Below are 72,089 nucleotides of genomic sequence, written 5' to 3' on the forward strand. Positions count from 1 at the left end.
TTCTCCAGTCTTACCTCGCCATTTTCGTCTGTTTTTCCACCAAGGCCATTCACCTGGAGCTAGTCACAGACCTCACAACACAAGCATTCTTAGCAGCCCTAAACCGCTTCGTTGCCAGGAGAGGTGTGCCAAGTCACATTTGGTCGGATAATGGCACTAACTTTGTCGGAGCCAAAAGAAGACTCAAGGAGGTATCCGCAATACTAAATGACGCCAAGTCTCAGAAGGCCATTCTGAGAGAATCCAATAAAAGAGGCATTGAGTGGCATTTCATCCCTCCTAGAGCACCACATTTTGGAGGCCTCTGGGAAGCGGCAGTTAAATCCACTAAATGATTACTGAAGGTCACGTCAGGCACTCAAGAGCCCACCATGGAGTGTTTCCTCACAATCATTTGTCAAATTGAAGCCATATTAAATTCCAGACCTTTCACCGCTGTCTCGTCCTCGCCAGACGACCTGCAATTCCTAACGCCAGGTCACTTTCTGATTATGCGACCTATGACTGCACTACCCCCCCCCCCCGATGCCTCCTTAACTCCTCGCACTGCACTCAAATCGAAGTGGGCAATGGCACAGCTCACTGTTGGACAATTTGGAAAAAATGGCACAAGAAGTACCTCCTCGAGCAGCAGGCCATGCGCAAATGGCATTCGCCTTCCTTCCCGGCAGCAGAAGGACAAATAGTCATGATCATGGACGAGAACATTCCTCCGCTGCAATGGTCCATAGGCCGAATCGTCAAACTTCACCATGGTCGAGACAACGTGGCCAGGGTGGCCGAGGTTAAGACTACTTCAGGACTGATCAGCCGGCCTGTCCGGAAGCTTTGTCCCCTACCAAATCAGTAAGTGGATCTCAGACGAGTCCACTGCGGGGGAGGATGTTTAGTTCCCCAATAGTGGCGGCCCCCCAGACTTGTTTTTTCCCAGAGTGTGCCCTGCGTCAGTTGGCGCAATTGGGTGAGCACACAGAGAGTGGGGGATGTGCTGGTATGGATGTGAAGCCAAGCGTCTGGTGTGTCGGCCATGTTAGCGTCATCCGTTTGCGTTGTGAGAAGTTTTATTAAAAACTGTGTTTCAGTTCACAAGTTTTATGCTAAAAAACTGTGTCTCAGTGCACTGATTAATTATACATTTAAACTGTTGGCCTATCTACATATAGAGATTCATTTAAAGCCTCTTGGATAACTGTGTCTTAATTCACTAAATCATCTCAAACTGTTGGACTATAAGTATAGAGATTTATACAAGTATGTAATTATTGTAATCATTCTTCCCTTTTGTAATTATACACGTTGTTTCTCCCCGTTTGTATATCGTCTTATATATTTGATTATTTTATTGTGTTTAGTGCGCGTCAAGCACCTTAACAAGTATTATGTCTTTGCTCCCTTTGTATATTATCCTGTACAAATCATTATTGTAATCATTTTTACCTTGTGTGTATTTGTCTTCATTAATTGTCAATAAAGTGTTAAATTATTATCTATTCAAAAGTGTTCTGAAGACTGGTGGTGTCCCCCACTATTCCAGCCTTTGATTTAAATTGCGTTTATGTCCATCTCCCCCCTTTTTGACTATTTTTCATACTTGTTAGATTGCACACAAAGTCTGTCGGCTCGCTTTTATCTCTTTCTCTCCGCTCTCTTATCCTTTCAACTTTCCGATAAATATTTTGTTACTTAAACCTTTTTTTGGGAATTTTTTTTGTTCTCACTCTACCAAACTACCCTCTCTACTTCCGATTAGACAATGTAGTCACATCCTTGTTTCATTCATTCCGCCTATAACGCTGCTACCGATCGCATCTACGCGTCTTTGGGTTCGAGTTGTATTTCCCATAAATATTTCTTCAGATATATTTTATGGGAAATACTGACGAACAAATCAGTAGACGGTGTCAACTGAATAGCAGTACTAAACGAGAGATTGTCGTACAAGACTATTAACACTGTTTAATTGTCTTTTACTAAATAAAAGAATAATTAATAAGGCGTACAAGACTTTTTATACGCAGTTCCTTCTTCAATACCGGCACTGGATTGGGGGATACAATTTTGGGCAATATAAAGTGTACAGGGCTGTTCACAGGGAATTCCTTATGTAAATTACAAATACCATACAAGGCATCAGGGCATAAATCGGATACAGAAAACATGAGAACCCCAGACGGGGGTGGCAGGTAATTTTTCTTAATAATAATTATATCAAACTTACACACGTACATTAATCTCATCAAAGGTACAATGTTTTAATACCATTCTTTTTTTTACAAGCTGTGCTTCACTGCACCGGCCACTAACCCCACTCTGTCCAAACTATCAATGCTGCCAACGGATAGTTGACCCACAACAAAATTCTGGTCCAGGGGGGCCGCACCCTGTTCGAGGATCAAACATCCTCCCCCGCAGTGGACTCGTCAGAGCTCCACTCACTGATTCGGGAGAGGGCACAGCTTTCTTACTGGGCGGCTGATCACACCTGCAGAAGTTTTGACCTCAGCCACTCTCGCCTCATTATCTCGGCCGTAATGCAGCTTGACGATTCGGCCCGGGGACCATTGCAGCGGAGGAAGGTTGTCATCCATGATGGCCACCACTTGCCCTTCTGCAGCTGGGAAGGACGGGGAGTGCCATTTTAGCATGGCCTGCTGCACGAGAAGGTACTCCTTGTGCCATCTTCTCCAAAAGAGTGAGCTGCCCCATTGCCCACTTCGATTTGAGTGCAGAGCGAGGAGTTAACCAGTCATCGAGGGGTAGGGCAGTCATAGGTCGCATAATCAGAAAGTGAACTGGCGTCAGGACTTGTAGGTCGTCTGGCGAGGACGAAACAGCGGCGAGCGGCCTGGAATTTAATAAGGCTTCAATTTGGCAAATAATTGTGAGGAAACACTCCATGGTGGCTTCTTGCAGACCCAGAGTCACCTTTAACAAACGCTTTGTGGATTTAACAGCGACTTCCCATAAGTCACCAAAGTGCAGCGCTCTGGGTGGTAAAAAGTGCCATTCCACGCCTCTTCTGCCGGATTCTCTTAGGATGGCCTCCTGGGCCTTGTTGCCATTCAGCAGGGCAGATATTTCCTTGAGCCACCTACAAAATTCGTGCCATTGTCGGACCGTATCTGGCTAGGCAAGCCTCGTCTAGCGATAAAACGATTCAGGGCTGCCAAAAATGCCTGGGTCGTGAGGTTGGTGACCAATTCCAAGTGGATGGCCTTTGTCGCAAAACAGATGAAAATGACGAGATAACATTCGAGGACCTTGGCTGATAGGTGTGACGCAATTTTTACTTTGAAGGGTCCTGCGTAGTCAATCCCTGTAGGTAGTTATTTGAGGGAAAAGCAAACTGGCTTTATTGTCCAATAGCTGAGGGTGATTGGATGCCCATTTTCTGAGCTCAATCTGAGCTTAACTCAGTAACCTGATTAATTGATCTCTCCCTTGCAGTGCTGCTTTTAGCGTGAGACCTCCCCCAGAAATGTCATCTCCATAGGTGCGGTCGCGTAGGATTTCTGATGCTAGGGGAAAGGAAGTCTGAGTCGTGAGAACCAGTTCCTGGATCACGCGACATGTTAGGTAGGGAGCTGACGTGGTTCCATAGGTAACTGCACATTCGGTACTCCTGAACCTGTTGGCTAGTGTCAAATCGCCAAAGGATGCGCAATAGGTCTCGATCTTCTGGGGGATGTTGTATCTGACGAAACATCTGACGAATGTCGGCCGTAAATACCCACTTGTCGTAACAACCTTCCAGATGTCGAGCTGTAGTCTGGGTCCAGGGAGCAAGAGCTCATTGAGGGAGATGCCTGAAGAGGACTTTTGGGATGCGTTAAAGACGACTCTGATTTTTTCCTGGGGATCATCTGGACGGTGCACTGCTTGGTGGGGAATGTAATATGCAATTTGACCCAACTTGAGGGGAGGAGCCAGCTCCGCATATTTAGACTCTAGTTAATCTTTCACAAACTCGAGGTAGGGAGTACGGAGATGTGGGGACTTGGAATGACGAGACTCAGTTTGGAGAAGGCGCCTTAGAGCAACTTTTCTAGATTCGCCTAGGCACACGGACTGGTTTTAAGTGGCAAGGCCATTGGGGAGTCGAAAACATGACTTCGCGAAGCATTCTCCTGCCTTCGCTTTGGAGGAAGTGTCTGAGGTCTCGCCCCTTACTCCGGATGAATTGAACATCTTCTCCATGGCGCGAGACAAGACTTGGTCAGGGGGTGCTGAATTGATTGGAAGGCTTTCCAGAGCTGAGTCGAAACACCGATGGTTGAACTGGAATTGCCGACACGGGATTGACTCGGGAGAAATCAACAGGTAAGGTAGATCTTTCCAAAGGAATGGCTTCCGCTGAAGTTATGGTGGGAGGAGGGGTTGCAGGGTCAGGGGTGGTAAGGATTTGCAGTGGACGCCGCGTTCTAATTAAACGTTGTGGCTTAGGTGTGAGGATTTGAGCAGAGGATGAAGACAGGCTAGAGGGAACTGACTGTTCTGGCGAAGAGTTCAGGGTTAATAAACTGACCAGATGGTTCAGACTCAGACTTGCAAGAAAGCTTCCTGTTGAAGGCTTGTCTTCTGGGAAGGACGGGTCAGCAGTTACCTTAGGGGCGGTCAAATGACCGTATTTGTGTCTGAATAAAATCTTCCTGATCCTTGAGAAAATCAAGCACCTGGGCGCTAGTGGGTAATAGATCAAAGTAACCCAAATAGTTTTTCCTGAACTCTTCCTGAATGGCAGGAGGCAGCACCGATAGGGTAACGTGGAACAGCAGGAAATCTAGCGGGTGCGGAATTTTGCACTGGTCCAATATGATTTGTCGTCGCGATACAGCTTTCTATTCTGAGGTCAGAGCCCGGAAATTGCAGGAAGGCTTGCATGGTGGCACTGGCAATACACAGTCTGCCCTCAAACCGAGAGTCCAGCGCTTCCCAAGCGAAGGTGTATCCCTCTTCAGTGGACTGGGCATTTTGAATAATAGACAGAGGGGGCCCCTCAGCGAGGCTCTGAGGGCTACAAGCCGCTTGGCGGCTGGGAGTGTCAGTTTATAGACCTCAGACTTGAAGGTCAACTTAAACACCTTTACTGAAGGACATCTCCTTCAAAGGGTACTATACAGTGGAGTCTCGGTTATCCGTCATGGCCGGGTCCGAACACTTGACGGATAGTCGAATTGACGGATAATGGAAAAAACAGGAAAATTTCCAGATTCTTTTGTTTAACGTGTATAAAACTTTGTATTAACTGGTATACTAGGTATGTTGTACGTTTATATGCTTAAGCCTTATAGGTCAGGTATCTTTCATTATTCAATTCATATATATATATATATATATATATATATATATATATATATATAATGATGTTTATTAACAATTCTTTATACATAAATCAACACTATTACACATCATCACTAACAATATAGGCATGGACATCAGTCTGTCTGCCGAGATGTTGTTGATAAATAAAAGTCTCCCTGAATACAAAAATTTAATAATTAAACTCGAAAACTAAGTCCCTCCTGAACTTCAGTGCTAATATTGCGTAATTGTACAATGCCTGCCAGTCGTTACCATTGAGACACAATAAAAACTGAGCCCTGTCCATTACCTCCGTCCCTAAGCATTTCCGCCGAAAACCACTCAGAACTGGACAAACGGCAATAAAATGATAAGTATCCTCTACAGCCGACATATTACAAAGCGAACACATGCCGATCAGCTGTCCGGGTCACAGAGTAATTTAATGGTAACATTTCCCCTCTAATCTTCATTATAAGCGACATGAACCTTAGCTTATTCTCATCACAGACATATCTTTTACTTGCTTCTTGCAAATTTAGATCTTTGTAAATTTTATAAAATTTTGAATCAGCCCTTTTACATTTGGAAAATCTATTTTCATTAAATCTAACAATTTATGTACTGAGTCAGAGCCTTGGTATATGTTCTTGGCGTTACAATTGTATTTATTACATAACTCTGACATCTCTTTAAACCAAAATAGATTTTTATTTATCACATACTCAGCTAAGCGCTTTTTAAGACAAGGCTGTGAATTTAGTACTTTACAAACAAAATTGATATGTAGTCACAGTGTATAATAAAAAAGAGGTGCTCTATAAGTCTCCACATAAACAATATAATCCGGGCAGTGTTTGGGCAAGGAGAACAATCATTTCAAAAAATATTTTTTCACTTTCTCTACTTCATTATGGTAACAATACCCCCACACTTGGGCTGAGTAACAAATAATAGCTCTACTTACTGATTCAAACCACTTATATTTTGCAGACAACGGTATGTTGTCATTTCTAATAAAACTATTCCATGTTGAGCTAATACCGAACTTAGCAGTGGTTGACTTTTCCTGAAAATGTTTTACAAACGACCGACGCGGAGTTAATATGATACCCAGATATTTGTACTGCGAAACTATATCTATAACTTCACAATTGTACCACCAACGCTCCTTTCGCATTCTTCTTCCACCCTTTCCAAAAATAATGATTTTTGATTTGTTTAAATTCACGGTCAAGTTCCACATGCAACAATATTCATACAATCTATTAATCATATTTTGTAGAGTGCGGGTGTCGGAGGCAAGAATCACAATATCGTCCGCATATAATAAACATCTTATATTCAAATCTTCTATCCATATACCTCCATCTATATAATCGTGCAGATCGTTTATGAACAATGAGAACAACAGTGGGGACAACAAACACCCTTGCTTTACTCCAGATTTAGTTTCAAAAAATTCTGTCAAACCTTTTTGCGTCCAAACTGCAGTCTCAGTTCTACTGTAATACCTTTCTATTGCCTCAATAAATTTGGTGGAAACTCCCATAGTAAACAACTTATAAAAAATTGCTTCTCTTAACGGAGAGTCAAATGCTGAGCGAAAATCTACAAAAAACAGTACATTTTACTTCTTTTCCTCATAGTTTTAATTTCAATAATATTCAACAAATTAAAAATATTATCATTAGAAGAAAAACCCTTTCTGAAACCTGACTGATACTCATTTAATTTATTGTTCTCCTGCACCCAACCACCCAACCTATCTAACAATAAACCAGTAAATAATTAACAAATCGTATCAGCAAAAGCTATACCTCGATAATTATTCACACAGTTTATATCCCCTTTTTTATAAAGTGGAAATATGATAGACCGACTGAAACTTTCAGGCATGTAATTAAAAAGATCCAATAGTTTATCAATAAAAATAGAAGGACAGTTTTTCAAAAACTCGTAAGGTATACGACCAAGTCCTGGGGCCTTGCCATATGGTGCTTTATCGATTATTAATTTTAATTCCTTGGTCTCAAAGGGCTTGTCTAGGTAATCAATCACTGTATACGGTCGTACATAATCAATTTGTGGTGCGTGTACATGAGGATTCAGTAAATTTGAAAAATAAATAACCCAATCATTACATGTTATATCATGGCCTTCTATAAACAGCTTATTTTTTAATTGTTTTACAATTTTCCAAAAACCTCTCGATTCCCTCACTGTCACAAATTACTCAATTAGCGAGTTATAATATTCCTGTTTAACTTGCTTACATAACATTTTATAATCTCTTTTATTGGCTAGATACAAATCTTTCACAAATTTCAAATTGCACTTCCTGTACAAATTTAACAAAGAAAATACGCGGTCCCTTTTCATTATACAATCTTTATTAAACTACTTATTTTTAAAAATGGTATTAGTTTTATTAATATTTGATTTACTGAAACTCCATGAGCACTCTCTTATCATTTGGACCAGGAAATTTACTCTATCTTGAACACTAATTGATGAAACTTTTTTTTTTAACACTAAACATTCTAATTTATCTTTGAACAATTTACTATCATTTTTTGTAAAAACAAGTTTTGGCAGTAAGGGTAAAAAAAAATCAAAATAATTGTTTGATTGCACGTTAATGCTTAGGGTCGCAGGCAAATGATCAGAATAGTATTGAGGCGAAACTTTAAAATCCAAAACAGACTCTATCAGATCAGCTGATACACAACAAAGGTCAATAACAGAGGAACCCTGACCTCCAATAAATGTAAATTCACCTTCTTTATCATTCATTCCCCTGCCATTTATTATAACTAAGCTAAGATTATCACAGAAGTCCAAAAGTAATTTTTTTTTTTTTTTGCATTGGCTTCCGCCATACAGCCAGCATCGTCTAGGTGCTTATCACTAGAATATCACTCACTCTCCATTCTTACCTACAAATACATTCGCTTCACACATTCATCATTCTACTATATACTGCTATTTACATAAACTGCTGCTAATGGATTGAGCAGCACTCTGTGCTCCTGCCATCCTTATAGCTTAACCAAAATTAAAATCACGTAATCCTTCTCTAAGCATTTTCTTCCATTCATTCTAATTCGGCTATAGCTTTTAAATACATTCATATTTCATTGCTAGCTCTGCTATCGACTTAAGCACATAAATGTTGGTGGAGAATATAATGTCTTCGTAGCGAAATGGTGCATCTAAATTCCTGTATACGTCGTCAAACATTCGTTTCCTTTCTACCACATAACGTGGACATATCATTATTACATGTTTGAAATCCTCCTCCTCATTGCAATCTACGCAAAGAGGAGAGGACCTTTCGTTGATCCTGTGTAGATACGATCCGCACACCGCGTGGTTCGCTCTCAGCCTGCTTATTGTCGTAACAACCCATTTATTAGTGACAGTTCCCTTAAACCATGGTTGTCTAGGTAACTGATCTGCCATAGTTTTATAGAATCTACCTTTATCACCATTATTGTAATCTGTCTGCCATTTTTGTAGTGCTGCTTTTGCAATTATACCCTTGATATCGATGTGTGGTAATTTATAATTCTCCTTTTTTATTAACAATTTTATCTTTTGATTTCCGCGTGGAATTCACATTACTAATCAAGATTTCATCTGACAAAATTTGCATCTCACCTACCCTTGCATTCATGTCGCCTATTAATATTAAATTTAATTGAGAATGACTCATTAAAAAATCATATAAGGTATCAAACTGTCAGGCCCAGTTAGTACAATTAATATATACAGGCATTATGTGTATTTTACTAATAGGAGTAATAATTTCTATTAAAATTTGATTATCATAACTAACAAAACTACAATTGACTCCATGTTTCATATTCTTCTTAATAGCAAACAAACTTCCTTCTTTAGCTCTAACAAAATTAGCACCTTTTCTCACACCTATCCAAAATAAATGAAAATTATTAAATAAAGACTCATAATATGTTTGCTCACTTTCTCCTATAAATGTTTCAAACAAAAAGAAAATTTCAAAACCTCTCAAAAAATTTACCTCAGATATTTTATTTTTCAAACCGGGTATATTATAGCTCACAATATTAATACTATCAATACATACCTCACATTTCAAACTTTCACATTCACCAGCGCCTCCACTCGTCGTTGGATTTTTGGACCTGCAAGCCTGCCTTCAATGTACTCTATCAACTCCTTTTTACATTTTGAGATGCCATCTTCATTTGAGTTACTGAAGAACCTCTTGCCCTCATAGAGTAGATAACCATTTCTTACAGCTATGTTAACACCTTTAAAGTCATTATAAATTTCTCTTCTCACCTTAAGTAACTGACTTTGACGTACCCTTTGTTTTTCTGTAAGATCACGAATTATCCACATTCCAGTACCTTTAAGCTTCCTTGCATTTTTTAGCACAAGAAAAACATCTGAAACTTCATTAAATTCAGCCAAAATTGGTTTTCCTTTAACTTCCATAGACCCAATTTTATATGTTCTATCAATTTCCACTCTTACATTTAACACTTTATCGCAAATTTCTATGACATTCTGCTTCAGCACATCTATATTACTCTTTAACAAAAACTTACAGTTTAAAATGTTAAGTATAAGGGTTGATTAAACGCCAAAAGGTACACAAATCAGCAAGCACCCAACATTTCATTAATTCTTCATTAATATTTATGTAATTTTACTGTATTAATTTTCATTAATATTTTTTAGAATTTATTAGATGTCACAGACCCTTATGCTGGCCATTTTCGTCTACAAAATATATGTTCAAGTAGCACTGTAGATTGACTGTAATATCTAGTTATTTATAATAATCAAACTATTAATTACTGGTTGAAAAGAAAAACGTTATAAAAAAAAATTATGAGGCTAAAAAATTCAAAACTTTTTTTTATCAAAAAATTTAATATGTAATATAAAGTAAATAAGATATGCATATTTTTAGGACAGCTAATTATTCCAGTATTTTACTAAACCCTTATACAACTGTCCTACCGGACAGTTTTAATAAGTAAAATTAGGGAGACTAATTTAAATTACAATTGAGAAATGAATAATTGTTGTTGAATAATCTACTTGTTATTAACTGTGTGATATTTGTGCTCACGAATATTTCGGTAAGACGAATTCAAGACAGTAGCCTACTCTAACTTTGTCTTTTTCTACTTTAACATGCATGTACGTTTGTGTGATTTATCATAATTATAACAAAAAAATATTATAAATGAAGTGGCCAGCATAAGGGTCTGTGACATCTAATAAATTCTAAAAAATATTAATGAAAATTAATACAGTAAAATTACATAAATATTAATGAAGAATTAATGAAATGTTGGGTGCTTGCTGATTTGTGTACCTTTTGGCGTTTAATCAACCCTTATACTTAACATTTTAAACTGTAAGTTTTTGTTAAAGAGATTTTTGTACCTTTTGGATAGATTTTCCTTTTTGTCTATTTTACAAAGTTACATATCTTCTTTACAGATTTTTTTAAAATTTGGAATAAACAATTCTATCATTATAATCTGATAAGGTGTTAAGTCGGAACCGTAACTACCTCTGGAGAGATCTTTTTAAAGAATGATTATAGTTGCGGTCCCCCAAACCATCCTCAATAACAACTTTTTTTGAAAAAGCGTTTTGAATAACATAGGAAGGTATTTGTACGTAAATAGCAAAATTAAACTGCGATTTCAGTACTTCCTTTTAAGAGGAGTAAGAAAAATAAACTGCGATTGCAGTACTTCTAGGCAAAGAGGCAAAGATTTTTTAATCGAACGACAATTCATTGATTTCAATCGGTTCACTCATTGATAATTTAAACGATTGCAGTACTTCCTCTCAGTAGGTGCAAGAGCATCAGCAACGTAGAGGAGCTTTAACCACTTATTCGAGCTGAATTTTCGGAGCAAAATCGGACTAAGCGTTATAGAAATATTGGTAATAATATGGTTTTAGAAAGGGCCTTATTTGGGTGGGGCAAACTCCCCTCCTCATGAGGCACGGCGTCAAGACTTTTAAAGTGCAAATCTGTACAAAATTTCGATTCGAATGACACTTCATTCATGAAAATCGGTTCACGTGTCGATAATTTGAAACGATTGCTACACTGCCCCTTAACAAGTGTAAGAGCTGATCGCCGCTTTAATGTTACGTAGGGGAGCCCTAACCCTAACATCCTACCAAATTTTATCAAAATCGGGCCAAGATTTACAGAGTAATTAGTAATAATAATTTTGGAGGGGGCCTTACATTAAGGGGGCTAACTCCTCCCCCATTCGATGTACAGCGTCGAGACCCCCAAAAGGCACATCTACATAAAATTCCCAATCGAATGACACCTCATTCATGAAAATCGGTTCCAGCGTTTAGGCGCTACGTTGTTTACAAAAAAGGTAACAACAAGAAGAAGAACAAGAACAAGAACATTTTTTGAAAAAGCCGTTTTTGCTCATTTTTGGCAACTTTTTTCTCGATACCTATTAGATCTGGGTTGTTGCAAAAAAATTACAGCTATAAAGGAGGGTTTGCCCTATATTTTAAAGAAAATTTGGGAATTTTATCTTTTGTAGAAAAAGAGAAAAAAATTGTCAAAGTTGGGTGTTTTTCAACGTTACGCTTTTTCGTGCAGTTTTTGACGATCAACCCTTATACAACTGTCCTACCGGACAGTTTTAATCTACGTTCATCCCCTAAAAAATTAAATTTTTTACTTTAGATTTCTCTATCAGATTATCCATTTTCTTAAGTAATGCATCATACTCACTTTTCAACGACGACACATCATGCTTCAACTCTTTATTTTCTTCTGCGATACATCTAAGTTGCGTATCTACCACATGAAATTTTTCATCCATATAATCTGTAAGTCTTGCAAACAATTTACCACTATCCCCCTGTAAATCTGACATTTTAGAAATCTTAATAATTTCTTTAAAATCAGATGAAATCTGACTTCTTCCTCTTTTTTTGGATGAGTCACTAACTGTCGGAGATTCAACCACCTTATTTTTAACTGTATAGTCCCCGTGTACATTACCAGACTTCACTTACTATTAACTTAGTATTAAAAAACGAGAAATGACTAATAATTTCAATGAAGCCTCTCCAGTAAAATAAAAATAACAATAATTCTCTCTCTTCTTGGACTTTGAAGTATTCTCCCACCTGATTTATTATTTGTACAAATTTTTGTAGAAAACACAACTCACAGTTACCCCACTTCCACAAATTTACTATATTATTTTCGAATGGGAGTGGCAACTGTCTCTTATCTATCCCCACTTTATCAAATAAGCCCAAAAATCGTGACGAATTCTGTTCGTAATATAAAATTAATTTTCTGTTATCTCAAAAACCACTCGTTGGATTTTCTTCTATTTTTAACCAAACGCTCACAGCACAATAGACTTTCTGCAAACCAATTTTCATAAACATATTTCAAGTAGAAACTCAATTTTAGAACAATTCACAGAGACACGATGTTACATGTACGACTAACAAACAACAAATTGCTAGTTGAAAACTCTTATTCAATTCATTTTATTGTGTATTAAAATTAATGAATACAATGTTGCGACATCAAATCTTTGCTTTTATGTTCCGTATCAAATGGGGTAAACCCCAGATTTTTTTTTAAGACAAAAGGACTATTTTTTTTAGGGCTAAAGGACTCTTTAAAATTTCTGTACACTTAAAATAAGTTTTTTAAAAGTTTTTAAAATAATTTTTTTTTTTTTTTAATTTTTAAATACTGAGGACAGTGACGGTAAAGTGGAATAGACGGATAAAAGGGTGACGGATAAACGAGACTGCACTGAATTAGGGATAACCAGTTCCTGCAAATGCCGTCTGGCAAGTTCAATTATTGATTCGTCCGTCACTGGGACTGGAGAGCCTTGGTGCGTCGGGGCGGATTGGGCTGTGAAAGTTGTTGCCAACAGGGGGAGGATAATGGCTAGCTGGACCCACTCAGCTAGCTCGTGGCTTTCCGATAGCGACCAGGTGAGAGGGACGCTGACTTCCGGGGGCAATACGAGGAACCACTCCCACGCTTCCCTGTCCACAGTCTGGGTCAGTAAGGAGAACAAGGGCGCCCGTCAAGTTCGTATGGCCACCACCGAGTTTTTTAACCAAATTTTGCACATCGTTTGTGCCACTTCCGTCAAGTGGGTATGGCCACCACCGAGTTTTCTAACCAAATTTTGTACATCGTTTGTGCCGCGTTAGTGCCGGCGATTTACCAAGTTTCATCGTTTGTGCCGCTAAATTACGGAAGTTTTTAGCAAAAAAAAGTGGCCATACCAACTTGACGTCAGATGGTATGGCCACTTTTTATTTTTGAGTTTTTCGAAAATTTCTTTTAACCATTCGTTTGTGCCGGCGATTCACCAAATTTCAGCATTATAGCTTAAAACTTAAAAAAGATATTAAAGAAAACTTTTCCTCGCACTAAGCGCACCACAGCGGCAAGTTGGCTTACTAACTCTGATTTACGAGTTTAATCAAAAACACATATCAAATAAAGCAAATATTAGTACTTTTCTTTTACCTACAACATTAGAAATAATTTAATATAATCAAAAGATTTTTTCGTTTATGGCGCATTATTAGGCGAGATATTCGCGTGTCAAGTTAATATGACACAAATTAATATACCTATATAGTTTTTCAGTTTTCTCAAATTTTTTTTCCCCAATCTCTTTGGACTCGTTCGTTTGTACCAGTAATTTACCAAATTCCATCGTTTGTGCCGCATTATTAAGCTAGATATTCGCATGTCAAGTTGGTATGGCCACTTTTTTTTTGAGTTTTTTGAAATTTTTTTTTTACCATTCGTTTGTGCCGCATTATTAAGCGAGATATTCGCGTTTCAACTTAATATGACACAAATTGAAATAACTTTTTATTTTTTGAACTTTTTCAAAATTTCTTTTTGCCAATCTCTTACGCCTCGTTTTTGCCGGTGATTCGCCAAATTTCATCGTTTGTACCGCATTATTAAGCGAGATCTTCGCATGTCAAGTTGATACAGCCACTATTTATTTTTTTTTTAATTTCTTTTTAACAATTAGCTTCGTTTGTGCCGGCGATTCACCAAATTTCATCGTTTGTACCGCAATAATAAAGTAGTTATTAAAGAAAAACTGTTACTGACATACTGACGCCAGCAGCGCATCTCTACTTCAACTAAAGTAACTAACCGCCGGCATTCACCAGGGGGTGATTATTTACATATATCATTAAATACAAATAAACTACTGCATATATTAGTATTTTTCTTTTTGTGCTGCTATACTAGGCGACATATTCGCTTGTCACGTTGGTCTTGCTACTTTTTTTTTTTTTAATTTCTTTTTACCATTTGTTTGTGCAGGCGATTTACCAAATTTTCACTTTGTTGCTGAAAAGTGAAAGTAAAATTTGTACTTTGAAAAATAATTTATTTTACCATCAATTGCTACTTTTCTAATGCATGATGAAAGTAACTGCATTCCTAACATGATTATTCATGGTCTTTATATTCATTGATTATTTCTTCTATTTTTTTAGTTTAGATTCTTGGTTTCTGTAAGAAAACGTTTTACCGGACGGAATTCTGATAATATATCTCCTCAAAAACTTATTGTTTATAAAGTTAGGTATGTGGGTTGTTTAAACGCCAAAAGGTCAATCAGCAAGTATTAACATTTAATTGATATCGTTTATTTAATTTCCATTAATTTTTTTTTTTAATTTTTTCGATGGCACGCACCCTTATCCTGGCTACATCATTCGTAATAATCTTTTTGTTAAAATTATGATTTTATATTACATCTTCATAAATAAATTGGCACTTTATTTTATGTCTATTCCAAATTATTTTTCTGATTGATCTTTGTTATGCCCTTTATTCTGAGTAATCACATGTACATGCAATGGAAATAGTAGAATACTTACTTAGTTGGTTCATGTTGAAATTTGAACTAAGGAGTTAGAACAAAATTTGAATAATGTGTTAGTCTTTCAGAAGAATTCGCGACCACAAATTACACAAAATTATCAAATAAATTAGTAAGCAATAATTATTCATTCTTGATTTCAAATTGAATGCACTCCCTTTAATTACTTGTACTAAAATAATTTACTAAAAATATGCATATCTTTACCTATTTTTTTATTACATATATAAAACTCTTTAACAAAAACTTACAGTTTAAAAAGTTAAGTATAAGGGTTGATTAAACGCCAGAAGGTACACAAATCAGCAGGTAACCAACATTTCATTAATACTTCATTGATATCGTTAACGTAATTTTACTGTATTAACTTTTCATTAATATTTTTTAGATTTTATTACATGTCCCAGACTTATGCTGGCCATTTTATTCATAATTTTTTTGATATAGTAATAAAAGGTGAGTAATACCGTCATAATTAGTTATAAAAAGGCACTTTATTTTAACTATAATCCAGATTGTTATTGTGATTTTTTTTTAGGCGCTTTATTCTGAATAATCATCACACTCTCACGTCCATTCAAATGGAAAAGGGAAAGTAGGAGTTGGTCTATTGCTGCTGAAATCTGAATCACGGAGTTAAAATAAATTTGAATCTTGAATTAGTCTTGCAGTGGAATATATGAGCACAAATAAACAGTATTTGTAATTATAATTAATTTGCAAACTTTAATTGAATGCAGTCTTTAATAACGTCTTGTCAAAGACGTTTTGTTATCAAATAATTAGTAAAGCACTTTAATAATATTTTTTTTTTTTATTTATTTCAATAATAATTGCCATCTGAAAAATAAAAATATCTTTATTTTATTTTATATGTAACATATTTTATGTATGAATAATCCATCTAGGGATAAATTAATTTTAAAAATATCCATAATTATTATTTATTTAGTTAGTATTTACTGTATAATGAGGAAAGTAAAGTAATCGCCTACTTTTTCAGGCGGTATTTAACGTCCATCTACCAATTAGGTGACGTGGACAGGGGCGAAAGCTCATACTTTACTAAAAACAATTTTTTCTGACAAATAAAAAGTAGTCTTACTGGGGATCTCCCACTTACAAAGCCACGCTATTGACTAAAAGGCCAACGCCCGCCCCCTAGTATATCAACATTATATTTATATCTTAATATATAATAAGTATAATATATATACAAATATAAGTAATCAAATTAAAAGTGTAATTAAAGGAAACTATAATAATATTTAATTTTAATTAACCATTTTAACTATTATCTGTTATTTTTAAAAAAGTGTACTTGGTAAATTGTATCCAACTAATTTAATCAAAGGATGAACTTAAATCAATGATTTTTAGGTTCATACAGATGTAATAATTTTTTTAATAAATAAATCTGACGTCAAGGAAAAAATTCGGTAAATGCATTTTTTAAAAAGTATTTTGAATGGCGCATTGTCATATTTTTTTTTTTTTAATTGCGTTTTATTAAACACCTATGCATTAATAGATAGATACCTCCTTTTAAAATCAATCTAAATTAAATGAAGCGAGCCTTCTCGTTACATAAAAAATATTTTGTTTATGAAAATGGCCAGCATAAGGGTCTGGGACATGTAATAAAATCTAAAAAATATTAATGAAAAGTTAATACAGTATAATTACGTTAACGATATCAATGAAGTATTAATGAAATGTTGGTTACCTGCTGATTTGTGTACCTTTTAGCGTTTAATCAACCCTTACACTTAACTTTTTAAACTGTAAGTTTTTGTTAAAGAGATATTAGTAATTCTGATTTTATTGTATTGAACTGAACTGGTTAACTCATTTACCAGTTGCTTCATATTTTCTATTTGTTTATTTAAAAGGTTATTATTTTCTTTCAAAACATTGTAGGCTTTATTTAATTTGGATATATCAGATTTAAAAATTTTTAGCGAAGTAGAAATTTCAGTTTTCATATCTTACACTTCCTTTAGAGTAGACTCGTTCAATGTATTAGATTGAGCTACTTTAATTTTCAGTAATTTCAATTACTTGATGTGTTTGCAAGATGGCGAACAGTGTAGACACTGAGTTTTTTGAAGCTATAAAAATATTAAGTAGTATAATGATAATAACGTTAAAATTAAAAAAAGTGAAATAAAAATGTTAATTACAAAGTTAGTGACTGATTTCGAAAACATTTACTGTAAAAAGAAGACGGAGATCAATAAATTGACAGATAAAGTTAAGGTCTGTGTTTGGTTCCCCAAGAGTGGCGGCCCCCCAGACTTGTTTTTTCCCTGAGTCAGTTGGCGGAATTGGGTGAGCACAAGAAGAGAGGGGAGGCGCTGGTAGGATGTCAAGTCAAGCGTCACTGTGAGGAGTAATGTCGGCCATGTTAGCTTCAGCTTTTTCATGTTGTGCGTATTAACTAAAAACTTTGGTTTGTGTTTACCAGGTTATAACAAAAACTGTGTCTTAGTTTATGATTTAATGAGCTCAAACTTTTGGACCTTAAGGATAGAGACTCACATAAGTACAATAGTCATTACATTTATTTCCCCATTGATATACGTATATTGTCTTGGACAAATAACTAGTCTAAGTAATTCCCTGTTATATTGTGCCCTGTACAACAATTATTGTAATTAACTTCCCCCGTTATATTGTGCTTTGTACAAACAAATTAGTCTAAGTAATTCCCTGTTATATTGTGCCCTGTACATTAATTATTGCAATTAAGTCTTCCCTGTTATATTGTGCCCTGTACAACAATTATTGTAATTAAGTCTTCCCTGTTATATTGTGCCCTGTACAACAATTATTGCAATTGAGCCTTCCCTGTTATATTGTGCCCTGTACAATAATCATTGCGATTAAGTCCTCCCTGTTATCTGGTGCCCTGCACAGTAATTACTACAATTAAGCCTTCCCTGATATATTGTCGTGTACAATTAATTAGTCTTATTAACTTCCCCGTTGTATATTGCAATAATTATTACGATCACGTCTCCCCTGATATATATATATTGTGTTGTACCAATACTTATTCATTAAGAGTAGTGCGTAATCCGCACCAAAGTGTTATAAGAACCATATTCCCTGTGGCGTTCAGATTTATTATTATTTCACCTGTTGTATATATATATATTTGTCTGTATCTCTTCGGAGACTTGTTAATTGTGAATAAAGTTTATGGTGAATTTGTAAAGTGTTCTGAAGACTGGTGGCGTCCCCCACTTTTCCAGCTTTAACATTAACTGCGTCTCTTTCCAACCCCCTTCCTTTTGACTATTTTTCATGGTGCCGAAACCCGGGAACAGTCTTCAGAACACTATTCAACTGTTTTTTTTTAATTTTTCTCTGTACCTTGTAAGTAATCTCGTCTTTTCTTAAAATAATTTGTTTATACCTTAGTTTTATTTCAGTTTGAATATTGACAGTCTTGATTGACAACTGTCGGGTTTTTCCTTTTTTTTGTTATGTTCAGTTGTGTTTAGTCTATATAACATTGTTTGCTGCTTTATTGTATTATTAGTAAACGTAGTTAAGTTAGCACACGTTGCTTGGTACATTTTGTAGTACTTACTTATCTCCATTTAGGAATTTGTCATTGATTTGGAAATTTATTGTACGTATTGTATCTATGTTTTTTTGTTTTTGTTTTGCAATGCAACTGGTTCATTCCTTGCATCTGTAACAACATTTGATATTTGTATTTGTCTTTGATCTTATCTATATTGTTGGCTTTTGCCGCCTAACCTCAGCAGATCAAATGGAGGAACAGGCACAGGTCACCCTCCCTCTCTCACCAGCCACCCCTAGTCACCCTGTCTTGGAGGAAACTCCCCGATTTCCTCTCCAGTCGGAACCCTATCCTGACATCTGTGAAGTCAGATGTAATCATTTAATAGCCAGGTTAAACCAATGGACCCGAAGGGTCAGTGATCTTTCCCCCAGCTCCCCTGAAGCCTTGGAGCTTAGCCGCAACTATTCTACCATGTTCGCCTCCCTGTCCCAGACTGTGGACAGGGAAGCATGGGGGTGGTTGCGTGCATTGTCCCCGGAAGTCGGTGGCCCACTGGCTGCGTCTCTGTCGGAGAGCCATGAGCGTGCTGAGGCAGCTCAGTTGACCATCATTCTGCCTTTATTGGCAACAGCCCCCGTCCCCACTACCGCTCCGCCAGATCAGGGTTTTTCGGTCCCAGCAGTTGACGAGTCCGTAATTGAGCTTGCCAGGCGCCAGCTGCAGGAACTAGTTATCCCTAACATTACCCCTTTCGGGGGGGATGTTTTACAATATAAAAGCTTTAAGGCCAGTTTTCAGGCGGAGGTGCATAAGCTTTCCTTACCGGCTCCGAAAAGGCTTGAAGCCCTCCGGTCCTCTCTGAGAGGCCCCCCTCTTTCCATTATACAAAATGCTCCGTCCTCCGAGGAGGGATATTGTTACGCCTGGAGCACCCTGGACTCCAGATATGAGGGACAATTGCGTGTCGCCAGTGCCACGATAGAATCCTTTTTGCAATTTCCGGGCGCTGACCCAGGCATTGAAGAGTGCATCGCGTGGTTGTCGCGCCGCCAAATAATGCTGGATCAGTGTCATATTCCGCACCCGCTAGATTTTTTATTGTGCCATGTGACCCTGTCTGTTCTCCCCCCTGGCCTCCAAGAGGAGTTCAGAAAAAGGTACCTGGGATCCTTTGATCTCCTCCCCTCGAGTAGTCAGGTCCTCGAATTTCTCAAGGACCAGGAGGATAGGTTTTCCCCCAAATTAACCTCCAGTCTGTCACCTCCTGCCTCGTTGATACAGCTCACTCCTAGTCATTCTTCACCTTCCACTGTTCCGCAGCCTCGCTCTGCGTCCCCCGCGCGCGAAACCCAGGCACAACCGGAGTCCTCCCCCAAACAGGTAAGGCGCTATACCCCTAAGTCTGTAAGGTTCGTTCCGCGTCAGAGGAGACCATCGCCCCCTCCTTCTCCGGCCCCAGCTCGACAACCGGCCTTTTTCTACCTCCCGTACACCGACTTCCTCTACTTCAGCGGCCCCCCAATGCTACCTGTGCGGAGATTTTCACCGCCTGGCAAAATGTCCAGAATATGTGAACATGTCGATTAGCGACAGATGGAACTTCGTAGTAGAGCGAAAACTGTGTGTCAATTGTCTTTCAAGACAGCACTTAGTGTCTAGGTGCCCTTGCCAGGTCGGTTGCGCGAAGTGTCATGGAGAACACCACACCTCACTGCACCCTCCTCCACCCTCCACTAGCTTCAGCCAGGGAACACCCCCTGTGTCTGGTATTCCGTCGCTCATGTCCCTACAGATCCGTCGGCCACAAAAATGTAGTCTCCCACCAAGAAGAACGCCCTCCCCGGGCCCTTCTGAATCTCCTCCTCCATTTCCTCGGAGTTCGCTGAGTCCCCCCAGTCCTTTTGAGCCTCACCCGTACTTAGCCCAGTCCAGTGACTTGAGGTCCCGACCCACATCGCCGCCCTCCTCTTCTTCCAGTCTATCCCCCGTACTTCCCACCATCTACTTTGGCCGCCATCCAGCACCATTCCGTCAGCCAGAACAATAGGTTCTCGGCAAGCGCGATACCCCTCCGTTGTCCACTGTAGTTTTTTGCCGTCGCAGACACTGTCGTCTGTGTCATTCGGCAAAGGTTCCCCGTCAGTCCATAGTCAAGTCTTTCCCCTCCGATATGTCAGTCTCCCCCACTGCCCTGGTGTATCTCCTTGGAGGAGATGGCCAGTGGTATCGCGCTCGTGCCCTGCTGGATTCAGGCAGTGAGATCAACTTAATGACTAAAGCTTTTGCCAAGGAAAGCAAATTGACCTATAAACCCATGTCAGGCGGTGTTCGTGGCATAGGGGGCAATATTGCCACCCAAGTCGTGGGTCAGGTATCGACCAATTTAAGACAAGCCCACCCTTTTGCACAACTCAAAATCCCTTTCCGCGTAGTTACCAAGACTGTCCCAGATGCACCATCCTCCTACTTTCCTGTCAAGGATTGGCCACATCTAATGGACAAACCTTTAGCCGACCCAACCTTTAATGAACCCAGGCCAGTAGATGTTGTCTTCTCCGCCTCAGTCTTTGATGCCATCGATCTCAGTAAGATTATTCGTTCCCAAAATGGTTCCCCTAACGCAAGATTGACCACTCTTGGTTGGATCATGTCTGGTCCCTTGAGAAGCTTCCCCACGAGAAGGGTTCGGTTTGACCCCTTCGTCAAGGACAGCAGGTCCAATTCTAAATTATATCGGACCTATTATAAAATTTTATTCAAGCATAAATATGGCCAATTGACGCCCCCTAAGGTATCTTCTAACCAGTCTATCCCAGAAGATGAGCCTTCAATCGGTAACCCTCCTAGTAACTCTGAGTCTGAGTCAATTGTCCCCCGTGACAACCTTGAAGAGTCAGACCAGCCCAGCTTACCCAGTGTGTCAGCATCCTCCCCGCAAATCCTATCCTCTTCCTTACAGGAAGCAAATCTTCAAGAACCTTCTCGTCCGATTGTAGCTAGTCAATTCCCCTCTCCGAAACCACAACGTTTAATGAGCACGCGGCGTCCACTGCAAATCATAATAGCCACTCCTGACCCTGTAACTCCTCCTACTACCAGACCTACTGCGGAAGACATTCCCTCGGAAAGTTCCGCTCTACCTGTCAATCTCTCTTTAGTCAATCCTGTGTTGGCAACTTCGTTTAAACCAACAGTACTTCGCCTCAGCTCTGGAAAAGCTTCACCACCTATTCCGCACCCCCCTGACTTAGTCTTGTCCCGTCTTATGGAAAAAATGTTCGCCCTGGAGGAAGTATCTGAAGTCTCTCCCCTTACGCCAGAGGAGTTGAAGGCCGAAGAGTGCTTCTCCAAGTCTCACTCTCGACTCCCTGATGGTCGGTTTTCAGTAGCACTGCCATTAAAAACCAGTCCGTGTTGCCTCGGTGAATCTAGAAAGATTGCTTTAAAGCGTCTCGTACAAACTGAATCCCGTCATGCCAAGTCCCCACATCTCCGTGCTCCCTATGTGGAGTTTATGAAGGACTACTTAGATTCGAATCATATGGAACTGGCCCCTCCTCTCAAGTCAGGTCAAATTGCCTATTATATTCCCCATCATGCGGTACACCGTCCAGACGATCCCCCGGAAAAGATTCGTGTAGTATTTAACGCTTCCCAGAAGTCCTCTTCAGGCATCTCCCTCAATGAGCTCTTGCTTCCCGGACCCCGTTTACAGCTCGATATCTGGAAGGTGGTTACCAGATTTAGAGTGGACAAATGGGTCTTTACGGCCGACATTCGCCAAATGTTTAGACAGATACAACACCCCCCGGAAGATAGGGATTTATTACGCATACTGTGGCGATTTGATACGAGCCAACCAGTGCAGGAGTACCGTTTGTGCACGGTGACTTATGGAACCACGTCAGCTCCTTACTTAGCATGTCGCGTACTCCAAGAATTAGCTATTACTTCCCAAAAGTCGTTTCCTCTAGCTTCTGAGATACTACGTGAACGCACCTATGTTGATGACGTTTCTGGGGGAGGTTGCACTCCCACTGAGGCACTCCAATCTCGAGATCAATTAATTAAACTATTGGGTCAAGCTCAAATTGAACTTCGAAAATGGGCATCAAATCATCCACAGTTACTGGATCAGATACCCCCTGAACACCTACTCCCAGCCATGTCTTCGGTCTGCCTAGAAAATGACGAAGAGTCTCAACTAAAAATTCTGGGACTTTGTTGGAACCCTTCTCAAGATTACTTTCATTTTCTGATTCGTTCTGTTCCTAGTGTTCAAACCAAAAGACAATTAGCCAGTCAGATCGCAAAAGTTTTTGACCCATTGGGATGGCTGATCCCTATAACCATTTTTGCTCGTGCAATATTTAGAATAGTCTGTCAAGCCTCCTTTGATTGGGATGATCCCCTGCCCTCATCAATTGTCCAGGAATGGGCTCAGTTCGCTGTTTCCTTGCCTGACCTGTCCAAATTCACATACCCAGATTTTTGTCTCTACCCACTTCTAAAATGTATTTGGTGGGATTCGCTGACGCGTCCGAGCGAGCCTATGCGGCTGTGGTATATCTCGTGTCTCAGTCTGAGGACACGGTTATTAACCTGGTCATGTCCAAGGCCAGAATGGCCCCAATGAAACCGGTTACGCTCCCCCGTCTGGAGCTTTGTGCTGCCCACCTACTTGCTCTTACTATTGATAAGGTCAGATCACTCTTCCCTCAGATAACCACTCAAAACGTCCTAGCCTTTTCTGATTCTACCATTGCCCTGGCTTGGATCACAGCAACACCACCTCCGCATTGGAAGGTGTTCGTGGGTAATAGAGTAGCAGCTATCTTAGAAAAGGTACCCGCCTCGCAATGGTTCCACATCTCCTCCTCACAAAACCCCGCTGACTGTGCCTCACGTGGATTACGACCTCAAGAATTAGTGAGTCATCAGCTATGGTGGGAAGGTCCCTCTTGGCTGAAGTCAAACCACGAGTCATGGCCCCTTGGGCAAGTTAGTGCCGATTTGTCTGACCCTGTCGTGGGAGCAGAAATTCGCCCCCAGGCCTTTAATGTGTCAAATGCAATGTCCTGCCCTGAGGAATTAGAGACTAAATTTTCCAGTCTGTATACTCTGCAGAACGTAGTGGCCTGGTGCCTGCGATTCGCCCACAATACTAGAAATCCAGTACGTCGTATGTCAGGTCCATTGAATGTAAAGGAACGTATCGAAGCCCTGCGAGTCCTAAGAGTCCGAGCCCAACAGCACTCGCTTTCCGAGGAAATTGAGGATGCTCAGTCCCCCTGGCCTAGACTTAGAGGAACTAATTCCCAGTCTCTTATCCACTGGGACATAATTTTTGGTCTAAGAAAACTTTTCCAGTCTGAGGGCAGAATAATTTCATACTTATCGTTCAGTAACGTGTCATCTTTAGCAGCCCTGTCAACGGCTTCATTGTTACTTATTTCAGTGTGACCCGGGATCCACAGAAAAATGACTGATTTGTGACTGCGTACAGAGGAGTATAGCAGAGGAGCAAGTTAGTTGTGCTGAAATAACTTCTAAATAGGAAACCGAAAAGAAAAATAACACTCATAAATTAATTGTAAGTGGTATGAAAATACCTAATAACCTCACTACTGCGGAGGTTAAAACTTTAGTTCAAAAGAGCTTTAATCCTTGTAAACTCCAAGTTGGAACAGTTAAATTAAAGGAAACAAAAAATAATAAAATAATAATTGAAACTGAGAATAAGGTTATGTTGGAAAAAATTTGTCAAGAAATAAATGTTGCGAATGGGAAGGTTATAACTGCTGAGGCTATTCAAAAACACAATCCGCGCCTTATAGTATTTAACATTCCTAGTGAGGTTACTTTGGAAAATGTTACAGAAATAATTAGAGAGCAGAATTTGAACACTGTTTTACAAAGATACAATAATTGCTAAACAAATATGGAAAAATCGTTACAATAATTGTAGGAATTTGATAATTGAAGTCAATTCTTCTCTACGCAAACGTTTACTAAAAACCAAAATTAGAATGATGTGGAATATCTGTTTTTGTGCTGATTATATTTCAGTGACTCGTTGTTTTAACCATGTGTCTAAATTTTGTAAAAATGATGTTAAATGTTGTTATTGCTCTGAGGCCCATGATAGTAAATTATGTGAAAAAATAGATAAAACATCTGAGCATAATTGTAGCAATTGTATTCATTTAAATCGCATATCTATAGGGAACAAAGTTGATATAAATCATTCTGCTAAGAGTAAATTATGTCCTTCCTATAATTTGCTATTGAAGAGAAAACAGGAGAATATTAATTATGATGATGAGTAATACTTATAGTAATTCTAGAACTAGATATAATAAAATCAATGTCATAAGGAACTCTAAAATAAATATATCTTGTGTGTAACTTAATTCTTAGAGATCTCGGGTTGCAAGTTTAAATTTGCAACGTTTTATGGAATCAGAAAATATCGATATGGCTCTGGTACAGGAACCATACAATTACAATAATAAAGTTGCATTGTTTCCTCATTGTTATAAAATCTTCCAAATGGGTTTAGGTAGGAAGAGAGCGACCATTATTTGTAGAAACGTTACTATTGATGCTACATTGCTGTCCCAGTATTCTAACGAAGAAATAGTTGTTGTTGAAATTAGTCATATAAATTTCAAAATTTATGCAGTAAGCATGTATAAGTATGGCACCAGGGATATTGAGCACGATATATCTCTTATCGATAATGTTCGAGCATCTATTGGTAATCATCTTCTGCTTTTCTGTACTGATTGTAATTCCAGATCTATCACACGGCATGATACAATTACAAATGAAAGAGGACGAAAACTTGAGGAGTTTATCTCCACTAACACATTTAGCATCGTTAACTTAGATTACAGTACTCCCACTTTTGAAACTATTAATGGAAAAAGTAATTTTGAATTAACTTTTTGCTCAGACAACTTTATTAATAGAAGTAGTATGAATTTGGGCATACGAGGACGTTTTTCTGCGTCGGGATCGACGACCGCGCAACGCGTCATCATGACGTCACAAGCCATACCCCTCATCCTAATTTTATGGTCCAGATGGACGAGGGGTTAGGGGTGTGACGTCATATTGACGACACAATACGTCACGATGACGCAAATTAATAGAGGTATTTTCCTCCTACGTAACAAGGAACGCAAGTCCTACGTCACAAGGTATACCCCCTCCCCTTTTATGAGTGCTAGAGAGAGAGAGTGTGTGTGAAAGAGAGAAAGAGATAATATGTAATAAAAAAAGCATGCACGAGGAGCGCGCATCTGTCCTTATCCATTTTTTTTTTAAACAAGGATCATACCACACAAACCGATCTTTTTGTGTACATTATTATTAATACACCTTGACCTTGTGCCTGCTAAATCAAGGACATATCCTGTGTACATCCACCTCTCTCTGATTAAAGGTGAGCACATCCTATGTACTGTTGTAAAATGATTAAATAATATTAATAATAATAATGTGTTATCTGGAGTAAGGTTGGGGAATAACGGCTTCACTGACAGGAAATGCGTCAATGTATTGTTCTTCATAAGACAAGAATAATGTGATTTATTACTTACCACCACATCAATTATACAAAAAAAAAAAAGAAGCAGTTTATGTTAGTTTCTACAAATGAAATAATACTTAATTTAAACTTTAACTTTGAGGGGAGAAACAGCATGCACGCGTGTTCCCGTAAGATTATGGTGTTGTTGTTGTTGTCTACATCGTTAAATAATACTAACAGACTGCACACATGTACTATTAAAGAAATAGAACCACTGTCGCCAGCATACGTAACATCGACAAGGTAACGAAAACAAGAACTGGAAGAATTAGATGTTAAAAGAAGGAAAACAGATTATTTGGAAAAGAAGGCAGCAAAAAGGAAGAATATAAACAGCTTCTAGAGAAAGAAGAAAAGATAAACCAGTTAAGGGAAAGATTAGAAGACTATTTTTACACCCATTGGAAGAATTTACATCCGAATGCGGAGTATAAGGTGACTGCATTTACCGTTAATAATAAAGGTAAATATACGTATGTGGGGGTATTGGCCGAAAAAGATGGAAATAAAGAGGTTTATTACTTAAAAGGCTGGCATAAAAATATGTTTATTAATGTTTTAATGTATACAACAATAAAGAAGAACTTATTAAAGAGGGATACGTTATTATTCCGTACAACGGAATGGATTTAATTAGTCTACCTACCGAAGAAACGTTTGTAACGTTTGTGACAAATGGTCTTACAACGTATCATGGCCACACCTTCTCCAAGATAGAAAAAGTAAACTTTTACACAGATGTGTGGAGAAATATGGAGAATATTCCTTTTACACAAGAAGACGTGAATCAAATCAAGAACATTAACATTAATAAAGAACATATTAACTTTCGCGATTGTAGCCGTTAAGAAGAAATCGCCGAAGGGACAGAATTGATAATTTCTGGTTTTAAGGACGTTGTATACAGGAAGAATCGACGATATATATTACAGTTCGAAAATATAAATAGGTTCTACTGCTCGAATTACTGGCTGGAAAGGGAATTGGCGGATGTGGATTTAAGATACAGAATAAAAATTAAAGTAGATACCTTTAAACATACGCCCAGTAGGAATAAGGAAATAGTGGTATTTTGCGTGTAAAATTAGAGAGAGAGAGAGAGAGAAAACATGTAAAATAATATTATAATAAAAGATGTTGTAAAACGATTATTACAATAAAGTTTTGTAGTTAAATGTAGAATAGAATAGAAAAAATATTTATTGCATGAAATCCACCTTTTCTAAACCATATTTTAATAACCTTATTGCTGGACACTCTTAATTGACTAATTACTCGTAATTTATCAATTGCGCAATTATATTTTAGATACTCCTCTGACATCCCCAAGCCACTTATATCTCTATAAATATAACTGTAACTGGAATTGACCGCTCGCTGAACATCCAAACTAAGTACATGGTTGGTCCATTTTTCCAATATGTTTGGCATTGCCCTTTTGACATAATCTAAATCATTACAATAAATTAAATCGTATTCACCTACAATAGAAAACCATTGACGCAGCTGGGTGAACCAATTTCTAGTGCAGTGTTTTTTATCTAAGCTGACAAATTTCCTTAAAGCGTTGAAACAAAGTTTAGGCATCCGGTTTAGGCATTCGCTTCTTGGCTAAGATCAAAGTGTAGTATCTGTAGTTAAATGTATATGTATTAATAAATGTGCATTTACTACACTAATTTGCGTTATTTGTAATAGATCCCTACTCTCCTTATTCCTTTGGATATGGCATTAAAAGAATTTGTTTTAGATAAATTAGTACATGTGCTTTTTGGTTAAGATGATAAATATTTATTAAAATATTGGAAGGACTTCGGGTAAACACAACAATCTTCGGAATTCAATTGGAGGAGAGGGGGTCGTTGAAACTGTTTCGTGGATGGCATAGCAATCTAAAATCTTGCGGAGTGACACACAAACCGCGCGTGTATGTTGGGTGATTCACACAAACTTGACACACTAATTGAGGGAGTTATCAAGTGTATTGGACATTAAAAAAATTATTATCGCATAAGGAAAAACAACACACTCGTTAATTATATAAACAGCTACATAATACCAAAAATATTTAGAAATAGATATCTTGCAACTGTCAATCATACATAAAAAAAAAAAAAAGAGTGTACAATAATTATTATAAGTTAAATTTAATGATAACTATTACCATGGTCAGTTAGAAGGTGCAATGTGTCATCCTGCGACATACTGAAGGCTATCTCTATTGCAATAAGATCTATGACGCCGTAGGAAATGATATCTTTCTCGCGCGCTTTTTTTTTTAATTTTCCTTAAGTTTGTAATTGGTTGTGTTACCTTCATGCGTCCCATATTTCTCTCCCTCTCTCTCGTGCGCAGTATATAAAATCGGTGAATAGTTGTGAGGGTTTATCCAGTAGCTCTTATGTATTACTACATGCAGTACATCATTTGATTTTTTCATCATTTAAGAACCAGGTAATTAAGTTTGACATTTTTTTTATTTTTGCTTTTTAACTTTTTTTTTTTTCAAAAACAAAAAACATTTTTTCTAGAATGAGCGATGAACTGTTAAAAAAATTGCAACATCCTTCAACAAGCCACAACCGAACTTACAAAAAGGTATAGAATTAGAGGTTGATAGACCTTATTTGATCTCCTCTTTTGCTAGAGTGGAGAAAACCAAATTTGGTCCTGCGATTGTGGTCCAGATACGGGATATTGGTGATACAACGTCTTGGATTTTTTTACCGAGGCGTTATACATCCTCTATCACAGATCAGGATATACAACATTATATGGGTATTTAAAATACTTTTTATTTATTTTTACTTTTTTCTTACCTATGTAGTTAAAATAATTTTTCTTTGAAGATGGTGATTTGTCCCTTATCTACAAGGGGATAAGCAAGACAAGCAAGTGTTACATGATAGCATTCGAAGCATCCAAACAACAACAACAGGAGGAGGAGGAACCGGCGAAGAAGAAGCAGAAGAAGAAGAAGGCGACCAAAGAATAGTTTTATTTTGTAAGTTCATTATGTCTAATCCGGCCTGTGTTAAATGTGGGAAAAGTTTCTCCAGACCGTACGATTTAAAGAGACATGTTGCGACATGTTCGCCAAAGAAATGCCCCAAATGTGGTAGTATATTCCACACTTTGCTCACCTTAAAGGCACATGTTTTGACATGTTCACCCAGGAAATGTCCAAACTGTGCTAGTATATTACCCAATTTGGTGTCATTATTAAATCATGTCTCTTCAGATTGTACTGCATGTGACGATGACAACAACAACAACAACAACAACAACCCCAGTTAGGACTGGAGGAGGGAATGTACAAAATCAAAAGAAATATCGCCTATTATCCGTTCCTTTACAGGATGGTGTGGTGATTGCCGCTTTAAATAGATCGGCTCAGAATATATGCATTAAAAATACTAATAATATAAAGACCCTGTGCTATTTTTACTAGATAAACACGGGGTACTATTAAAGTATTTACTTAAAGCCAGAGAAGATCTATTGACCTTTAAATCATCCATCTTCCTTGAATGTGTTTATTAAAACTGTCCGGCAGGACAGTTGTATAAGGGTTGATCATCAAAAACTGCACGAAAAAGCGTAACGTTGAAAAACACCCAACTTTGACAATTTTTTTCTCTTTTTCTATAAAAGATAAAATTCCCAAATTTTCTTCATAATATAGGGAAAATCCTCCTTTATGACTGTAATTTTTTTGCAACAACCTAGATTTGATAGATTTTGAGAAAAAAGATGCTGAAAATGAGCAAAAACGGCATTTTCAAAAATTGTTCTTGTTCTTGTTCTTCTTCTTCTTGTTGTTGTTTTTGTTGTTACCTTTTTTGTAAACAACGTAGCGCCTAAACGCGTGAACCGATTTTCATGAATGAGGTATCATTCGATTCGGAATTTTATGTAGATGTGCCATTTAGGGGTCTCGACGCTGTACATGGAATGGGAGAGGAGTTAGCCCCTTTTATGTAAGGCCCCCTCCAAAATTATTATCATTAATTACTCTGTAAATCTTAGCCCGATTTTGATAAAATTTGGTAGGATGACAGGGATAGGGCTCCCCTACGTAACATTAAAACGACGATCTGCTCTTACACTTGTTAAGGGGAAGTATAGCAATCGTTTCAAATTATCGAAACGTGAACCGATTTTCATGAATGAAGTGTCATTCGAATCGAAATTTTGTACAGATTTGCACTTTAAAAGTCTCGACGCTGTGCCTCATAAGGAGGGGAGTTTGCCTCACCCAGGTAAGGCCCTTTCTAAAACTATTATTACCAATATTTCTATAACGCTTAGTCCGATTTTGATAAAATTTAGCATGAAGAAGTGATCAAAGCTCCTCTACGTGGCTGTGAAGTGCCATCATGCTCTTACACGTACTAAGAGGAAGTACTGCAATCGTTAAAATTATCAATGAGTGAACCGATTTACATGAATGAATTGTCGTTCGATTCAAAATCTTTGCCTCTTTGCCTTTTAGAAAGAAGTACTGTAATCGCAGTTTATTTTTCTTACTCCTCTTAAAGGGAAGAACTGAAATCGCAGTTTAATTTTGCTATTTACGTACAAATTACCTTCCTATTTTATTCAAAATGCTTTCTCAAAAAAATTGTTATTGAGGATGGTTTGGAGACCGCAACTATAATCATTCTTTAAAAAGATCTCTCCAGTGGTAGTAACTCCGACTTAACACCTTTTCAGGTTATAATGATACAATTAAAATTTATTATTCCCAATTTTAATAAAATCTGTAAAGCAGATATGTAACTTTGAAGAACATACAAAAAGGAAAATCTATCCAAAAGGCACAAAAATCTCTTTAACAAAAACTTACAGTTTAAAAAGTTAAGTATAAGGGTTGATTAAACGCCAAAAGGTACACAAATCAGCAAGTACCCAACATTTCATTAATACTTCATTAATATTTAAGTAATTCTACTGCATTAATTTTCATTAATATTTTTTTGAATTTATTAGATGTTTCACAGACCCTTATGCTGGCCAGTTCATTCATTTTCTTTTTCTTTTTTTTATTATTTAAATCGCTTCAACATCTAAGGTTATTGGCGCCCGGAGCTTTTTTCAGTGCACTGCCGGCCTCCGGACAGTGTTCTCTCGTTACAGACAACATTGTCCATCACCCGGACAGTGAGCTGTAAGAAGCTCTTAGAAAGAGAAAATCTAAGGGTCTGCAGCTGGATTCGAACCCGGAACCTCCACGTGGGAATCCAATACGCTAACCGCATAGCTAATCCCTTCCCTTTGTTCATTCATATTTTATTTTTTTGTTCTAATTATTATAAAATGTATATTATATCTTCATAATTAAATAGGTACTTTATTTTAGCTTTATTCCAAATTATTCTTCTGATTTATCTTTATTATGCTCTTTATTCTGAGTAGTCACATGTATGTACGAGTATGTACATGCACGTTAAAGTAGAAAAAGACTAAGTAGAGTCGGCTACTATTTAAATTTGAATCATGGATTTAAAACAATATTTCAGTCTAGAATTCGTCTTTCCGAAGTATTTGTGAGCACAAATAACGCGTAGGTAATATCAAGTAAATTATTCAACAATAATTATTCATTTCTCAATTGTAATTTAATGTAGTCCCTCTAATTTTACTTATAGTAAAATATGGAATAATTATGTTAGCTGTCATAAAAATATGCATATCTTATTTATCTTATATTCCAAATATATAATACTGTGAGAAGACCTAGATTGAGAATGTAATTGAAGAAAACTATATTATTTTCTATAAAGCCAGATTAATTATTACCTATTATTATAAACGTTTGACTACTTCATAAAATAACAATTACTTTAATCGAAGAATGAACTTAAACCAACGATTTTTATCTAAAAATAAAAATAAATAAATGAAATCATTGATGAATGTTGGTGTAAGCATTTTTTTAAAAAAGTTTTTGAATTTTCTAGCCTTATATTTTTTTTTTATTTTTTTTAATAAAGTTTTTCTTTTTAACCTGTGATTAATAGTTTGTTGATTAGATATTACAGTCAATCTAAGTTAAATGGTGTTCTACTTGAACAAATATTTTGTAGATTAAAATGGCCAGCATAAGGGTCTGTGAAACATCTAATAAATTCAAAAAAATATTAATGAAAATTAATGCAGTAGAATTACTTAAATATTAATGAAGTATTAATGAAATGTTGGGTACTTGCTGATTTGTGTACCTTTTGGCGTTTAATCAACCCTTATACTTAACTTTTTAAACTGTAAGTTTTTGTTAAAGAGATAGTCGATATAGGAATTCTGATCTTGAACAATATACGGATGCAAATTTTAAAACCTCGATATAGATTATCGACGCTAGCACCAACCTAATTCACTACCTTCAAAGAAGTTTTGCAAAACTTTTGAGCGAACTACAGGAATTTGAAACAAGTGGATCAGGTTGGAAATTACATTCCGTAGATTCCCTTGTCCTCCGATTGACTAAATATCGCCCGTTAGGTGGAAGAGCGTACATTCCTTTACCAAAGAAAATAGCCAATAAAGAAGCAATTGTCAATATATGCAATACTGACGATTAATGCTTTAAATACGCCATTCTATCTCGTCAACTGGAGAAACCCCACCGTATAACCATGTATAGAAAACTTAACCACTATTACAACTTCGATAATATTTCCTTTCCCACACCTTTAAAAGATATACTTAGGTTTGAGAAAGATAATAATTTATCGGTTAATGTTTATTCTCTAACCGAGAAGGAGAAGCAGGTTTTTGCTCTGATGGTTAGTTCAAATTTAGCGGCTGTAGAACACTTTGACCTTTTATTTCTCTGTAATTTAAATACCTCTCATTATTGCCTAATAAAAAATCTCTCACGGCTTATATCTTCCCAACTTAGTGACCATCATGGTGGTGTTGTTATGTGTAAACGATGCTTCAAATCATTCACTCGTGATTATAGAACAGTGGATGGGAAAACAGCCGAGGAACGATTAGCCGCCCATCAACTTTTCTGTAATCAACACAAACCATGTCACATTCGCATGCCCACGGAAAATGCACAATTACAGTTTACAAACTACCACCATAAACAACACATACCCATAGTTATCTATGCAGACTTTGAGTGCCTACTTTTACCCGTGCACAGCGAACCCGGATGTTCATCCACATCATGGTCCAGACAAACACATAAACACCAGGTTTGCAGTGTGGGGGCTAAGGGGGTCTCTACGCTAGCCAGCTATCAAAAAGACATTTTTTTATATACGGGCGATGATGCGGTCCAGCAATTTATGGAATATTTACATTCCGTTGTTAAAGATATGGAAGCCCTATATAAGGTGATCATTCCAATGAACGCACTATCCCACCAACAACAGGAGGATTTTGCTAATGCCACATATTGTGGCATTTGTGAACAAGCGTTCAACGGGTTAGAGAAGAGAGTTCACCATCATGATCACCTTACGGGTGACTTCATCTGCGTGGCCCATAATAACTGCAACCTCAAAGTACAATTGCCGAATTTCATTCCGTTCATCTGCACAAAGAGTCCATTTACTTTAATCGGCCCATTTACGTTGGATTTTCCATTTTAGAACTTTCCAAACATTACATGTATCATTTCCATTACCAGGTCATGTTAAAACACTATACTCCTAAATCATTAACCCTCCTCTATTCCGACACAGACTCATATCTTTATAAAATTGAAACCGCCGATGTCTATGAGGACCTAATAGTATTAAAAGCACACTTTGACACTTCCAACTACCCGCCTACACACAAATGTTTCTCAAATCACAATAAGAAGGTGTTGGGCAAATTTTCCGATGAGACTGGTGGTGATCCTATTGAAGAGGTGGTTGCATTAAGGCCGAAAATGTATAGCCTTAGAATATTTAAATGAGGAATTATAAAGAAGGTGAAAGGTATCAAACGGAGTGCCGTTAATAAGATCACATTTTCTGACTATTTAAATATCTTACATAATAGAGATTGTGTTCTATATTCCTCGTTTAAAACTATACTGTCTAAAAAACATCAACTATTCACCTTTGATTGTAATAAAATGAGTTTATCCTCGCTTGATGATAAACGTTTTATTTTAGGCGATGGCATAAACACGCTTCCGTTTGGTCACTATCGGCTAGACACATAACAACAACAACATGCACACTTTAGCCAATCTATGTTTACGCTTTACATGTGATGATGAGAGGTATTTCCAACCAATTTCACTGTTAGATATAAGTATGATTGAAATATGTAAGTCTGTAAATAGAAGAAGTGATATTTCCCTATTGGAAATACCCAAAACTATTAAATGTAAATTAATCGATGAATACTCCTATTATTGTATAGATACTTATAAACCATGTTTTATCGATTTGAATTGTTTTGAAAATATCGAATTCAATGCTGGTAAACGCATGTCTGTGTCAGATTATATTGCTATATCGTATTGTTTTCCAGATAATACTTCTTTATTTTTACAACATTTTAAATCGATTAGAATAACTATTAAAATGTATTATTATAAAAAACTTAACATTCTTTCCCATAATATTACTAATAATGACATATTATTGACCGATAGCAATTCCAATTATAATTTTTGTGTTCAATGTTGTAACTTGCTCACACCGCATCCTACCGGCATTTTCTGGCATTCTTACTGCACCACCATGTGCACAAACAATGGTAATCTTCTTCTATCCAGTATTATTTGTGACAAACTATTTTGGTGCTTTAATTGCATTACAACCCCACTATTTAGTGTGGACCATCTCCCCCACCCATAGTTAGCCCCCTACACCACAAGTGTGTTCAGTTGTATTACGATCGTTATTTAAAAAGGTAACAAAATGGAAGAATGGAAGCTTGTCATGTTCACCCTTTCTATCACCAATTTCAACAGGATTTCTCCAGCTTAACAAATAGTAAGGAGAATGCCCTTGATTTTATGCTATTATACGTTAAACTACAGGAATTGGAAACATTATCGCAGACATTTGTGCAAAAAAGCGATTATAAAGACTTTCACTATTTGAATTGTGTTTGGTCCACTCCGAAATGTGTGGAGGGCCCTGATACGTGCAAATGCTGTCATATCTCTAGTTTATGTTTTAATATTATTAGCAGCACTTTACCATTGTAATTACATCGAAGTGTTTTTGTCTAAAAAGGTAAATAATTTTAGTTTTATATAAATAGCGTTGTATATATTGGCTTGTAAACTACATGAAATAAAACATGTATATATTTAAAACATTTTTGTTTTTATTATAATCACCCATTTTTCATGCCATCTAAAAAGATGCGTTCGCTTTTTATTGAGGTGTTACAATGATGATGATGATGATGTACAAATAAATGGATAAGATGAGCTAAATAATAATAGTTCTATAAGATTAAAAACAAAAAGGTACAAATTTTGTTTTTTATTATTTAATCATAACCCCATTATACTAATATTCTTAAATATGTGCTAATAGATGTACACAGGATATGTCCTTGATTTAGCAGGCACAAGGTCAAAGTGTATTAATAATAATGTACACAAAAAAACGGAGTGTGTACGATCCTTGTTTAAAAAAAAAATTATAATAATTGGGATAAGGACAGATGCGCACTCCTCGTGCATGCATTTTTTATTACATATTATGTCTCTCTCTCTCACACACACACACTCTCTCTCTCTCTCTCTCTAGCACTCATAAAGGGGGAGGGGGTATACCTTGTGACGTAGGACTTGCGTTCCTTGTTACGTAGGAGGAAAATACCTCTATTAATTTGCGTCATCGTGACGTATTGTGTCGTCAATATGACGTCACACCCCTAACCCCTCGTCCATCTGGACCATAAAATTATGATGAGGGGTATGGCTTGTGACGTCATGATGACGCGTTGCGCGGTCGTCGATCCCGACGCAGAAAAACGTCCTCGTATGCCCAAATTCATACAACTAATAGAATATTTAATTGGAAAATATGTAAAGATAGTCTATCAGATCAAAAAAATTATTACGTTTTCAGTTGACAACATAGATACATCTCAAACAATAGGGAACTCTTCTAATTGCTTCGATATAAAATAACTGAAAAGAATACTGGTTTCTCTATTTCTTCTCTTAGAAATGAATTGGAAAAATTAGCTTTTGCACATACAAATATAGAACAAAATATAAATTATAATTTGGATATCAAATTGTCTAACATTATGAAAAATGTGCGGGACTTTGAAAGCTTTGTTGGTAAATTTCATGGAACTTTAATTGATTAAAAGGCTTTGGTTTTAAACAAAAAAAAAAAAAAAAAACAGTTTGTTGCAAAAAGAAATTCCATGGTGGAGTAAAGTTAGACGATCTGCGTAAGGAAGTGAATAAACAAAGACGTAAGTTTCAAAGAACGTATAGTGACGAACTCCTAAGGCAACAACGCAAAACTGAATATTTTAAATTAAAACATTTATATGCTAAGAAGCTAAAAGATGAAAAACTGAAAACCTGGATAGATTTTTGTAATAGTGTAAATGGTAACCCATGGAATGCAGCTTATCAAATTGCTGCTGTAAAGCTCAAAGCGCAGCCTATTCTTTCGACTATTCAGAAATCGGATGGTACATTCACTAATGGACTACAAGAGACTTGAAGTTTTGTTAGACAGTTACGCTCCTCGGGATAGTTTCCATGATGATGCTGATTATCATCGTATGTGCAGAAATGTTGCAGCAAATGACATTAGCACATCATTGGATGTACCCTTTAGCGAGAGTGAGGTCTCTAATGCTCTTGGTTCAATGAATCCGAAGAAAACTCCCGGAGATGATGGAATCACCTGTGATATTCTGAGGGTGGTCATCGATGGATTTCCAAACTTCATGTTGTCAATATTTAATGAGTGCTTGTCACGAGATATATTTCCAAAAATTTGGAAAAGATCTAAGCTTGTGATCATTCCGAAGCCTGGGAAAAACTCCTTCGAGAAGGTTTCAGATTTCCGCCCCATAAGCTTGTTGCCGGTTGCTAGTAAATTACTTGAAAAGTTATTTATTGGTAGGATTATGCACTATTATTATTCTAACAAAATTTTAAGCTCTTATCAGTTTGGATTTCGACCACAGATTGGGACTGATGACGCTCTGGTATATGTAAGTAATATTGTTGGGACTAATGTTGAGACAGGAAAGGATGTATTGTTGATTTCACTTGACGTAGGAGCATTTGACTCGGCCTGGTGGCCTGAGATTTTATTGCAGTTAAAGAGAGAAGATTGCCCCAAAAATTTGTTTGCTTTATCTAAAAGTTATTTTCGGGAGCGATGGGCTTCTGTTTCATATCAATCTTATTCTGCTACTCGAATGGTTACAAAGGGGTGTCCAAGGATTGGTTTCCGGCCCTGCATTCTGGACCATTATGTTTGACCGACTTTTGAAATATCCAATGCCGTCGAACTGTCACGTGGCTGCCTTTGCGGATGATCTTATGATTATTGTTGTGGGAAATGACTCAACGGAGATAGAAGGAAGCGCTAATATATGTACCAACCAAATAGCTCAATGGTCTTTCGAAACAAAGGTAAAATTTAATTCCAGTAAGAGTAAGACGTTATATATAACAAAGAGAAAGAAAATTCCTAGCGTATGCGTACATCTAGATGGAGCCGAACTGGAAACAGTCACTGAATTAAATACTTAGGTATTGTGTTTGATTTTCTTGGAAACCCCAAGTAGAAAGTGTATGCAACAAAATGTTAAGCGTGGCTAATTTGTTCCGTAGAATTTCCAGAGTGTACTGGGGTTTGGATGTAATGCACTGAAGATTATTCATGACGCTATTGTATTTCCGATAATGACATACGGCGCTCCTGCTTCGATTGGTGCATTGAAACATTCTTCGCTTAGGCTTAAGTTAATTAGAACCCACAGAATTATGGTAATTAAAGCTATTAGAGGATTTCGCACTATGTTTTATGAGTCTGCCTGCTTAATGTGTGATACTTTGCCCATAATTATTAAAATTCAAGAGATTACCAAGAGACTACCATTGTTTTCACCAAATTCATCGTCCAGTTTTAAATGTAGACTTGCCAGTTCTTTCCAGCGAATGGCTAACCCGGGAAGTGTTCCGCCGGTGCAAAGCATTGACATGGACCTTCAATATAGGTACACAGTATTTACTGATGGCAGCAAAGATGACATCCATGTTGGTGCTGCTGTTGTAATTTATTTGGATGACCAAGTTATCAGTACCGAACAGTTTCGTTTAGAAGATTGCTGCAGTAATAACCAAGCCGAAGCCCTAGCGGTTTTGAAGGCTCTGAAAAATTTTATTCAGTTCGACTTGCCTAATGACCTGGCCGCCAGAACTGTGGCAATTAAAACTGACAGTATGGTGACATTGGATTGTTTAAGGAATGCAGGTAACAATCGTACACTCTATGAAAGTGCGCGAAAGGTCTTATCAGCGCTTCTTCTTCGGGGATGGATTATTCACTTTTGCTGGGTTGCTGCACATAAAGGCACAGTTGGAAATGAGATGGCCGACAAATTAGCGAAGGCTGCCTCCAGGAACATTATCTTTCTTTTCTCTATTTTGATTATTATGATTTTAATATTCTTTATTATATTATCATTTAATATTATTTTATTATATCATTTAATTTAATATTATTACTCTTTAACAAAAACTTACAGTTTAAAAAGTTAAGTATAAGGGTTGAATAAATGCCAAAAGGTGTAAGTTTTTGTTAAGGAAATTTTTGTACCTTTTGGATAGACTTTCCTTTTTGCAAAGTTACATATCTGCTTTACAGATTTTTTTAAATTTGGAATAAGCAATTCTATCATTATTACCTGATAAGGTGTTAAGTCGGAACCGTAACTACCACTGGAGAGATCATTTTAAAGAATGATTATAGTTGCGGTGCCCAAACCATCCTCAATAACAATTTTTTTTAGAAAGCGTTTTGAATAAAGTAGGAAGGTATTTGTACGTAAATAGTTGAATTAAACTGCGATTTCAGTACTTCCTTTTAAGAGGAGCAAGAAAAATAAACTGCGATTGCAGTACTTCTAGGCAAAGAGGCAAAAAATTTTTAATCGAACGACAATTCATTGATTTAAATCGGTTCACTCATTGATAATTTAAACGATTGCAGTACTTCCTCTTAGTAGGTGCGAGAGCATGATGGCACCTCACAGCCACGTAAAGGAGCTTTAACCACTTGATCGAGCTGAATTTTATCAAAATCGGACTAAGCGTTATGGAAATATTGGTAATAATAGTTTTAGAAAGGGCCTTACTTGGGTGGGGCAAACTCCCCTCCTTATGAGGCACGGCGTTGAGACTTTTAAAGTGCAAATCTGTACAAAATTTCGATTCGAATGACACTTCATTCATGAGAATCGGTTCACGTGTCGATAATTTGAAACGATTGCCATACTTCCCCTTAACAAGTGTAAGAGCTGATCGCCGCTTTAATGTTACGTAGGGGAGCCCTAACCCTATCATCCTACCAAATTTTATCAAAATCGGGCCAAGATTTACAGAGTAATCAGTAATAATAATTTTCGAGGGAGCCTTACATAAAAGGGGCTAACTCCTCTCCCATTCAATGTATAGCGTCGAGACCCCCAAAAGGCCCATCTACATAAAATTCCGAATCGAATGACACCTCATTCATGAAAATCGGTTCACGCGTTTAGGCGCTCGCAGTTTACAAAAAAGGTAACAACAACAACAACAAGAACAAGAAGAACAACCATTTTTGAAAATGCCGTTTTTGCTCATTTTCAGCAACTTTTTTCTCGAAATTTATTATATCTATGTTGTTGCAAAAAAATTACAGTTGTAAAGGATGATTTGCCCTTTATTTTAAAGAAAATTTGAGAATTTTATCTTTTATAAAAAAATAAAAAAAAATTGTCAAAGTTGGGAGTTTTTTAACGTTACGCTTTTTCGTGCAGTTTTTGACGATCAACCCTTATACAACTGTCCTACCGGACAGTTTTAATGTGGGAAGATCACTTACATTCATGTTGAAGAAAAGTACATTATTTAATATTAACCCAGATTAATTATTACATATTTTTAATTATTGACTACTACTTAAAGTAAAGTAAAAATCAATTTCGTCGGAGAATGAACTTCAACCGATAATTTTTATTTACAAAATAAAATAAATAATACAAAAAAAAGTATTTTTTTTTCTCCCAAATGCTGACGAATGGGAGAAAATTTTTATTAAGGAACATCATTTTATACATAATCTTGCTAATGTTTTACAAACATTTTGGAAACTAAAAACAATAATATTAATTTTTTTTTTAAGAATCTGAAGAAAGAAATTAGATTAAGAGATTAAAATAAGAAAAGAGATTGTGCGATGAGTTCTTTAAAATAGACGTGCGGTATGTTTTCTGTTAAGGAAATAAAATATCTAGCATTCAGCAAGTCTTGGTTGTCACTACTGGAAGAGTGGGGCAAAGGGAGAAGCTACGCGCTTCCTATATCTTAATATCATTATTGTGTTATTCTCGACTGTATGTACATTATAGTGATGGGCTATTAGAGCGGACTCGTTCCAGTGGAACGATTCCGATGGTGGAACGAGTTGATTCAAATCCCTATTTTTAAAAAAAGTGATTCCGCCCCGCCCCAAAAAATTGAGGCAAATTAAAATGAAAATAATTAATACTGTAGTCGTTTACACTAAAATAAAACTGACTTGAGGCTACTATGTAGAAGTTCACTGACAGATTCCAACTTGTAAGAGGAATCCACACCAAAATACAAAACCTGGCGAGCTTAAATACTGATGCTTGAAGAATAAAATAAGTTCCAAGATTTTTTTAGAATATCAATTCTAAAATAATATTCATTTTATTATTTTGTTAATTTCTAAACAAAAGTAGGGGTCGATTTAAGACAGGGAGTCGAAGGAAAAATAATTTCGTTCCCAACATTGCGAACCTTGCAAAGAAACACCAGGCACACCCATCTCATTAATTAAAAAGCAATGCTGTAGTTGCTTTACATATTATTTAATATATTTTATTTTACATAAAGAAAATTCTGTGTGCTTAATCTTTAACTTAGCGGCTGGACGCTCTTTCTCTTATCTTCATTGGCGAAAGTTAAATCGTGTACATGTCATGACGACGATCAGAGTTGCACGCTAGCAGTTGTTGTGAACACTTGAAATCTGTTGCTCTGCATATTTCTGTTCTTTTTTAATGGTTTTTGGTGTGATTTGAACGCAGTTTTTTTTCGTATTGGTGTATTAAACTATTGTGTGTACTTTGGAGAATTTTGGAGGAGGAATATTTAGTAATAAGTGTGGAAAAATTAAAAGTTAAATTTGAAATAGATAAGTGTTGTTAACTTTTGTGCTAAAGTTCAGCCTATAGTTGAGAGAAGAGAACTGTGTTCATGAGAAGAGAAGAGATATAAGTCAAGGTTATTTATTGCTCTATGAACATTTACATGTTTATTATTGCTTTTTAGTTTTCCGTTTAGATTTGTATCAAGAAATTGAATTAAAACCGTTTAATAATTTAAAATATAAATGAAAGTATTTAGTGGTAAATTCAAGAATAGAAGAATATAGATTTTTATATAATTAGTTCAATGCTGATTATATGTTTTGATTACTGGTTATGAGTGATGGAGCGATAAAAAGTGTAAGTGAAAGTAAAACAAGTGTTGAACGTTTTAGTAAAAGAAGAAGAAGTAATAGCTCTCCAGAAGAAATAGATAGTAAAAAAATGCCGCGCTCATTGGATGTTGTAGACGATAAGTTGTTAAATAGAATAAGTGAAATGCTTGATTCAAAATTGGCAACATTTAAGAATGACTTTAAAGTCATAGAAGAAAAATTAGAAATAATTATAAGTGATAATAAAAATTTGAAAGCGGAAATTGTGCATTTGAAAGAGGAAAATAAGGAGATTAAAAGAAATCTCGAATTTCTGTTAAGGAAGTCGAAATCTAAAAACTTAATAATAGGCGGTTTGGAGGAGATCAGTGTTACAGAAAATAAAATTATGGCAGTGCAGGATTTTTTAAATAGAGCATTAGGTGTAAATGATTTGATGATTGATAGAATATTGCCCATTGGACGAAATAAGAGCATTTTGGTTGAGTTTTTGAAAATTTCTGATGTACAACTGGTATTACGGAACGCAAAGAAACTAAGAGGGACTGGAATATGGATCAACAGGGATCTGTCTTATCAGGATAGGCAAAAAAGGTAAAACTTACTGGAAGTGAAGAAAAGGATATTGGATAAGGATAAGGAGGCTAAGGTGTTGGTGAGAAATCATTTTTTGATTTATCAAGATAGAAAATTTTTTTGGGATGATGTAGAGGGAGTTATTGCCAGGGAACAGGACCTACAGCTCTTAAAAAACTTTTTGGAGAAGAAGGAGGGAAATCTGGGTTAGAAAATGAAGCCAACCTTGCTGAAGTTAGTAAGCATTGTAGAGAAACAAGTTTTTGCTGTCGTGAGTATGTTTGTTCTATCTTGAGTTACAATGTGGCTGGTTTAAAAAATAAGGAGGATCAACCAGAATTTTTTAATTTTGTAAAAGGGTATGATTTATTTTTTCTTTATGAAACATTTATTGAAGACAAAGATTTTTTTAGGTTCGAAAAGTATTTTAGTGGGTATAAATTAAGCTGGATAGGAGCTAAAAGAGATAATAAATTCGGGAGAGCTAAACAAGGTTGCTTGTATGGGATTAGAATCAACTGTGAAATATCCAAATTATTTGATTTTATTATTTTAGACGGTTTTAGTGCAGTGCGTTTTAAGATTGATACGGAAGAAACCTATATTTTACCTGCATATATTAGTGGAGATAAGTGGAATGATGAATTTGAGCGTTTAGCTAATTTTTTGCATAAAATTTCTGGTAATGTTATTTTGTTAGGGGATTTCAATGTTAGAGTGGCTGATTTGCAGTCTATACCGGCAGATCTTGTAGATGGTAGACTAGGATTAAGCATAGATAGGAAATCAAAAGATATTGTAATAAACAATAAAGGTAAAATGTTTGTAGGTATGTGCGATGAATGTAATTTAATTATATTAAATGGTAGGACGCCAAGTGGCCCAGATGGGGAGTTTACATTTATTGGTGGACCTGGGAATTCTGTAAATGATTTATGTTGTGTATCTTATGATTTAGCTGGATTAGTCAGTGATTTCTGTGTGGTACCGCAATTGTTTTCGGACCACATGCCGCTTCATTTGTCTCTCAGTTTGAATACAGATTTTAGAAAGAATACACTTTTACCGCTTCTCCCTAAATTAACTTGGACCGTATCTGATGACAAACATTTTGGTAACAAACTGCAAAAAATTGTTAATTGTAATAATAATATCCCATTAAATACACAAGAAGCAATAGATGTATTTATTAAAATGATTAGAGATGCATCCACTTTGGGTAATTGTAAACAAAGAGCTGTTAATAATGGAAGAACAAAACAAAAATGGTACGATATGGAATGTAAACAATTAAGAAATAAATGTTTTAGGCTTTTACATCTGTTTAGAAAAAGTGGGTTAGGGTTTATCAAAAACAAGTATACTATTTGTAATCGAGAATACAAGTTTATATGTAAAAATGAAAAGAGAGACTATTTTTTGGCATTGAATGAGCAATTGAAGAAGGTTCAGAATTCTAAAGATTTTTGGTCAGTTATTAAAGAATTGAGAAATAAGAATTTTATCTGTTCACCCGCAATTAAAAATAAGGAATGGATAGAGCATTTTAGCAGTTTGTTAAATCCTGCAGGTCATTCGAATTTAATAAGTTTTGCAGCGCCTTTAACAGTGGTAGCGGTCTTGGATAAAGAATTCAGTTATAAGGAGTTTTTAAAAGTAATAAATAAGGTAAAGATTGGAAAAGCGCCCGGTCTTGATCGCGTTCCTTTTGAATTTTATAAGTATAGTACACAACATTTTTTGGAGAAATTACTGAATTTGTTCAATTACATTTATGAATCGTCAGATGTGCCGGCGAGTTTTTCGCGATCAATTATTTTTCCATTCCTTAAAAAAGGAGATGTAAATGTTGCTGGGAATTACAGAGGGATTTCTTTTTTGGACTGCATTTCTAAATTATTTACTGGTTTGCTTTTGCAGAGGTTAGAAGCATGGGTAACTGAAAATAATGTTTTGCTGGAATACCAAGCTGGATTTAGAAAAGGATATTCCACAGTGGACAACATTTTTAATCTTCTTAACATTATTAAATTGAAAACTAGAAATAAAGGGGAAAAATTATACTGTTGTTTTATTGATTTTAAGTCGGCGTTTGACTCTCCAAGTAGAAATAATATCTTTTATAAATTACATACAATGGGGGTGTCTACTAAATTCATAAATGCGGTACAAGGTTTGTATAAACAGACCGAGGTCTGTGTGTGGACTCCGGTAGGCGTTACGAGAAGCTTTCCAACGAAAATGGGTTTGAAACAGGGATGCTTGTTATCACCACTGTTGTTCTCGTTATATATAAATGATATACATGAGGCCCTAGAAGGTGGCATTCGTATTGCGGGTATAAATATTAAATGTTTATTATACGCCGATGATATTGTTATAATGGCTGATCACCCCTCCATACTTCAAAGAATGTTAAATAATTTGTCTCGGTATTGTGATTGCTGGAATTTATCAGTGAACCTTACCAAGTCGAAAATAATGGTTTTCAGAAATGGTGGGAGGTTAGCGCGAAATGAACATTGGTCATATCTTGGAGAAAATCTAGAAATAGTAAATGACTATAAGAATCTGGGGATTCGAGTGTCGCCAAGGCTTTCTTTTAGACAGCATTTCTTAGAAAAAGTATCTACTGCTAAATTTGGAATAAATTCGACCTATAGCAGCTTATTGAAAAATTATGGTGTCCCCATATCAGCGAAATTGGAAGTTTTCAACGCTGTTTCAAGAGCAGTTATTTGTTATGCTGCGCAAGTTTGGGGTTTTAGGCGGTTTGTTTCTATTGAAAGAGTATTCACCTTTTTCATCAAAAAAATATTCTCTCTTCCACGAAATTCGTCGGACTATATAATATATTTGGAAACAGGGGCTAGTCCGTTATATATCTTTACTTTATCTCTGCATATCAACTATATTCATAAAGTATTGTCATTAGATAATTCCAGGTTGACCAAGTTACTTGCTCAAGAAATCATTAATAAAAAACTGTTTTGGCACGAGAATTTTATAAATTTATGCAAAAAATATGATTGTGAAGTAAATTATAGTGATTCACCTAATATAGTTAATTTATTAGATAAAATTAAACATGAATTTAAATGCAGTTTATTGTCAAAAGCAAATCGTTCTGTTTATCATAGTATATATAAGGATTTGTCATTGAGTTTACAAAATCCTTATATAGCAGATGATAACAATTTTATTTTAATGAAAAATGTTTTTAAGGTAAGAGGTCAGCTCTTAGGACTGAATTTTAGAATTGGGAGAAGTGAGCAAGAGCATTATGCAGTTTGTGCAATCTGGGTCAAGTGGAAGATGTCTACCACTACATTACCGTTTGTCCTGTTTTAAGGGAGTTCAGAATTAAATGTTTTGGGACAAAACAATTAGGTGAACCCCAATTTTTAGAGTATTTGAATGGTAAGGACTGGGCACAGCTTAATATGTATTGTATATGCGCAGGTAAATATAGGAAGTTTATGATAGAACAGTTTAATTTTTAGTTTCTTCTCTTAAATTTTATGTATTTTTGTTTTATTTTATTTTTTTGTTTGTTTTGTATCAAGTTAGAATTTTAGTTACGTGCTTCTCTGCTGATGGACCAAGTCCATGCATTTGTGTTATATATTGTAATTTTTCTTCAATACGTTTATTGTAAATTGGAAATATACACCATACTATTATTATTATTATTATTATTATTATTATTATGACGACGATCAATGTAGTGATGGGCTATTTGAGCGGACTCGTTCCACTGGAACGAGTCCGATGGTGGAACGAGTTGATTCAAATCCCTATTTTAAAAAAAAGTGATTCCGCCCCGCCCCAAAAAATTGAGGCAAATTAAAATGAAAATGAGGCAGCAGAGGGTTTGGAACGATTAAACATAAGAACAAATGTCACGAAATTTACTAAAATATATCATTAAAAGTTAGCTTTCCCAGTTAATAACAAAACTATATTTCTTTAACACACATTAAGTACTATCCCTAATTTCTAATTGCTCAGATAAATATAAAATTAACAACGTAACTCAAAAATAGGCTACTCAAATATAAATTAAAGCAATGCAGTTTTGTCATTATCTAGCTTAAGCACTGGAAGACTGGAGTTAACTTGCTTCAAGAGGATTCAAGATAGAGAAACGGAAATGGGTAGGAAATTATTCCATAAAAATTCTAACTCTTCAAACAAAATAATAATTACTCATAATATTTGTTTACTGAAAATTGAATATCAAGCTTTTAAAATATTATCTCATTATTTTACAAAAAGAAAAAGCTGTGTGCTTAATCTTTAACTAAGCGCTGGACACTCTTACTCTTATCTTCATTGGCGTAAGTTTAAACGTGTACATGTTCGAGTGACGGTCAAAGTAAAACTGAGCCAAAATGTAGTATTACCTAACTGGTTTACTTACTGTAGTATCCCTCCCACTCTATCACCTATTTCACAAACATTCATCAATTGGAAATATTTTGTAGTTAAATATTCGTTTCATTTGAATACAAAAAAACATTATATCGCTTTCTTAAAATGATTTTAATTTTTAAAATTTGTTTTTGTCTATTACTCTTATAAAATACGAAGAATTTCAAATAAAATATAATATACAAACACACAATGATCTAGTGTGCAGGTGGAGTCAGTCGTCGTTACCATGACAACGGAACCGTTAAACGACTCCGGCCCAGCTCTAGCATTTTCATTGGTTAAATCCACTGGAGTTGGTGGAGTCGAATCCGGAGTGATTTAAATCCTTTTGAAACCGGACTCGTTCCATTTTTTCGTTTAGTAAATCTAGCCAATAGAAAATGCTGGAGCTGGAACCGGAGTTGTTTAACGGTTCCGTTGCCATGGAAACGAGGACTGACTCCACCTGCGCATTTGATTATTCTGTGTTTGTATATTATATTTTATTTGAAATGCTTCGTATTTTATAAGAGTAATAAACAAAAATAAATTTTAAAAATTAAAATCATCTTAAGAATCTACTTAGAATAAATAGAATAGAATATTTTGCTAAAAAATATTTCCAATCGCCGAATGTTTGTGAAATAGGTAATAAGAGTGGGAGGGAGTCTTTAGTAAGTACGCTCTTTAGATAGTATAATTTTTTTGTCTCTAGATATTTAGCTATAGCAATAAGGGCCATTTCAATTTCATCTTCCGATAACTATATTTCATGTGTGTCTGTCTTCTGTTGATAAGCAGATAAGGGTGTTTTTTTCCAGTGGTAAATCATAATTAAGTTGAAGAGCATGTGTTTTGTTGATTTCTAAAATATTTTCAAAGACTAATATTTTCCTAAATTAAATAATTATTTGAAAATTGTTATCTTTTTTTTTCTTTATTGAATATTTGAAAATATTTTAAAAGCGAAATATTTAATAAATTAGGTTAATTTTTTCCTTTTTTATTTATTTATTTATTTTTGTTTTTTTGCTCATCAACTACGGGGTTATTATCGCCTTTTTTACTATTGTTTCTTATTTTTTAAATTTAATATTTTATTAATTTTTAGTAAATTAATTTCAGACAAATGCCAAAACGCAGTGAAATTTGGAATCACTTTAATTCTATTGATTCTGTCAAAGCTAAATGCCAGTATTGCCACGAAATCGTTGGCTTTACGAGTGGCTCTACTAGTAATTTGTTCGGACATATGAAGAGAAAACATCCTAGTATATCATTCAATAAAAGAAAGAATACAGAGCAAAGCACTGAAGAGATCCCTGTTAAGAAAACTCCTTTAAGTTCTACAGACACTCAAAATTTAAGCTCGCTTCCCTCTACTAGTTTTGCATCCATCCAATCAGAAGTTGCAGATGTCGCTCCTCTCTCTTCATCTGCCCTTAAGGCTCCGGTAATTCAAAAATCCTTGACTAACTTTGTAGAAGTAATCAAACCTTTGCACCCCAGTAAGTCCAAGGAAATTGATGAACAATTGCTCAAAATGATAGTAAAAGAATATCATCCTTTTAGTATTGTTGAAGATCAAGAGTTCAGAAAATTAATTAAATTGCTTTGCCCCAGTTATAATGTACCTTCACGAAAGTATATATCCAACAGTTTACTCCCAATGATTTATAAGCGGGAAGAATCAAAATTAAAAAGTAAATTCAATGAAGTAAATGCCGTTTGTTTAACAACTGATTGTTGGACATCGGTGAATAATGAAAGCTTTATTGCAATAACTGCCCACTAACTACATAGACCAAAACACTAATTTACAAACACATTTATTGAAGTGTACTAGTTACTCTGAACGACACACAGCGAATAACTTGGCCTCACACCTGCAATCCACGGTCCAAGAATGGGAACTCACCAATAAAGTAACTGCCGTTGTTACTGATAATGGTGCAAATATTGTTTCGGCAGTAAAGCAGTGCAATTGGAGGCATATTTCTTGTTTTGCCCGTTCATTAAATTTAGTTGTCCATTCGGGAATCGCAGAAATTCGCGTAACGACAGACAAAATTAAAGCTTTGGTAGAATATTTTAAAAGAAGTTCTCATTCTCTGACCAAGCTACACAACACACAAACACAGATGGGTTTCCCAAAATTAAAATTAAAACAAGACGTTCCCACTCGTTGGAACTCCACATTTATAATGTTTGATCGCGTTTTAAAAACCAAACAGCCATTGATCGCGACCATAGCTTTATTAAACCTACAGGGTGAACATAATATTACAATAATCGATTGGGAAATATTAGAGAGCGCGGTTCAATTATTGCAGATATTTAATGAAATTACGGACGAAGTAAGTTCGGAAAATTATATAACAATTTCTAAAATTATTATATTCTCGCGCTTTATGACCGATCACGTTTCAAAATTTTTGCACACAAATTACAGACCTGAAATACAATCAATGGCTCGAGTAATTTGCGCTAATATTTCAAATCGGTTTTCCAATTTAGAATCGGTAGAAATTATAGGTCAATCGATGATTTTAGATCCACGATTTAAAAACGAAGGTTTTTCGAGCGACATTAAATTCAGGAAAATTTACCATTCTCTTGCCACTAAATTATCATTTATTCAAATTCCGAAAGCTTCGTTATCTACCGATGTTCCATCATCCACAACTTCTACTTCTAGTCTTTGGCGGGAATTCGATGCAAAAATTAAAACGTTAAACGCGAAACAGACCCCAGTATCTGCCAGTATAATTGAATTAGACAAATATTTGGCAGAACCTTTTTTAAATAGAGAAGCTAATCCGTTAGATTGGTGGAGAGAGAGGAAAGACTTATATCCCAGATTGTATGACGTTGTTTTAAAAAGATTAAGTATTCCAGCCACTTCAGTTCCTTGCGAAAGGATTTTCTCTAAAGCTGGACAAATATTAGTTGACAGACGCAATAGATTAAAGTCGAGCAATGTTTCTATGATATTATTTCTGAATAAAAATTTACATTAATTAATTTCTTTAGTTCTAAGTAGCATTAAACTTTAATCCTTCTCTAGTCTGTGATAATGCTGTGATAAAAATTATTCATTTTGTTTTGTATTGGGGTATTTATAGACGGCTTAGTTTTATTAATTTTTATTCATGATTAAATATTTAGTAATATAATTTCATTTCGTTAATCTTTCTTAGTTTATGTTTATTTTTATATTTTAATTTGTTTGCATGTACATATTTTAAGGTCCAACTAACATCTTTGATACCCTTTAACACCTTATTTCCTTCCCATTTCATTTCCCCTCCTGGCAGGTTAACTTCAACCTCCCAGTGGTCCTGCTGGATATTAACAAAACTGCTTTGTTTTAAATCTTGTTCTTGTGTAATGCTAATTTTATTTGATGTTGTCTATAACCATTAGATATTATATATTTTTTAAAACTGTTGCAAATTACATGTAGTTTTGTTATTAACTGATGAAGTTAAGTACTAATTAAACATTTAATAAATTGCATGATATTTGCACGAAAGCATAGGATAGGTACGGCAACTGGAATCGATGAACGAGTTTTTTTTTTTTTTTTTTTTTTTTTTTTTTTTTTTTTTTTTTTTTTTTTTTAAATGGTATCAGTGCTTACACTATTAACCAATCAACTAACTGTATGTGTGTTTAGCAATAACTGGCTGGTAGGTATTAAATATTGTATTGTTTAATAAATTCTACCAAAGACGAATACACATAGATATTATTTGAGAATATTATCTCCTTAAAATAGAGGGGAACAGTACAATATCTTGAGATTTCGTTAAAAAACTTTTCCCTTTCTTTACTATAATTAGGGCAAACCATAACTACGTGTTCAAAATCCTCCGTTTCATTACATCTCCTACACAGAGGAGAGGCCAATTTACCTATTCTAAACAAATATGACCTACAAATACCATGGTTTGCTCGCATTCTATTTATTATGGTAACAATTCTTTTACCAAAATAACCATCTTTAAACCATACTTTATGGTTAACCTGTGGTACCATTGTTTTATAAAATAAGCCCTTATCCGAATTTTCAAATTTACACTGCCATTTTTCCATGATTTTTCTTTTGACCCAGCCCTTTAAATCTGATGGCGGAAGAGGGATCGCTAAGTACTCACCAGAACTACTGGCCTCCTTAGCAAGTAAATCTACTGTTTCATTATTACTAATACCACAGTGAGCTTTGCACCAACCAAACTTAATATTCTTTCCTTGATTTTTCAGATTTAAAAGAGCTTCGGCAATGTTAATTATTAAATGATTGGCTGATGCCAACTTCCAATGATACAGGGCATCTAAGGCGCTTCTACTATCACTAAATATGGTGATATCTGTGGCATCCAAAGTATAAGAGTATACCATAGCCTGATGAATGGCGATCAGTTCGGCTGTATAAACGGTAGAATAGGCAGGCAGTTTAAACATTTTTCTTGTATTGCTATTGGGATCAAAATAGGCACATCCCACTTCATTATTTAATTTGGAGCCGTCGGTAAACAGGGTGTATGTGGAGGGAAATAGTTCAGAAATATCATCTAGAAATACTTTATTTACTATTGATTGCGGAATATTAGAATAGTCTGGTAAGAATTTAACATGCGGCTGATTTTGTGAAATTATTTCTGAATTGGCATTGAAATATGGCAATTTGTCTGCGATATATATCAGAGGTTTCAAATGCGAAACTTCTGTGAAACTAACTGACAGCACGGGTGAGTTCTTATATCTCCAATAACGCATCTGTAAATCTTTAATACTCAATAAACAAATTTGTTTATATAATTTTTCATTCCTGCTCATAGTTTTCAGAACATATCGATGACATAACTGTTCTCTTCTGAGATTAACCGGCAGCTCGCCAGCTTCAGAATGCATAACATCAAGTGGTGTAGTTTTAGTGTATCCTAAACATAATCTTAAACTTTTATTTTGTAGCAATTGTAAAGGTTTAAGGGTTGACATTTTTGCTTGACCATAGAGAAAGGATCCAAAATCTATAATGCTGCGTACAGTTGTCCTATAAAATAGAAGAGAAATATTTGGGTCCGAACCCCATTTTTGATGGGAGATCGCCCTTAAAACATTAAAATATTTACCAACTCTCGTTTCAATAGATTGTACGTGTTGCTTCCATGATAGAATCTTATCAAATGTAATTCCCAGATATTTTACTTGTCTGACAACTTGAAAGGAGAAACCACCTAACGAAATTGTATCTCCTAAAGGTAACCTTCGTTTTCTGGTGAAGGGGCAAACCACTGTTTTAGTTGCAGATATCGTCAAGCCATGATTAGTTGACCACTCTTTTAAGCGACCAACTGTCTCGTTTAAATGATTTATGCAACTATCAATTGTTACATCACTGGTGTATAAACAGATGTCGTCCGCATATTGCAGGATTTTCACTTGAGATCCTACCATCCTTTCGATATTACTCACGTACAATGCATATAATAGTGGGCTCAAGACCCCGCCCTGCGGCAGGCCAGTCTGAGCTATACGTGGCTCACATAATTTATTATTAATTTTTATATAGAGTTTTCTACCCGATAAAAGATTAATGATATTTCTAATGAATGTAGCAGGAAGTCCTAAACTATTTAATTTAGTTGCCAAAATAGGCAACTGTACATTATCAAAGGCAGCAGTAATGTCTAAGAAAAGGCCAAGTGTACTTTTATTAGACGACAGAGCTATCTGAATGTCTGTGGTTAATTCTGACAAGCAATCCTGTATTGTTTTTCCTTTGCGAAACCCAAACTGAGTTATTGGCAGAATATTGTAGTGTTCACACCACCACTCTAATCTATATTTTATCATTCTTTCTAATGTTTTTAAAACGCATGATGATAGCGATATTGGCCTATATGAACTACTTTCATTTGGGGGCTTATTAGGCTTTAAGAAAGGAATAACAATGTAGTGCTTCCATTCATCCGGAAACTGCCCTGTGGACCACATTCTGTTATAAATTTGCAATAATATTATCTTACCCCTAATCGGCATATGATATAACATTAAATAGTGCATCTGGTCCAAACCAGGAGCAGAGTTCGGGCTAGATTTCAGCACTCTATTAAGTTCAGCTAATGTAAAAGTATCTATTAAATATTTAGCATTAACATCAATGTGCGCGTTTTCTTCGATTTTAATTTCATTTTGGGCTAACTCAGGAGTTAGTGTGTTAATAAAATGTTGAACCCACTCTCCATTAACCAAAGGAGTATAACTATTTTGTTTATTAGAGATATTTTTTATTTTTTTCCAGATGTCTTTAATAGGAGTACTTTTATTTAAATTTTCACAAAATTTTGCCCAACTTTTCCTTTTTGCTTGTTTAACAATTCGAGTGGCCAAAGAAGTCAATTTTTTACATTCAATGTAATTATCTAAGCATGGATTAGCTTTGTATTTATTAAAAGCATCCTTACGCCGCTGTATAGCTTCCGCACATTCAACGAGTTTTTGGAATCGATTCCAACCCTGGAGTTGATTCAAATCCAATGATTCCACAGGCGGACTCGTATAGCCCAACACTAGATCAAAGTAATACTGAGCTAAAAAATAGTATTACCTAACTGGTTTACTTACTGCTGTATCCCTCCCACTCTATCACCTATTTCACAAACATTCGTCGATGGGAAATAGGTTGTAGTTAAATATTCGTTTCATTTGAAAACAAAAAAAATTATAACGCTTTCTCAAGATGTTTTTAATTTTTAAAAATTTGTTTTTGTCCATTACTCTTATAAAATACGAATAATTTCAAATGAAATATAATATACAATCACAGAATGATCTAGAGTGCAGGTGGAGTCAGTCTCGTTACCATGGTAATGGAACCGTTTAACGACTCCGGCCCAACACCATTAATTTCATTGGTTAAATCCACTGGAATTGGTGGAGTTAAATCCGGAGAGATTTAAATCCTTTTGAAACCGGACTCGTTCCATTTTTTCGTTCACTGAATCTAGCCAATAGAAAATGCTGGAGCTGGAACCGGAGTTGTTAAACGGTTCCATTCCCATGGCAACGACGACTGATTCCACCTGCATTCTAGATCATTTGTGTTTGTATATTATATTTTATTTGAAATTCTTCGTATTTTATAAGAGTAATGGACAAAAACAAATTTAAAAATTAAAAACATCTCGAGAAAGTGTTTTTTGTTTTCAAATGAAACGAATATTTCCAATCGACGAATGTTTGTGAAATAGCTGATAGAGTGGGAGGGATACAGCAGTAAGTAAACCAGTTACTATTATAGGTAATACTATTTTTTAGCTCAGTATTACTTTGATCGTCGTCGTAACATGTTCACGATTTAACTTTCGCCAATGAAGGTAAGAGAAAGAGCGTCCAGCCGCTAAGTTAAAGATTTGGCACACAGCTTTTTCTTTTTATAAAATAATAAGATATTTTAAAAGCTTGATATTCAATTCATTGTAAATAAATACTTCTTTCTTTATGAGTAATTATCATTTTGTTTGAAGGGTTATAATTTTTTTTTTATGGGAATAATTTCCTACCCATTTCCGTTTTTCTTCTTGAATCAAGTTAACTCCAGTGGTCAAGCTAGATAACGACAAAACTGCAGTTGCTTTAATTTTTATATTTGACTAGCCTATTTTTGTTAATATTTGGTTACGTTGTTAATTTTATATTTATCAGATCAATTGGAAATTAGGGAACTACTTAATGTGTGTTAAAGAAATATAGTTTTGTTATTAACTGGAAAAGCTAACTTTTAATGATTTATTTAATTACAATGCGTGACATTTGTACTAATGCATAGTATAAATGTAAGTACAGACTGGAATCAGTGAACGAGTTGTTGGAATCGATTCCAACCCTGGAACTGATTCAAATCCAACGACTCCAAACGCGGACTCGTTCTGCCCATCACTAGTACATGTCATGACGACGAACAAAGTAATACTGAGCTAAAAAATAGTATTACCTAAATGGTTTACTTACTGCTGTATCCCTCCCACTCTATCACCTATTTCACAAACATTCGTCGATTGGAAATATTCGTTTCATTTGAAAACAAAAAACACTTTCTCGAGATGTTTTTAATTTTTAAATTTGTTTTTGTCCATTATTCTTATTTTTTTTTATTTTTTATTTATTTATAATTTGTCAACGGGGTGAACCCCATACAAATAGAGTTTGGTATTTACATCATTACAAGTTTAGCAGACATATGATAATCCAACAATGAGAGACCACAATGATTGACTGCAGAAAAACAAAAATAGTTAGAAAATTGATGATACAAGAAATTAGCAACAGCGAAGCAATACAAAAAGAAGTGCCAATGACAAAAATTACAATAGCTTGTACAAGAGTAAGTAGTTGAAAAACAAAAAAAAAGAATACAATACAATAAAATTGACATGAAAATTAAATTCAGAAAAGAAAGGCAGTAATCAAAATTGATAGTTATTCATTTAATATAAACGATCTGATCTTTAAACAGTTTACAATATAATAGTATAGATTTTTTATATCCTGTTCAGTATTAATGGCTAGTACATTAGGAAACAGCTGTGGGGTAACATTTATAACCTGTGGTATATGATGCTTGCGAAGTGGTTCGTATATCGGACAAACAACAATCAAATGAAATAAGTCCTCAGCAGCCTTATAATTACATATTGTACACAACTCTTTAGGTTTGATGATATAGGTGGTGTTTTTAACCATTAATTTAACTTGATATGTACCAGAAAGCCTCAATTGCGTGAAAAGTTTTAGTATGCCAAATGGCAAGTTAAGGTCAATGTAGGGCTCCTTATCATAAGTAAGAGTGAATAGATTAGTATAAAATGGACTATATTTTGCAGAGAGCAGCAGTTCAAAATCTTTATTTTTTAAAAAATCTTTAAACTTATTTAATGTAGGTGTAATTGATTTTTTAAAAAGGACAGGATTTGTTTCTAATAAAATGGAATTAGAGTGAATTTGGGTGAGCAAGTTATCAATTTGAGAGAACCAGTTAAATTTTATTGAACTATGGTAGTTAAAGTGAGCATGTTTAAGCTGCGAAAAACATATTTTTGGAAGCCTGTTGTCCTCCATACTCAGCAGTTTATTAATCCAGGCTAATGTAAGTTTTAAGACTCGGTAGCTGGAATTGTCCAGCGTAAGTTCAGTGCGGATCAACCATGCAGGGGTATTTTTATTTAGAGAAAATAACTTTTTATAGAAGTGTAAATGTGCTTTTTCTATTGCTGGAAGATACCGAAGTCCCCATATAATAACTCCATAGCAAAGAGTACTCAAAGAAATAGCATCATTCACTCTGATCCTGCTTTTCATAGACGTTATTTTTCCCTTTCGACACAACTCCAGAACAGATCCTACAGCAGAGGAGGCTTTGGAAGCAGCAAATTTAGACTGAAGGTGAAAGAGTCCAGAATCCGAGAATTTAACTCCCAAGTAGTTCCAAGACTGGGCAAGTTCAATTTCCTGCCCCAAATAGTTCATTTTTTTAAGTTTTTTTGCACGACCCCTATGAAAATATACAATTTTTGTTTTGATGGAGTTCACCTCTAAGCAGTTAGTCTTGGCATAACTAGCAAGGATATCTATTTTTTTTACTAAATCAGGCAAAGAGTCAGCAAAGATAGCACTATCATCTGCATAAAGAGATAAGAGGACATCAGTATCTGAGGCAATTGGAATACCCGAGACACCTCTCGCTCGAAAGAATTCTTCCATGTCACTTGTGAAAAGACTAAACAAGTATCCAGAAAGTACCTCACCCTGCAGTACACCCTTGGTTACACTTACCTCATCAGATACAGAGCCACCACTTTTTACCCTTAAAGTTGCATTATCATACATATGTTTAAGGATTCTTATCAGTTTGCCACTCATTCCAACATAATTTAGTTTATGCCAAAGCAAATTGTGGTTCACACAATCAAAGGCTTTCCTGTAGTCTACAAATACAACAAATAAATTAGAATTTCTGTAATCAATTTTAAATTGGATTAAAGTATTCAATATAAATAAGTTGTCTATACATGAGCGCCCTTTTCTAAAACCACACTGAGATTCTGGTAATACATTGACATTATCATCCCATACCATCAACCTCTCTAACATTATTTGAGAGAATATTTTTAACATAACACATAGTAGAGATATTGGTCTATAATTATCAGGAGCAGTCCTGTCACCTTTTTTATAAATCATCGAAACTATAGATTTAGACCAACCGTCAGGGATCTTCTCTTGTTCAATAATTTTATTAAAAAAACAAACTAAATATAATAGCCAATTCTCAGGGAGATATTTAAAATATTCACTGGGCAATCTATCATGTCCAGGAACTTTGCCACACTTTAATTTATGTAATGAAAATTTCACTTCTTCTAACGTTACAGGACAGTCAAGGAGAGGACAAGATACACTAAAAAATAAGTCATTACGGATATCAGACTCCCCATAATAATTCCTAAAATAAACCATCCACTGTTCCATATTAATGAAGTTCAATTGCATATTTTTAGGGCGAAATTTATTGACCGTTTGCCAAAACAATTTACTATTATTACACTGATTTAAACTATTTATTAATTCTTTTTCATAATTTCGCTTTTTCAGTTTAACTACATTCTTGTAATATTTTTTGGAACTGATATAATTCACCTTCTGAACTGCATCATAACCACTGCCCTTGAACAACTTAAAGTAGGTTTTTACAGCAGCTTTAACTTTTCTACACTCACCATCAAACCAGGGACAGTTATTTCGGGTTGGTTTATTTATATTAGCCTTCTTTTGGAAAGTAAGTTTTAACGAATCAGCAGTATCATATAAAGCGGAAACAAAGTTAGTATATAAGTCATTTATATTATCACTATTAATGTTGCCCACTTTAGGGGAACATTTCAGGGTTTCTGCGAATAGTAAACTTTTAAAAGGGTCCCATAAAAGAAAATCTTTAAATATTAAGCTGTTAGAATTATTAGTATCAAGTTTTTTAGTGTTATAATTAAGAATGGTAGTTATAGGAAAGTGATCTGATTGTGATATGTGAGATGTGACACAAAAATCATTAATATGATGAGCAAAATTCAGGTTACACCAAAGCAGGTCCACAACACTTTGACCATTATAATTTATACTGGTAAAATTTCCAGCAGTATCACTTGGTGATCTGCCATTAAGTAAGAGAAAATTATTGCTCTCCAATAGATCAACTAATAGTTGACCTCTAGTGTTAACCACATCATCCTGACTACTGCGACTACCACCAAGATATGTGTTATAAAGTACTTCTACATCAAATTGGTTCAAAAGGCCCATCCTGCAGTTAAAATCTCCTCCCAGGAGTATCAGATTATTACCAAATTTAGATTGCAGGCTATTAAGGGAATCATTAAGAATATCTAGGATATAATCTAGGTCAAGGGAAGGTTTAAAATAAAAAAGACCAATAATAAACACATAATTAGTCTCTGTTAGTATTACTTTTACAAACATCCAGTACTCACACTTCTCAATGACATTTATTTTATATAAACTGTTACTGAAAATGATGGCCAGGCCACCACTTGCCCTTCCTTTACTCTTCTGTTTAACAGCCGGCGATGAGACCATAGAAATATCAGACATGTACGCTGGCAGCTTGAAGGTATCTGAGGCTACCCAGGTTTCAGATAAGCAGTAAATGGTATCTTGAGAAAGTTCAGGAACACTGAGTTTGAAGTTGGAGAAACCTTGGATGTTCCAAAAAGCAACCGAACAGAAGTTTTCTTGCATAGACTTCTTTTCATGTAAATATGGAATCTTCAGTTCATTATGTGCAATTACATTTATGGAGTTACAAGTTTTACCTTTAGGTTTTTTCATTTCTTCTTTAAAAAAGGTTTTATTGAACCAGTAGGGGATTTCTTTGTTTTCCTTTTTCTGGTGGCACCAGACCTTGAAGAATCAGATCTGTCTGTTTCCGGACCATCAATTTCTGTCTCATCAGATAATGGGGTAGCTGCAAATTGTCCAAACAAATGCTGAATATCTAATTCTGATCTGATTACGGCTGCAGGTACACCTTCCACTTTTCTTACTAAAATTTTATTATTTCTAAACCAAACAAACTTGACTTTCCCCACATTTTTCAGATTTTTCGCCTGTTTAAACAGTTTGTAGGTCTGAGGACTCATATGCTAAGAAATATAAAGTTGAGTATTCAAATTGGCGTCATCAGAAGCATTCAGAACAGAATTTAATGTGAGTTGCTATTTCTTATATACTTTCTATAGCAATCCAAAAACTGAAGTTTATCGCAGTTTTTAACAAACTTAAATATAATTGGAGAATTATTGGAATTCAATGCTTTAATACGATAACATTCCTCCAAACTGTTTTCCAGAAGCTCGTATCTTATGACTAACGAGATTTTCTTAACTACTGTAAGAATATCTAAGTTAATATTAGTAGGAACATTTGTAATTTTGATTTTATTAAATTTCAGTACCTGTGTATTTTCATTTAAGGTAGCTTGCAAGTTGTTTATGCACTCCTTTAAATAGAGGTTTTCTTGATTTGCTGCTATCATTTTATTTTTTAACTTACTCAAATCATTCGTAACAGTAGTGATGTTCAGTTTAATTTCATCTTTAAAATTATTTAAAGTTTTATTTATTTCTTTGTTTTCAGCCCTTAGATCAGAGATATCTTTTTTTAAATCTTCATGAATGGAATTTATTCGCTGAAGTATACAACTAAGTGCATCGGTGCCCCCACTCTTAACCAGTATCTCACTAGCGGGCATATCCCCACTTTCATTTGCTGCAGACATAGTGTAGCAGTTTTGTTTATTTGAACTGTTTATTATTTACCTGATCTTGATCCACAATAGAACAATAGATGTCTCCACCTGAGTCAGCTATCCCCACCACACTCAACTAACGAACTGCTGGCAAATTTTATTAATTTAATGAAAAATTTCGTTAATAACTACAGGAAAACTGCTCGATGAAAATACTTGAAAATTCACCAAAATGTTCAGCAGTACAAAAAGTCACTGTAAGCAAATTTTCAAAACGTTACGCCGCCAACAACCCTGATAAAACAGACAAAAATACGGAGACGATGTTACCTCGTTAAAAGTTCATACCAAAACTCATTATTCTTATAAAATACGAAGAATTTCAAAAAAAATATAATATACTAACACAAATGATGTAGAATGCAGGTGGAATCAGTCGTCGTTGCCATGGTAATGGAACCGTTTAACAACTCCGGTTCCAGCTCCAGCATTTTCTATTGGCTAGATTCAGTGAACGAAAAAATGGAACGAGTCCGGTTTCAAAAGGATTTAAATCTCTCCGGATTTAACTCCACCAATTCAAGTGTATTTAACCAATGAAATTGCTGGTGTTGGGCCGGAGTCGTTAAACGGTTCCATTACCATGGTAACGACGACTGACTCCACCTGCACTCTAGATCATTCTGTGTTTGTATATTATATTTTATTTGAAATTCTTCGTATTTTACAAGAGTAATGAACAAAAACAAATTTTTAAAAATTAAAAACATCTTGAGAAACCGTTATAATGTTTTTTGTTTTCAAATAAAACGAATATTAAACTACAACCTATTTCCAATCGACGAATGTTTGTGAAATAGGTGATAGAGTGGGAGGGATACAGCAGTAAGTAAACCAGTTAGGTAATACCATTTTTTAGCTCAGTATTACTTTGATCGTCGTCATGACATGTACACGATTTAACTTTCGCCAATGAAGATAAGAGAAAGAGCGTCCAGCCGCTAAGTTAAAGATTAAGCACACAGAATTTTCTTTATGTAAAATAAAATATATTAAATAATATGTAAAGCAACTACAGCATTGCTTTTTAATTAATGAGATGGGTGTGCCTGGTGTTTCTTTGCAAGGTTCGCAATGTTGGGAACGAAATTATTTTTCCTTCGACTCCCTGTCTTAAATCGACCCCTACTTTTGTTTAGAAATTAACAAAATAATAAAATGAATATTATTTTAGAATTGATATTCTAAAAAAATCTTGGAACTTATTTTATTCTTCAAGCATCAGTATTTAAGCTCGCCAGGTTTTGTATTTTGGTGTGGATTCCTCTTACAAGTTGGAATCTGTCAGTGAACTTCTACATAGTAGCCTCAAGTCAGTTTTATTTTAGTGTAAACGACTACAGTATTAATTATTTTCATTTTAATTTGCCTCAATTTTTTGGGGCGGGGCGGAATCACTTTTTTTAAAAATAGGGATTTGAATCAACTCGTTCCACCATCGGACTCGTTCCACTGGAACGAGTCCGCTCTAATAGCCCATCACTAATGTTCATGCCCTTAAGATAAAATTTAATTTGTAAAATGTGTTTACTTTAATTATGATTGCAATATAACTCTTATTATTGTGTTGTTGTTTATATATATTCAGTATTCTTACTTTCCCCCTTTAACCCTAACAGGTTATTGGCCCAGAGCGGTATTGCCCAATCGTGTAACTGTGATTGTCGCGTTAATTTAAAGTGAACTTTGTTTTTGTGTTTTTTCTATTTTATAATAAAAATAAACGAAAATGAGTATCATGAATATTTCACGTATCGAAGGATTGTCTAAAGATAATTATATTCGTGGGTACTTCAGATGCAAGCTCTGTTAATCAAAAATTATGAATGGGGATACGTCAGCGGGGAAATTAAGAAACCCCTGTCCATAAAAGGAGATCCCACTTCTGAAGAAAAATTAAACAATTGGATAACAAACGACTACAAGGCGAAAGCGAGCATTATTCTTTCAATCTGCAAATCAGAACTTAAGCAAATAAAGAGTTGCGATACATCTCACGATGTATGGTGTAAGCTTAAAGAAATTTACCAGTCAAAGGGACCTGCAAGGAAAGCCACGCTGTTGAAGCAGCTTACGCTACACCGGATGAGCGAAGGCGAAACGATAAGGGAACACCTGAATAAGTTTTTTGACGTGGTCGATAAACTTGGAGAGATGGAAGTCACAATAAATGCAGATCTTCTGACAATTATGTTGCTTTATAGTCTTCCCAATAGTTTCGAAAACTTTCGATGTGCGATTGAATCGCGAGATACATTGCCAACACCGGAGGCGTTACGCATCAAGATTATAGAAGAATCGGATGCCAGAATCGCAGGTAACAAACAATCAGAATCAAATGCCATGTATGCACAGAAACAAAACAAATTCAACAATAAAGCCAAATCAGGTGAAATTAAACATAATAGTTTTGAAAGATTTCATTTTCAATGTTACCGATGTAAGAAATTCGTCCATAAGGCTAACGAATGCCATAGTAAATTTAAACAGTTTACTAGGAAAGCTGAAGATGCAAAAGATGTGGATTTATTCTTATCGGAGGCACTTCATTCACCAGAAGAAAAGGCTAAGTGGTGCTTAGATAGTGGTGCTACTTCACACTTGTGTAATAAAATTGATAAATTCACGCGTTTGTGCGGAAACCGGCCAAATAAAATTAATCTTGCGAATGATTCCTCAACCGATGTTACCGCGAAAGGAACTGTTAGGTTTGTAACCGGAAGTTCAAGTAAAGAGAGAAACGTAGTGCTGAAAAATGCTTTACATTTGCCAGATCTGCGTACGAATTTATTATCTGGGGCCAAGATTACGGATAACAATTTAGAAGTTCTATTCAAGAAGGACTGTGCACTGATCATGGATAAAAATCAAGTTAAAATAAAGGCTAAACGCGTGGGTGATTTATACTTCGTGGATGAAAGTGTGGAATCTGCGTGTAACTCCGTTCGTGAAGATTCGAATAATAAACTGATGTTGTGGCATTGTCGTTTGGGGCATATTAATTTTAGAGACCTAAACGAAGCCTGCAAGAAATGTGTAATCAGGGGCATTGATCTTAAAATTACAAATAACTCATCAGAGTGTGAAATTTTTCTTCAAGGAAAAATGACTCGCTCAATATTTCCTAAATATTCAAATAAAGAAGTGGATGTTTTAGAAATCATTCATTCGGATTTGTTTGGACCTGTACGAGTGGCATCTCATGGAAAATCTAAATACAGTTAATTTAAATAATATATGTATGGGTTTGATAAATAACAAGACTCGCTAAATTTGTAAGTAATAACCGCACTATTAAAGCACTACTCACTAACTGACTACCTGCCCAACTAGCTAACTTTGAAGCACTCCGCAACACTGACTCTCTCAAATCTGTCGCTTCCAAAGTGTCTCTCCAAACTGTCTCTCAAAGACTAACTCAAAACTAACTTCCAAGACTGACTGCAAAGACTCACTAAAAATTCACTCGAAAACTTCACTAAAAACTCTAATAACTCACTTCTCCAGCTGTGTCTGCCTCCTTTTAACTGCGACTGCCCCACTCCGTCTGTGTCACGCCCACCGGCTGGACACTGGCTGAGGAAAACACATACTGCCACCACCCCAACTGCGGCCTCTCTCTTAGCGGGCTTTTACACAGCGGTGGACCGTTACAAGCTACGGTCACTAAACCCCTGGAACAATCTAGCCCCCTTGTCAATAATTCAGAACGCCACTTTGACAGAAGCGGGATACCTTTATGCCTGGGAGACATTGGACGCCCGGTATGAGGGGAGGCTACGCATTGCCAGTGCAATGCTGGAGGCATTCCTTCAATTTCCGGCCCCGGACTCTAGCATAGAGGAATCCATAGCCTGGCTGTCTGGCAGACAGGTTCTGCTGGAACACTGTCACATCCCGGAGCCCTTGGACTTTCTGTTGTGCCATATTACCTTGTCTAGTCTGTCTTCTGGCCTTCAGGAGGAATTCAGAAAGAAGTGTCTAAAGTCTTTCGATCAATTACCCAACAGTGCCCAGGTACTGGACTTCCTGAAGGACAAGGAGGACAGGTTCTCTCCTAAACTGGCCCTTCAAAAGTCGTCGCCCCTTACTAGTCAGTCTTGCCCCCGGCATACCCTTACTCCTTCTTCCCATCAACCTGGTCTCACCACTCCTGCCCAAGAATCTAAAGCGTTAGGAGTTCCCTCGCCGAGTCAGTTTAAACCTTATACTCCCAAATCGGTCCGGTTTGTTCCACGTACCCCGAGAATGTCTTCACCCTCTGCATCACCTCCTCCAGTCCAGCGGCCGACCCCCTCCACTTCCCGTGCCCTGTGTGTTAATTGCCTTTCTAAATATCATCCAGTATCCCGCTGTCCTTGTCAGGTGGGATGTGGCAAATGTCATGGCAAGCACCACACCACCCTGCACCCCCCTCCACAGTCTTCCAGCGTATGTCAAGAAGCACGGAGTGTCTCCCACCTTCCTTCCCTAATGTCCTTAAGGATATGTCCGCCTCCAAAACCTAATTCCTCCTTCAAAGAAGCCCGGACATCCACTCAACCCAGATCTCCACCTCCTTTTCCCAGATGTTCACTCCTTCCCCCCAGTTCGTTTGAGCCCCCCCAGTCAGCCAAGGACTCTGAGTCCCGACCTACGTCATCATCCTCGGGGAGCATATCCCCTGTCCTATTTTGGCCGACACCCAGCACCAACCCCACAGTCAGAATTATAGGTTTTTGGCAGGCACGATTCACCTCCGTTGTCCAGTGTTGCCTTCTGCCGTCGCAGACACTGTCGTCTATGTCATGTGACGAAGGCCCCCCGAAAATCAATAGTCAAGTCCTTCCCATCCGACATGTCAGTTTCCCCCACTGCCATGGTGTATCTTCTTGGAGGAGATGGCCAGTGGTATCGTGCTCGTGCCTGTTGGATTCAGGTAGTGAGATTAATTTAATGTCAGTAACCTTCGTCAAAGAATGTAAACTGAGTTATTCTCCCATGTCAGGTGCTATCCGAGGAATAGGAGGAAGTATTGCCACCCAAGTCGTGGGTGTTGTGTCAACTAATTTAAAACAATGTCCACCCTTTTCCCAACTCAAAGTTCCCTTTCGTGTAGTCACCAAGACTGTTCCGGATGCCCCATCCTCGTATTTTCCCGTCAGTGATTGGGAACACCTAGCAGACAAATACTTAGCCGACCCGACCTTCATTGAACCAAGTCCAGTAGATGTAGTATTTTCAGACTCGGTCTTTGATGCCATCGATCTCAGTCAGATAATTCGCTCACAAAATGGTTCCCCCTACGCCCGACTGACAACCCTTGGTTGGATCATGTCTGGTCCCTTGAAAAAATTTCCTGTTAAAAGGGTTCGCTTTGATCCTTCTGTCCAAAATCACATGTCCAACTCCAAACTTTACCGGACCTATTATAAAATTTTGCTCAAGCATAAGTATGGTCAGGTGACAGCCCCCAAGGTAATCACTGACCCAGCTCTCCCATAAAATAAGCCTTCGACTGGAGCCCTTCCTTGCAAGTCTGAGTCTGAGCCAATTGCCTTTTGCCTTTGTCACAACCCTGAGCTCGACACGGAGTCAGAACAGTCAGTTTCCTCTAGCCTGTCTCAAATTTGGACAACTTCCCAAGAGGAAGCCATTCCTCAGCAATCTGCTAGTCCCATATTCGCTATTCAACTTCCTCCACCTAAACCACAACGTTTAACTGGAACGCGGCGCCCGCTGCAAAGACTTACTACCACCGTTTTTGAACCTTTTCCTCCTACCATAATTTCTGCGGAAGTCAACCCCTCTGACAGCTCAACGCTGCTCGTTGATTCCTCTTCCGTTAATCCTGTGTCAGATATCTCTATTCAACCCACAGTACTACGCCTCAGCTCTGGTAAAGTCTCCCAACCAATTCAGCACCCTCCTGACCAGGTCTTATCCCGTCTCATGGAGAGGATGTTTGCCCTAGGGGAAGTGTCTGAGGTCTCACCTCTTACCCCAGAGGAGTTAAAGGCAGAAGTCATGTTTCTCTAAGTCATGTTTTCGGTTCCCCAATGGTCGTTTCTCTGTGGCTTTGCCACTTAAAACCAGTCCTTGCTGTCTAGGAGAAACTAGAAAAATCGCGCTAAGGCGCCTTCTCCAAACTGAGTCTCGTTATGCGAAGTCCCCACATCTCCGTACTCCCTCGTCCAGTTTATGCGAGACTATTTAGAGTCCGAACACATGGAGCTGGCACCTCCTCTTAAGTCAGGTCAAATTGCTTATTATATTCCCCATCACGCAGTGCACCGTCCAGATGATCCCCCGGAAAAAATTAGAGTGGTCTTTAACGCATCCCAAAAGTCCTCCTCAGGCATCTCACTCAATGAACTCTTACTCCCTGGACCTAGATTACAGCTTGACATCTGGAAGGTTGTTACCAGATTCAGAGTTGACGGGTGGGTATTTACAGCCGATATTCGTCAAATGTTTCGCCAGATATTGCACCTCCCTGAAGATAGAGACCTATTACGTATCCTTTGGCGCTTCGATACCAGCCAACCGGTTCAGGAGTACAGACTGTGTACTGTCACTTATGGAACCACGTCAGCGCCCTATCTAGCATGTCGCGTGCTACAAGAGTTAGCCCTCACTTCGCAGAACTCCTTTCCTCAAGCAGCAGAGATTCTCAAGGATCGGACTTATGTCGATGACATTTCCGGAGGAGGTCCCACTCTAGAAGCGGCCCTGAAATCGAGAGATCAACTCACAAGATTACTAAGTCAAGCTCAAATCGAGCTCAGAAAATGGGCATCTAATCATTCTCGACTATTAGATAAAATACCCCCTGACCATCTTCTCCCAGCCATGTCCTCTGTATGTCTAGAAAACGACGAGGAGTCGCAATTAAAAATTCATGGCCTCTGTTGGAATCCCTTACAAGACTATTTTCATTTTTTGATTCGTTCAGTCCCCAATATTCAAACAAAAAGACAGCCAGCTAGTCAGATTGCCAAGGTCTTTGATCCGTTGGGATGGTTAATCCCGATAACAGTTTTTGCTCGTGCAATATTTCGGGTTGTTTGTCAAGCCTCCTTTAACTGGGATGACCCTTTGCCTGCATCCATTATCCAGGAGTGGTCTCAGTTTGCTGTCACCCTTCCGGAACTTTCAAATATCCGTATCCCTAGATTCTTGTCTTCGTCTACTCCTAAGTTATATTTAAACGGTTTTGCTGACGCATCAGAACGGGCGTACGCGGCGGTAGTGTATCTTGTGGCATTATCTGAAGAACCAGTTATTAGCTTGGTCATGTCCAAAGCCAGAATGGCTCCAATGAAACCTGTTACACTCCCACGTCTGGAGCTTTGCGCCTCTCATCTCCTGGTCCTCACTCTCCACAAAGTCAGCCCCCTTTTCCCTCAGATACATTTTAGCTTTTTCAGATTCCACCATAGCTCTGGCATGGATAACAGCTACTCCACCTCCGCATTGGAAGGTATTCGTCGGCAACAGAGTGGCTGCCATATTAGAAAAGGTTCTCGCTTCCCAATGGTTTCACGTCTCATCCTCACAGAACCCTGCTGACTGTGCCTCACGTGGGTTACGCCCACAGGAATTAGTAAACCACCATTTATGGTGGGAAGGCCCTCCCTGGCTAAAATTAAATCCAGAGTCAAGTAAGTGCAGATTTGTCTGACCCGATGGTAGGAGCAGAAATTCGCTCCCAGGCTCTTAATGTATCGTCCGCCGCCTCCTGCCCCGAGGAGTTAGAGTCCAAGTTTTCCACTTTGCATACACTTATAAATGTAGTAGCCTGGTGCCTAAGATTCGCCCATAATGCCAGAAATTCAGCCCATCAAATGTCAGGTCCATTAAAGGTCAAAGATCGAGGTGAAGCCTGGCGTGCCCTGATTATTCGAGCTCAGCGACATTCATTTTTAAAAGAAATTCAAGATGCCCAATCCTCCAGACCTAAATTACGCCTGGTCAAAACTTTAGGCCTATTCGTCCATGTTGACGGAGTGTTGCGCGTTGGAGGAAGATTGAGACTAGCCAATATCCCTGAGTCTAGTAAACATCCTGCCTTGTTGCCCTCGCAACACCCCCTCACAGCCCTAGTCATATAAGATGCCCACACATCCAACCTCCATGTAGGTCCCACTGCCACTCACGCATTTCTGCGTAGTCGATATTGGATTGTCAATGGTAAAAATGTAGTTCGCCGTCAATTGTCAGCCTGTAACAAGTGTTTCAGTATCAAGCCTACACCCTTTAACCCGCCCATGGGACAACTGCCAGAAGGAAGAGCCAGCGCCACACCACCCTTCACGACTACTGGTATTGACTACGCAGGCCCCTTCAACGTAAATATTGCGTCGCTTCGGTCCGCCTAGGTCCTCCAATGCTACCTCGCTATCTTCATTTGCTTCTCGACAAAAGCCATGCACTTAGAATTTGTCACCGACCTCACGACTCAAGCTTTTTTGGCCGCCTTAAATCGTTTTATCGCTAGGCGAGGAGTGCCTAGCCATATATGGTCCGACAATGGCACAAATTTTGTAGGTGCGACAAGGAAACTTAAGGAAATCTCTGCATTGCTGAATGATGCCAAGTCCCAGGAGGCTATCCTAGGTGAGTCCGGCAGAAGAGGGAATAGCATTTTATACCACCTAGAGCGCCACACTTTGGAGGCCTATGGGAAGCCGCTGTGAAATCTACAAAGCGGTTGCTGAAGATCACCTTAGGCTTGCAGGAACCCACTATGGAGTGTTTCCTCACTATCATCTGCCAAGTTGAAGCCATATTAAATTCTCGGCCGCTCACAGCTGTTTCGTCCTCGCCAGACGATTTACAAGTACTAACGCCAGGACACTTTTTAATTATGCGTCCAATGACTGCTCTTCCGACTTGTGACTTCCTGAATCAACGCAATGCGCTCAGGTCTAAGTGGGCAATGGCCCAATTCACTGTTGGCCAGTTTTGGCGACGATGGCACCGGTAGTACCTCCTTGACCAGCAGGCTATTATCAAATGGCATTCGCCTTCCTTCCCGGCGGCAGAAGGACAAATAGTCATGATCATGGACGACAACCTTCCTCCACAGCAATGGTCCATAGGCCGAATCGTCAAACTTCATCACGGTCGAGACAGCGTGGCCAGGGTGGCCGAGGTTAAGACTACTTCAGGACTGATCAGCCGGCCTGTCCGGAAGTTTTGTCCCCTACCAAATCAGTAAGTGGATCTCAGCCGAGTCCTGCGGGGGAGGATGTTGGATCCCCGAACAAGTTGCGGCCCCCCTCCGGACTAGAAGTTTTTTGTTGTGTGTATATATTTGTAGTTGTAAATGAAACAATAAAAGAGTGTCATTTATTTTTCTTGGATACTTTTTCTTTTTTTTGTGTACGCTATTTTTATTGCATTTTCCACTTATTTTTTTTAAAAAAAATAGAAGATGTTATCTTTAAACAGTAAATATATATTGTTATTATTATTATTATTATTAATTGGTTTTAGGAAAATGGCTTGTACATGTGACCCTTGTGTGTCAAGTGTCTAAACAAAATATCTCCAAAACTAATAAACTGATAACTGCATGCATGTTGTACCGCAGCTTAGCAATCAAAATTCCTCCATCGGAAAAACCCCTGTAACGAAAGAATTCATTTCTCTCTTTTTTTAAATTTTATCAAACATCGCTCCAACGACTTTCTTTAAAGTTCGCAATACATTAAACTCAATATGGTCTACTGCAATCGTAATCTTAATGACAAGCGAAATTGCATGTCCAACTTCCGTCAAGTTGGTATGGCCACTTTAAATCCTTAATAACTTTTTCAATTTTTGAGCTTAATGGCTGAAATTTGGTGAATGGCCGTCACAAACGAATGGTAAAAAGAAATTTTCAAAGAACTCAAAACTAAAAGGTGGCCATGCCAACTTGACAGCTAATATCTCGCTTGGTATGACGGCACAAACGAAAAAAACTTTTGAAATTATTAAAATAGTTATTTGTAAAGTTGTAGGTAAAAGAAAAATACTATTATTTGCTGAACTAGATAAGTATTTATGCCTAAATATAAACCCATCAGCCGCAGGTGTATGCTAGCAGTTTAGTTGACGTAGAGTTGTGCTGATGGCGTCAGTATGTCTGAAAAGGAGTGTAATAGGGGGGGGGGCAATTAATATAAAATAAAATGTTCGACCACTGCAATTTAAATTTAGTCAAAGAAGGATCAGGGGTGGGGGACACCACCAACACTTGAAATACCCTTATGTAAAAAATATAATTAATGTTTATTCAACAATTAGGAATAAATGACAACGTTTACAACGCACTTAACAAAAGGAATAAAGTCGATATTACAATTAAAGAATAAATGACAACTTACAAAGCACTTAACAAAACGAATAAATTCTATATTTAATTCCTTCTTAATTACTAGACGCAGTATTGGGGATAATTATTCAAGGAACAATTAATATAACGACAGAGTTCTGACTCTCTTTTAGCGCTAATACCTGGCACGGTATTGGAAAGGATACAGTTTTGACAATGCATTAAATGTGCAAGGCTGTGCACAGGGAATTCTCTATTCTCTATAGTTACAAATACCATACAAGGTATCCTGGCATAAATTATTATTGGAACCATCAGAACCCCAGACGGGGGTGGCAAGTAATTTTCTCTTAATAATGAATGTACAAGACTTACATATGTACATGTCAGATACAGAAGGTGCAATAAATGATAACAATATGGCCATTAAAGTCCAATTCTTAACAGACAATCTCTCCTCATTAGCACTGGCACATGTTCCTCCGGCGGAAGGACGCCATCAATTTGGCGGACCGACGCACAGCACACAAGGTCAGTCAGCAGTTCCGTCTCTGTTGAGGTGCCCAAGGGCAACTGAACTTCTGCCTTGCACTGGCCACCATCCCCACCACGTCCAAACAACCAATGCTGCCAACGGATAATTGTCGCTCAAAGAAAATTCTGGTCAAGGAGGGCCGCAACTCCTTGCGAGGATCCAACAATGTCAGTAACAGTTTTTCTTTTATAACTTCTTTAATATTGCGGCACCAACGATGAAATTTGGTGAATCGCCGGCACAAACGAGGCCAAAGAGAATGGCAAAAAGGAATTTTGAAAAATCTTAAAGACAAGCAAAATCGCATGTCCAACTTCCGTCAAGTTGGTATGGCTACTTCAAATCCTTAATAACTTTTTCAATTTTTGAGCTACAATGGACCCTATAGTTGTGAGTCCTGTGGTCCGGTCTATTAGACAGAGCTGGGCCAAATCAACCACCAGATTGCTTCCGGCGAGAAAGTCTGCCCCAAGTATGTGCTGCGTGACGTTGTCCACGATGAAATCCCACACGAACAGTCGGCGTAAGCCAAAATCCAAGCTCTTCCTTTGTTCTCCATAAGTTGGGTTTGGAGTTAGCCGCATACTGGCTGAATCCTGAGTCTCGTTCCCTGGCCTTGTTACAGTTGGGGATGATGGATATCGCCGCGCCAGTGTCCACCAGGGATCTTGTCCCTGTTTTTAAGTCAGTTACGAAGAGACGGCGGAATTTATTAGCGGTAGCGGCTTCCGCCTTCCCGTCTACCGCGTCACATTTGTTGAGGCTGGCTGGTGGTCCCCCACCGAAACAAAGGTTTCTTGCACTTTGTGGCCTTCTCCCCATCCTTGGGAGCTTCTTGGTCACGGTTACGAGACCTACTTCTTCCACGGTTGCCGCGCTGAATTGTAGTGGCCAATGAAGAAAATTGTTCATGCAAATCTTGAAGTTGCTTCTCCAGTCGAGCAAGTCTGTCGCCGTTAGTATCCCTCACAGCGTGAACTGAGGTGTTGGAGTCTACCTCCATTACCTTGTCTGCCACAGTGGCCAACTTGTCTAGGTCGTCCTGTTCAATAGCGGCTAGAATCCCTCTCACTCTCTGCGGTAGTGCTCGCAGCCAAACGGTACGTAAGACGCCGTCCGACATCGATGTACCCGCTTGGTTTTGCATTTGTCGCAACAGATGTGAAGGAGTCATGTCGCCAAGCTGTGTTTGTTCCAGAAGCCTTAATATCCTTTTCTCCTGGCTTTGACTGTAGATAGCGATCAGTTTTCCTTCGTGGACGTGTAAGGCTCTCGACCAAGTGTGTAAGCACCTGATACGGTAG

At 36.9% G+C, this 72,089-nt stretch overlaps 5 protein-coding genes and 1 pseudogene across 5 annotated transcripts in view; all 6 read left to right on the plus strand.

The window, feature by feature from the left end:
• Positions 1 to 335, plus strand: part of LOC141452013 (uncharacterized) — a 2,262-nt gene extending 1,927 nt beyond the window's left edge. The window contains exon 1 of the mRNA XM_074123836.1: positions 1 to 335. This exon is cut by the window's left edge and continues 1,927 nt beyond it. Within this exon, the coding sequence (XP_073979937.1) occupies positions 1 to 335 (335 nt within the window).
• A 29,061-nt stretch (positions 336 to 29,396) lies between these two features.
• LOC141452036 (uncharacterized) lies at positions 29,397 to 29,983 on the plus strand (annotated as a pseudogene).
• A 1,334-nt stretch (positions 29,984 to 31,317) lies between these two features.
• On the plus strand, positions 31,318 to 34,512 carry LOC141452035 (uncharacterized). Its single transcript, XM_074123856.1, has one exon. The coding sequence runs from the start codon at positions 33,037 to 33,039 to the stop codon at positions 34,003 to 34,005; it is 969 nt and encodes a 322-aa protein (XP_073979957.1). The 5' UTR covers positions 31,318 to 33,036; the 3' UTR covers positions 34,006 to 34,512.
• A 13,230-nt stretch (positions 34,513 to 47,742) lies between these two features.
• Positions 47,743 to 50,618, plus strand: LOC141452014 (E3 SUMO-protein ligase ZBED1-like). The gene is made up of 2 exons (XM_074123837.1): positions 47,743 to 48,511; positions 48,897 to 50,618. The coding sequence occupies exons 1-2, from the start codon at positions 48,188 to 48,190 to the stop codon at positions 50,076 to 50,078; spliced, it is 1,506 nt and encodes a 501-aa protein (XP_073979938.1). The 5' UTR covers positions 47,743 to 48,187; the 3' UTR covers positions 50,079 to 50,618.
• Positions 50,619 to 66,154: 15,536 nt separating this feature from the next.
• LOC141452016 (uncharacterized) lies at positions 66,155 to 67,498 on the plus strand. The gene has a single exon (XM_074123838.1). It carries the CDS (start codon positions 66,155 to 66,157, stop codon positions 67,496 to 67,498), a length of 1,344 nt encoding a protein of 447 aa, XP_073979939.1.
• Positions 67,499 to 67,614: 116 nt separating this feature from the next.
• LOC141452017 (uncharacterized) lies at positions 67,615 to 68,040 on the plus strand. The gene has a single exon (XM_074123839.1). The coding sequence runs from the start codon at positions 67,615 to 67,617 to the stop codon at positions 68,038 to 68,040; it is 426 nt and encodes a 141-aa protein (XP_073979940.1).
• The last annotated feature ends 4,049 nt before the right edge of the window (positions 68,041 to 72,089 follow it).

This window comes from Rhodnius prolixus, unplaced genomic scaffold (genome assembly GCF_049639745.1).
Source record: "Rhodnius prolixus isolate KJV_2025 unplaced genomic scaffold, Rpr scaffold_26, whole genome shotgun sequence".
Taxonomy (NCBI): Eukaryota; Metazoa; Arthropoda; class Insecta; order Hemiptera; family Reduviidae; genus Rhodnius; species Rhodnius prolixus.

Coding starts and splice junctions, on each gene's coding strand:
- LOC141452014 (XM_074123837.1), top strand. CDS start 48,188: ATGCCAAAACGCAGTGAAATTTGGAATCACTTTAATTCTATTGATTCT. Junction 48,512..48,896: donor CATCTGCCCTTAAGGCTCCG/GTAATTCAAAAA, acceptor CATTTATTGAAG/TGTACTAGTTACTCTGAACG.
- LOC141452035 (XM_074123856.1), top strand. CDS start 33,037: ATGTATAGAAAACTTAACCACTATTACAACTTCGATAATATTTCCTTT.
- LOC141452017 (XM_074123839.1), top strand. CDS start 67,615: ATGGTAGGAGCAGAAATTCGCTCCCAGGCTCTTAATGTATCGTCCGCC.
- LOC141452016 (XM_074123838.1), top strand. CDS start 66,155: ATGGAGCTGGCACCTCCTCTTAAGTCAGGTCAAATTGCTTATTATATT.